General features: G+C 37.3%; 4 protein-coding genes, 1 long non-coding RNA gene, 7 other non-coding genes and 1 pseudogene across 15 annotated transcripts; 3 read left to right on the top strand and 10 right to left on the bottom strand.

Moving 5' to 3' along the window:
• The first annotated feature begins 3,065 nt into the window (after nt 1–3,065).
• On the top strand, nt 3,066–25,275 carry LOC127456003 (dual specificity mitogen-activated protein kinase kinase 1-like). 2 transcript variants are annotated; one of them, XR_007899773.1, is made up of 13 exons: nt 3,066–3,245; nt 3,357–3,455; nt 19,227–19,437; nt 20,792–20,938; nt 21,903–21,980; nt 22,096–22,147; nt 22,244–22,368; nt 22,795–23,002; nt 23,172–23,236; nt 23,364–23,422; nt 23,644–23,689; nt 23,914–24,020; nt 24,285–25,275. XR_007899773.1 is itself a non-coding variant. In XM_051724274.1 (12 exons), exons 2-12 carry the CDS (start codon nt 3,373–3,375, stop codon nt 24,396–24,398), a joined length of 1,188 nt encoding a protein of 395 aa, XP_051580234.1. In that variant the 5' UTR covers nt 3,066–3,245; nt 3,357–3,372; the 3' UTR covers nt 24,399–25,275. The 2 variants fall into 2 exon arrangements, 1 of the variants encoding a protein (XP_051580234.1); XM_051724274.1 differs by lacking the exon at nt 23,914–24,020.
• Nucleotides 25,276–25,327: 52 nt separating this feature from the next.
• LOC127456004 (60S ribosomal protein L4-B-like) lies at nt 25,328–29,027 on the bottom strand. The gene is made up of 10 exons (XM_051724275.1): nt 28,921–29,027; nt 28,138–28,309; nt 27,857–27,963; nt 27,207–27,345; nt 26,782–26,906; nt 26,573–26,702; nt 26,232–26,388; nt 25,923–26,006; nt 25,606–25,726; nt 25,328–25,481 (listed from the first exon to the last, which is right to left on the bottom strand). The coding sequence occupies exons 1-10, from the start codon at nt 28,921–28,923 to the stop codon at nt 25,392–25,394; spliced, it is 1,128 nt and encodes a 375-aa protein (XP_051580235.1). The 5' UTR covers nt 28,924–29,027; the 3' UTR covers nt 25,328–25,391.
• LOC127456545 (small nucleolar RNA SNORD18) lies at nt 25,806–25,874 on the bottom strand. Its single transcript, XR_007899865.1, has one exon. It is a non-coding gene; the product is annotated as a small nucleolar RNA SNORD18 (small nucleolar RNA).
• Nucleotides 26,115–26,184, bottom strand: LOC127456544 (small nucleolar RNA SNORD18). The gene has a single exon (XR_007899864.1). It is a non-coding gene; the product is annotated as a small nucleolar RNA SNORD18 (small nucleolar RNA).
• Nucleotides 26,472–26,540, bottom strand: LOC127456542 (small nucleolar RNA SNORD18). Its single transcript, XR_007899862.1, has one exon. It is a non-coding gene; the product is annotated as a small nucleolar RNA SNORD18 (small nucleolar RNA).
• Nucleotides 26,977–27,108, bottom strand: LOC127456548 (small nucleolar RNA SNORA35). Its single transcript, XR_007899868.1, has one exon. It is a non-coding gene; the product is annotated as a small nucleolar RNA SNORA35 (small nucleolar RNA).
• LOC127456546 (small nucleolar RNA SNORD16) lies at nt 27,408–27,505 on the bottom strand. Its single transcript, XR_007899866.1, has one exon. It is a non-coding gene; the product is annotated as a small nucleolar RNA SNORD16 (small nucleolar RNA).
• Nucleotides 28,032–28,100, bottom strand: LOC127456543 (small nucleolar RNA SNORD18). The gene has a single exon (XR_007899863.1). It is a non-coding gene; the product is annotated as a small nucleolar RNA SNORD18 (small nucleolar RNA).
• Nucleotides 28,382–28,479, bottom strand: LOC127456547 (small nucleolar RNA SNORD16). The gene has a single exon (XR_007899867.1). It is a non-coding gene; the product is annotated as a small nucleolar RNA SNORD16 (small nucleolar RNA).
• Nucleotides 29,028–30,213: 1,186 nt separating the features above from the next.
• Nucleotides 30,214–30,724, top strand: LOC127456016 (uncharacterized). Its single transcript, XR_007899775.1, has 3 exons — nt 30,214–30,307; nt 30,405–30,457; nt 30,531–30,724. It is a non-coding gene; the product is annotated as an uncharacterized LOC127456016 (long non-coding RNA).
• An 8-nt stretch (nt 30,725–30,732) lies between these two features.
• On the top strand, nt 30,733–33,425 carry LOC127456012 (protein zwilch homolog). The gene is made up of 3 exons (XM_051724286.1): nt 30,733–30,740; nt 31,731–31,883; nt 32,134–33,425. The coding sequence occupies exons 2-3, from the start codon at nt 31,830–31,832 to the stop codon at nt 32,308–32,310; spliced, it is 231 nt and encodes a 76-aa protein (XP_051580246.1). The 5' UTR covers nt 30,733–30,740; nt 31,731–31,829; the 3' UTR covers nt 32,311–33,425.
• Nucleotides 33,426–36,063: 2,638 nt separating this feature from the next.
• LOC127456015 (lactase-like protein) lies at nt 36,064–51,233 on the bottom strand (annotated as a pseudogene).
• Nucleotides 51,234–52,598: 1,365 nt separating this feature from the next.
• LOC127456011 (snRNA-activating protein complex subunit 5-like) lies at nt 52,599–54,864 on the bottom strand. 3 transcript variants are annotated; one of them, XM_051724285.1, is made up of 5 exons: nt 54,743–54,863; nt 53,637–53,673; nt 53,397–53,515; nt 53,161–53,235; nt 52,599–52,941 (listed from the first exon to the last, which is right to left on the bottom strand). In XM_051724285.1, exons 3-5 carry the CDS (start codon nt 53,484–53,486, stop codon nt 52,774–52,776), a joined length of 333 nt encoding a protein of 110 aa, XP_051580245.1. In that variant the 5' UTR covers nt 53,487–53,515; nt 53,637–53,673; nt 54,743–54,863; the 3' UTR covers nt 52,599–52,773. The 3 variants fall into 3 exon arrangements, with proteins under 3 accessions (XP_051580245.1, XP_051580244.1, XP_051580243.1); XM_051724284.1 differs by having other exon boundaries at nt 53,397–53,516; nt 53,627–53,673; nt 54,743–54,848; XM_051724283.1 differs by lacking the exon at nt 53,637–53,673 and having other exon boundaries at nt 54,743–54,864.
• Between the last annotated feature and the right edge of the window lie 6,084 nt (nt 54,865–60,948).

The following is a 60,948-nucleotide window of genomic DNA, read 5'->3' as shown; positions in this document are numbered from 1 at the left end:
GTGGAAACTGTCCATTTTAAATGATTTATTTAATGACACTGGCAGTTGAGGTAACCATGTTTAGAACATTGTGGACTGTACATTTTTTCATTTCATAGCCATCTAAAGGAAGAATGTGTATCTAAAACATTATCTTTGCATTTTGAAATCTTTGTTCAATAGACTCACTCCGACATTGCAAACAACGTTAATTCTCCATGTGACTTAACGCTTGAGGGTATTCACATACAGCACCATCTTCAGGGATGGCTGGACACTTCATATCCTAGGACGGTTAACTCTCACTCTTTAAGAGTACATAGGTGTTTGTGCGCCTGACTGCATGTTTAGTATTGAGTGTATGCATGTATGTGTGGATCCAACAATAATAAAGGGTATGGCATAAGCAGAGATAAGTAATTAGGCAGAATCTGCAAAGCATGGCATGATCAGTGATAAATGCTGGAGATGGAGACTACTTGGAAGAAGCAAAGAAGAGGCATCTATTTACTATCTAGGCTCCAGACAAATTCAAGGCCTTGATGAGAGTAGAGAAGATTTGTATAAATGTATATTTAATCTCCAAATGGGACTGCTTGTTCTTCTGGTGAAATGTTTGGCTGTTTAGTTTTAGATATTTGATCATTATATTTCCACTTCTTGAGAATCGTGTTTTGGTAATAGCTGCTGTAAGAGTAATAGCTTGGGGAAAAAAACCTGAAGGTTAGTTGGTGAATCTATTTTATAAGCAATCACCCAAGAGGCAAAGAACTGGGAATGGTGGGACATTGCACTTAAAGGGATAGTTCACCCAAAAATGAAAATTCTCTCATCATTTACTCACGTCACTCATGTCATCCCAGATGTGTATGATTTTCTTTCTTCTGCAGTACACAAAAAGTTGATTTTTGAAAAATATTTCAGCTTTGTAGGTCCACACAATGCAAGTGATTGGAGACCAAAACTTTGAATATCCAAAAAGCACATAAAGTCAGCATAAAAGCAATCCATATTACTCCAGTGGTTTAATCCATGTCTTCTGAAGCAATCCAATTGGTTTTGGGTAAGAACAGACCAAAATATAACTCATTTTTCATTATAAATATTTCATCCGCAGTCTTCTTGGTGGCCATGATTTCATGCTTGATTACACTTCCTAGTGCCAGCTAGTGCTTTGCGCATGTGTCAAGCACTAGGAAGTGTAATCGAGCTTGAGATCATGATCATGTCTAGACATTGCAATGGTAAAAATTAATTACATTTTGGTCTGTTTTCTTACCCAAAATCAATTGGATCGTTTCAGAAGACATGGATTAAACTACTGGAGTAATATGGGTTGCTTTTATGCTGACTTTACGTGCTTTTTGGAGATTCAAAGTTTTGGTCTCCAATCACTTGCATTGTGTGGACCTACAAAGCTGAAATATTTTTCAAAAAATCTTTGTGTTCTGCAGAAGAAAGAAAATCATACACATCTGGGATGACATGAGTGACGTGAGTAAATGATGAGAGAATTTTCATTTTTGGGTGAACTATCCCTTTAAAGAGATCATATATTTGGTGAAACTTTACAATAAGGTTCCATTTTTAAACATTAGTTAACAGCACAAGTTAACATGAACTAACAATGAACAATAGTTTTATATCATTTATTAATCTTGGTTAATATAAATTTCAACATATAGAAAATCAATGTTAACATTAGTTAATGCATTATGAACTAACATGAACAAACAATGAACAACTGTATTTTTATTAACTAACATAAAAATTAATAAATGCTGTAAAAAAATATATTGTTAATGGTTAGTTCATGATACCTAAGGCATTCACTAATGTTAACGAATGGAACCTTATCGTAAACTGTTACCGATATTTTATTGGAGACATAATTCCAGAATTGGTTTATTGTCTAAGCTACATGAAAATAATGATCAAAGATCGTGATTGATTGATTTTTTTAAACAGAAGTGATTTGTTTTCCCTGTATGATTTGAAATTGAATAAATTGTATGTTAGCATATATTGCATATGATATAACATACTTTAAGTTGTTAAGCAAATAAACCATTATTTTAAGGAGTTAATGAAGTAAGACCAACGACCAAACTATAAGGCTATGAATGTGATGTGTTGGTTATGTAATTGGATGGGCACTTTTGGCCCTGTGGACTTTAAGAAAACTAACTCCCTTAAATAAATTTTTCACACTTTCACTAGTTTGTTTAACTTGTCCAATAGTGTATATACATGTTTTACAAGAGAATTCAGTCTATGTCAATATTTTTCTGAAAGTTATGAACATTTCCACCACAGTGTCATTTCCAACGACAAATTATGTAATGTGTTTAACACTGTAGCATTCTGTGATGACAATAACATTTTGGAATAAAATGGCAGGCTCTTCCAGGGATGCAAACTCATGAGAGGTGAAAATGGTGAGAAAGTCATAGCAGGTGTTCCAGATGTATAATTTCTGTTAACTTGTTTGTTGTGTTTAAAGCTTTTTTTTTTTTTTTAAGTGTTTAAGCTTAAAGTAACCCTTTCACGTGATTTTAATAAGGAAAATGTAGAAAATTAGCTTCAGAAAGGGTACTTTAGCTGAAAGGTGAGTAGTTTGCATCTTTGTTTGTCATGCGAATGCTAATTTCCCAGCTAGTATTTTAAGAACTATCCTACATCCAATTAAACAACATTTTCCATTTTTGCACAATTCAACAATATCGGCTTGCCCAAAAAAATACAAAATACAAAATACAAAAAAATCATGTTCACAAGTGATATGTACCTTGATTTCCCTTTGTTTTCTTCTCTCATCACCTGTGTGTGTCATAGTTCATCTCAAGCATGCTCTTCTCGAACACAGTGAATTCAGTCCAATGTAAATGTGTTTCATGGTGGTACATTAATGTTTTTTAGATATTCTGATACATAAACACATAACACTGGATGAATGATGAATGTTGAAATTTCTTAAAACGTTTTTATGATTCTAAGTAACAAGTAGGCAAATGCAGAGTTAACGAGTAATCGCGCATTTCAACCAGCAGATGGGGACATTGTCTACATGCAGTCCGGAAGACAGATGTAAACGTTTGCATGACGTAAAGAGACAATCTCTGTACTCTAGATATACCCTGTTTTTCCTCTGAATAATCTATCCTTCTGAACAACATCTTTATCAAAGTAGCCAGGGGGTCATGCGAGATTACCGTTGACTTCTGCTTCTGTCTTTATTTTTTGTAAAGCAAACAGCGATTGGAAGGGTGAGGCTAGTCATAGTTTATGCATCATTGCTCTCACGGTGAGCGAGTTGGTGTACTCTGCCGATCAGATCGCTCCTGTTTGAATTTTTCATTTCACTTCTGTGTTCCCAGCTATTAGAATTTCATCATGCAAAAACGAAGGAAGCCAGAGCCGATCCAGCTGAACCCGATTCCAGATGGGAACGCTATAAACGGAACCGGGGCCACAGAGTGAGTGGGCTTGAGTCTTAAATTTGATGTCATATAACGTGTTAGAATACTCTACGAAACTGAGTTGAATAATTCAGGGATTATTTGGTTTATTAGAAATATAATTTGACTCGAAAATGGTTTTAATAAATTTAGCATTGCTCAGTGTTAACACATTTCAAAGGGACTTTATTACAGTTTGGAATTAAATTAGTAGTGTATCTATATATTGTACATGGAGTGTTTGTGAGTGTTATAAAGCCTATAAATTGTAATTTAATGGTGATTAATTAGTCGATATATATAATTAAAGGAATATTGCGTGTTCAATACAAGTTGAGCTCAATCGACAGCATTTGTGGCATAACATTGATTACTACAAAAATTAGTTCTGACTTGTCCCTCCTTTTCTTAAAAAAAAAAAGCAAAAAACTGGGTTCCAGTGAGGCACTTAAAATAGAAGTGAATGGGGGCCAATCTGTAAATGTTAAAATACTCACTGTTTCTAAAGTATAGCCACCAAACATGAACAATATGTGTGTTAACATGGTTTTAGTGTGATAAAATCGCTTACTAACCTTTTCTGTGTAAAGTTATATCCAATTTTACAACTTTGTTGCCTTGACAACAAAAACTTAAACCCTAAATGACTGTAAAAATGACAATTTAAACAACTTTGCAGCTCAAGTAATACATGAGTTTTAAAAGAGAAATTAATGAAAGTGCTTTAATAAAATTATAAGCTTCCCATTTCTGACTTTAAACCCTCTAAAAATTGGCCCTATTCACTTCCATTGTAAGTGTCTCACTGTAACTTCCACTTTTGCTTTTTTAAAGAAAAGGACGGACGAGTCAAAATAAGTTTTTGTGGTAATCAACATTATGCCACCAATGCTGTCGACTGAGCTTAAATTTTATTGAACCCTGAATATTCCTTTGGGAATATATAGATGTGTGTGTGTGTGATATATTATCATATAGACCAATCCTTTGTCAACGTCACCGCTTGCGTCACACGTAAATACATTTTTATAAACAAAAGGATTGGTCTATTTATCAAATATTACCATATATTTCAGCAACAGTAGTTCTAAAAGAAGTCAAAGCATCAAGCACAACTCCAGTCTCTGCACTACGCTGAGTTTTGAACTAGTGGTGTGTTTTTTTTATTTTTTATTTTTTATGAACTGATCAGTTGTGAATGAAACATTCTCGTTCACTTCTATTGTTGCAGTGGTAAACGAATCAATGTTTTTTAATTAATCAGTTTGGTCATTGATTGAATGAATTACTCATAACATAAAAGACGCTTATTAGTCGCCACCTACTGGCATAAATATGCAGTTTCCAGAAGTGGTCACTGATCTAATCAAAAATTTAAACAAATGATGAATCAAAATCACCATCACTAATTGGAAAGCCGTGGACACTGGGAAACAGAGTAATACAAATAGTGAAGCGTTCCAGTGCTGTTGGAAGTAACCATTGTATAATAGAAATATATATATTATATTAGTGTTTAATATCTATTAGGTAAAAAAAAAAAAAAAAAAAATGCAAATCCTACCACTAAGATCAATGGGAATACTTTCACATTTGGACAGAGCAACAAGCACAGCTTGGCTCTTATTTCTAATGTGTTGTTCAATCAAAAAAGCCGTCATTTAGGCTTTTCATTCTTATAGGAGCTGGACCAGAAAGATTAAAGACCCATCAGTGTCTGTGTTTATAATGTGTAGTGGCCAAAATCCAGGCAAACTTTCATGTTGATCCTAGTGTATAAATAGAGATGTGAACTAATGTAACAACATGTCCCACTTCTCTGAGCCCCAGTATAGTACTAGTTTTACCTCATTAAGTAATTATGGTGGATTTTTTACTTACTACCAGGTATAGAAACAAGTGACAGCAACCTTTGGATTTGTTTGCTGGCTTCACATCCCCACAGACAAATATAGATGACAGTGAAGACCACCTGTGTCTGTGCTACCTTCAAATGACAGGCCTTCTGTAATGCTGAGCCAATGAGTATCCTTCCTCATAGCTTGAGTCAGTGGTGCATATCATTGCATCTTGTTTCCTAGAGCTCACTTGAGAGCTCTGACACTTTATCCCTTTTTTATTCTTGCCGTTTGGCATTGAGAGACTATTAATTATTTAAAGATAAATGTGCAGTCATGAATGTGGAAACTGACTGTTAGTTCCTGTTAGACTATTGTTTACACAGATATAAGAATTATTTGTTGTATTACCATTATACTGTTATAAGAGTGATGCTTGGGAGGGGGGAGGTGTTCAGGATGACAAAAAAGACTAAAGACTACATTCCTTTATGGAGAGCAGGACAGGCTGTGGCGAGCACGCTTTGGAATGTGTGTGTGTGTGGCTGTGATTCAATCCTGGAAGTCAGTGTTATGGAGAGAGGCTCAGTGGAATGTTAAATACTGTGACAGTACTTTTTTTTTTTTACAGAAGTCTCTGCTTTAAATCTGTCGTGGCAAGCCTATCTCAAAGAGAACAGCTAATAGTATTTTTATTAAGTTCTTTCTTATTGGCCCTGAAGTACCTCATGTACAATGTATTCCATGTTTTTTAGGCTGAGAACATTTAGCAACAATTGAATTGAGAAAAATAAAAGGTGTGTGTGTGTGTGTGTATTTTTTTATATATATATATATATATACACACACACACACACACACACACACACACACACACACACACATATACATACACTGATGAGCCAAAACATTATGACCACTCACAGCGAATAATGTTGATCATCTCCTAACAAGGCCACATGTCAAGGTCTGGGTAGATTAGATGGTAAGTGAACAATCAGTTATCGTAGTCAGCGTGTTGAATGCAGGAGAAATGGGCAGGAGTAAAGACCTGAGCAACTTTGACAAGGGCCAGATTGTTATGGCCAGACGACTGGGCCGGAGCATCTCTAAAAACAGCAAGGCTTGTGGAGTGCTCCCGGTCAGCAGTGGTGAGTACCAACTACCTACCGAGTCAGGTGTACCTAGGAGAATTGGTGCTGTTTTGAAGGCAAAGGTGGTCACACCAAATATTGATGTAGCTTTTTATTATGTGTACTGGATTTTGTATGATGCTAATTGATCATTGAAAACTATTTATGGCATTATCTTTGAAGAAATCCTTACTATGCAGCATTTTTCACAAGTGCCTAAAATGTTTGCACAGGACTGTATAGCCTATATATATGTATGTATGTTTATTATGTGGTGGCTTATTTTGAGGAATAATCCAACAAGTCACCACATGTACAGTATTTCTGGAAAAAAAGATCTCCTAGAAAAACTTCTCATTAAATATGAGGTAAATGTAGAAGATGTGTGAGTTGAGACAATTACTTATCTTTTAGTTGAATGTCTTTTGCAGTGTATTTGTATGTCTTTGATTTGACTCTCTTATGTCTTTTGTGTCAGATTAAAAAAGGGTCTGATTTTAGTTCTTATGATTTAATCCATGTAATATGTTGCAGTTCTTCACAAAATAACTTACCAACTGGCTAGTAATACCATTTTAATTACTCACCAAAGCCTATTTTTGCTTTTGGCGTGAATATTAATTTTGGACTCTGTTAATACTGTTTCATCTCTCTTGTCTTGGCAGCAATACCTTTGAAGCTATTGTCTGCCACAAGCTCTAGAATGCATTGTGTCTTTTCAAAATGTCCAGTATAGGAAACAACACAGTGTCACACAATCACACCACACACACCATAGCACCATCTGCTGCTCTCCATTTTACTTAACAAGAGCACTGCTTGGTGTATTACTGCTGCTATACTGCATCAAGAAGAATTTGATGATTCATATGTTGTATAGGCTATTATTACCAGTTCCCCAATTAATTTCCCTTATTGTACTTTTGTCAGAGACCTGTTTGAATTGCTACTCTTGAAGATGGTAACATAGATGTAACCACAGGAATGATTTATAGAGTATAGCTAAATATTTACCACAGGACACAATCTCAGTATTTGTTCTTTTCACCAGAGAAAAATGGTTTGCTTCTGCCTAGCCTCAGCAGATCCCGGCATTCCCTAGTGTCTACATTCACATTCCTCTCTTAATCAGGCATGATATGTGAACTTGACCACTTCCTGTGTTTGAACATGTATCTAGCACACCTCTTCATAATTTCCTATGACTTAAAAATAGGAAAGTGTAGACAACGGCAACAAGTATAGTTTTTTTTTTTTTTGTTATTAAAATTTTTTATTGATTCATAAATTAACACAAGAAATACAACAACATCTATATAATGAATCAAAAACTTTTAACATTAAACCCCCACTATATCCCCTCCCCCTACCAAACTCTCAAACCACCCTGACCCCCCCACGAACACCCCTGTGGTCAATAGAATATAGACACACACACACAGAAAACTAAAACAACAACATAAAATAACATTCAATAATCAATTATAATAATAATAATAAAAAAATAATTAAAAAAAACTTTAAATTACTCCCTCCACCGCCCCACCTCGAGATTCCCTCAAAAATGCTACGTAATTGCCCCATTTCTTATTGTAAGTTTCCCTAACCCCCATCCTAATACTCGACCCCTCCTCGAAGGCAGCCACCCTCCCCATCTCCGTGCACCACTCCGGGAACGAGGGTGCTCCATCCAACTTCCAACTCCTCAAAATAACCTGTCTACCAGTCATCACACCGGTCAAAACCCAGTCCTTCATGTGCTTATCTACCAAATCCATGACCTCCCTATCACCCAAAATACAGAGTCTGGAGCAGAACAAGACCTGAGTGCCCAACACATCACACACAAAACTTTGCACCTTCAGCCAAAATTCTTGGATCTTAAGGCACCCCCAAAAAACATGGATGGGGTCTCCATCTTCAGTATGGCATCGCCAGCAGATGGGTGTGTCCTTAAGACCAAGCCTATACAATCTAGAGGGGGTCCAATAAAATCTATGTAAAATCTTAAATTGCATAAAGCGCACCCTTGCATCTCTAGATGCAGACTTTATGTTTTTTAGAATCCTTGCCCACACTCCCTCCTCCAATACCAAGTTTAAATCTTTCTCCCATAATCTTTTAAGAGAATTTAAAGCTCGGTCCCCCAGACTCTGAATTAACAAGGAGTAATACACTGATGCCTCATGACCCTTCCCAAAAACAGCAATCACCACTTCCAGAGTATCTGCCGCTCTAGGGGGGTGTATGCTACTCCCAAAAACAGAGCAGAGCAGGTGGCACAGCTGTAAATACTTATAAAACTGAGATCTGGGAATCCCAAAATGTTGAACCAAATTTTCAAAAGATCTCAATACTCCACCCTCATATAGGTCACCAAGTGCATTAACCCCCCTTACAATCCAATCTGACCAACAGAAAGGGGACTTATTAATGCATAGTTTAGGGTTCTGCCATATGCTCGAGGCAACATTTAAATAAATATCAGAATTAAACACTCTGGACACTTTTGTCCATATCGAGTGTAAATGCAAAATAACGGGGTGCGACTTAACCTCTCCAGCTAGTTTAATCGAAAGGCTTTGCAGTGGCGAGATGGGGCAAGAACTTCCTTTTCAATACAAAACCAGGGAGGAGCTCTCTCAGGTAGAAGCGACCAATGAACCAAATGTCTAAGACTGAATGCATAATAATAAAATAAAATCTTGGGTAGGCCTAACACACCTTTGTCAGTTGGCCTATGTAAATTACTGAAATTTAACCTGGGACTCTTACCATTCCAAATGAAGGACTTCACTATGCTATCAAATTGCTTAAAATAAGAGAGAGGGACATCTACAGGGAGAGATTGTAGCAGATAGTTAAATTTTGGAATGCAATTCATTTTAATAACATTAACCTTCCCAATCATCGATAAGTTTAATGAAGCCCACCTGTCCACATTATTCGAAAACCTTTTTATTAAGGGATCAAAATTAACTCTGACTAAATCAGACAAATTTGCTGGGAATAAAATTCCCAAATACTTAATTCCCTGTTTGGGCCACATGAAGGCACCCGGCTGGAAAGCCGTTACTGGACAGTACGCTGTCAAAGCCAAAGCTTCGGATTTAGACCAATTGACTCTGTATCCTGAGAATTTGGAAAAGGAGTTAATAATTTTGTGGAGGCAAGGCATGGATCTAGTGGGGTCGGAGACGAATAATAAAATATCATCTGCGTAAAGCAGAAGCTTATGCACTACACCTCCCGCCGTCACCCCTGGGAAATCATCCTCCTTTCTTATCGTGGCTGCTAATGGTTCCAGGGCAAGACAGAACAATAATGGGGAAAGAGGGCAACCCTGCCGGGTGCCCCTATCCAGAGTAAAATAATCTGAAATTAACCCATTTGTTTGTACCGCTGCTACAGGGTGTCTATAAAATAACTTAATCCAACCAATAAATGTATTCCCGAACCCATACCTTTCCAAAATCTTGAAAAGATAATCCCATTCTACCATATCAAATGCCTTTTTGGCATCAAGAGAGATGGCAGCAACCGGAGATTGTTCATTTGCTACTGACCACATGATATTGATGAAACGCCTAATATTATCAGAAGAACTACGGCCTCGAATAAACCCCACCTGATCTATATGTATAAGAGATGTCATAACTTAATCGATTAGCCAGAATTTTGGACAAAATTTTTACATCTAACTGGATCAGCGAAATTGGGCGGTAACTTTTACACTCGCTTGGATCTTTATCCTTTTTTAGAATCAGACTGATCCGGGCTTGTGTCATGGTTGGCGGAAGCTTTCCATTCTTTAATGAATCAGTATAAACTTCTAACAAAAGTGGAGCCAGTTCTGTAGCATATATTTGAAAAACTCAGCGGCAAAGCCGTCAGGCCCTGGAGCCTTGCCTGTAGGCAGGGACTTAATTACCTCATCAAGCTCCTCCAAGGTTATCTCAGAATCAAGAGAGTTTTTTTGCTCATTCGTCAGTTTAGGGAGATCTAATGGTTCCACAAAGTTCCTAATATCTTCATCAGTAGACAAAGACGTGGACCTATAGAGATCAAGATAGAACTCTTCAAAAGCATTATTAATATCAATAGCCGAGGTAAATATTTCACCACAAGCAGATTTCACTGAGGGAATGATAGAAAAAGACTCTCTCTGCTTTATATATCTAGCCAAAAGTTTTCCTGCTTTATCACCTGACTCAAAGTATGACTGTCTTGCCCTGAATAACCAAAACTCCACTTTCTGTGACAGAATAGTATTATATCTGTATTTCAAACGAGTCAATTCTCTGAGGCCATCAGATGACATACGGCGCTTCAGCTCTGCCTCTGCACTTTTAATATTTCCTTCCAACTCCACGAGTTCATGTGCTTTGGATTTTTTAATGAATGAGGCATACTGTATGATCCGACCCCTAAGAACCGCCTTAATTGCCTCATAAGCCATGCCCACAGAGGATACTGAGGACCAGTTGGTCTCCATATAAACACTGATTTCAGTCTTTAACATTTGTTGGAAATCAGGATTTTGCAAAAGGGACACATTAAGGCACCAACTATAAGATTTATTTTTCTCTATATGTGGCATCACCTCTAAACTCACCAGGGCGTGATCTGAGACTAAGATATTTCCAATTGAGCAATCAACAACAGATGAAATAAGGGATTTGGATATTTAAAAAAAATCTATTCTAGAATAAATCTTGTGGACTGATGAAAAAAATGTATAGTCCCTACCAGATGGGTTCAAAAGTCTCCAAATATCTGTAAGACCAAGATTTTTACACATCCTGTGAAGCATTAATGATGCTCTAGGGGATTTGCACACTTTTGCTTCACTATGATCAAGGACTGAGTCCATCAAAAGATTAAAGTCTCCTCCCAATATTATATCATGAGGGGTGCCAGCGGTTTGCAACATCCCTTCAAGATCTATAAAAAAGCCCTGATCATCAGCGTTAGGTGTGTAAATATTAGCCAAAATCAACCTTTGCCCTTGAATTTCAGTTAAAACAATAATTACTCTTCCTAATTTATCTTTGCTCTGTTTGAGACATTTGAATTGTAGATGTTTACTTACCAATATAATGACTCCCTTGCTCTTACTTGAGCCAACACTAAAGAAAACATGTCCACCCCATATCTTCCCAAATTTTTCAGCTTCCTGCGGGGAGAGATGTGTTTCTTGAAGAAACACTATATCATATTTCTTACGTTTAAGAAAAGTAATAACCTTCCTTCTTTTTATGGGGTGCCCCAACCCATTCACATTCCATGTGGAGAGAGATAGTACACTCATATTAACATTTGACATTTTGATATAGAAGAAAAAATAAATTGTGTGTCAAAAACAAAATTATATAGACCACATTCCCCAATAGTGAAACAATCAACCCCCGAACAAAACAAACAGAAAAAAGAAAAATGTGCGCATTAACCCTGCGCACGACAGCGCCAACCGGCGACAATCCCTCTAAACTCAAAAGGTCCATGAACGCCCACAAGTCCCCACGACAACTTTGCCATCGGATTGCTCAATTTTGCCTCACAAATTTGTGAGGCAAAATTACATAACAGAAAATACTTTGTAAAATAAACCCAGTCAATAGGAAGAATGAACACTAAGAACGTGTAGATTCATTCACAGAACTGTTTTAAAGGTGTGATCTTCCACAAGACAAATTCCAGCTGATATAAAACCATTCATATTCCTCGGACAGACAAATGAATGTTCAGTGAGCCAGCTGTTATGAGTTCAGCGGATGACGTAATCATTCCAATGTCCCATAAAAATAAAAAAAACTCAAAACAAACTACAGCCAGCAGGAGGAATAAACACGAAGAACGAACAGATTAATCCACAGCTGTTCCAAGGAGTGTTATTCAATAGAACAAGCTCCAGTCGCTAGGCGGAACCAATACAAAAAGAAACAACACCGGCATCCCGGTTCCCCGGATGGTCGAGTCAATTCACTCGGAGGCTGCATAAAAGTATATACCATGACTTACATAATCCCTCGGCTTCATAAAAAACATCCTTTGTGCGAGCAGCATGTAGATATTTTGCGGTCATCCGTAGTGTCCACTCTCAATCTGTCCGGGAACTTCAATGCAAAAGTAATCTTTTATCAATGCAAAAGTTTCTTTAAGGAAAAGTGTTATTCACAAAACAAGCTCCAGCCGCTCGGCGGAGCCAACGCAAAAAATCCAAAATGTCGCCCAGCATCCTCAAGAGTTAGTACAGCGAGTCAGGCCCACTCACATGAGAAACATCCAATGGTTTACTCAGTCATTGATTCTATAAAAGACATTGCCAGATTTGGACATGTGAATACTTTGCGACCGACCTTCGTTTCTATTCTCAGTTTGTCAGGAAACATCAGAGCAAACGAGATGTTTTTCTGATGTAAGAGTTTCTTACATTCCTTGAACCGATCGCGTTTCTCTCTTGTCGAACTCGCAAAGTCCGGGAACAAGAAAATATTATGGTTCTTCCAAGAAAGCTTCCCTTTGCTCCTCGCCTGGCGCAACACAAGATCTTTATCGGATGATCTCAGAAATCTGGCCAGAATCGATCGGGGCCTGTCTCCCTCAGCAGATCTGTGAGACGGGACTCTGTGAGCTCACTCAGTTTCTAGCTTGTGGCCTGTTATGCCGAGCAGACTCGGGAAAAACTCGTCTAGGAATTTCACCATATCTCTGCCCTCCTCAAGCTCAGGAATTCCAACAATTCGAACGTTATTCCTGCGGCTTCTATTTTCAAGATCTTCAAGCTTTTCAAGGAGATGTTCCAGATCAACTTTGGTCGCGGGTGGATTAGCGGTTAATTCCCTCTCCGAAGATTCCAGAAAATCGATTCGTTTTTCAACATCAGTCACTCTTGTACCTAACTCGGAGAATTTTATTTCCATCGCCGTGATCGATCGACGTATTACAGCGAGATCCTCCAAGTCAGCAAGAATCTTCGTCAACATCACCGACATGTTGGACAACTGACACTGGATCTCCTCTCTCGCCGCGCCGTCCAAATCGTGTCCCCGGTCTGTAGGCCTGTCGGGGCTTTCATCCTGAACACGTAAGTGTCTTTTAATGTCTCCCGAGCCCGAGGATTTTGACTTCTTTGCCATGTTTTGCAACAAAGGGCAAATGTGTAACTGGGTGTAACAAATTTCACCAGATTATAATATGAAAATAATCGAAAATTCAGCAAAGTGCGCAGAGCTCGTCGCTCACACGTCTGCTCCTTGCATGGCGTCCAGGGTGTCTCCCAACAAGTATAGTTTTAAAGATGAACTGTGCATTTTCTTTTTCCAGTGTTGAAATACTTTCTCTCACTTAAACTTTAACTACCTTTTAAACGTATCAATTGTATTTAAACTTTTTAGGTTATGATTACAGAGTTAGGTTTTTTTAAGTTAGTCTCCTTGAGCATTCAAATCCTTCTCTGTGTTTGACTCTCACACTACAGACCGTATTTACACTTCACTTTTAACCTTGTGCGACCCCACGTACATGTGTGGATGTTGTATTTTGTTTACGCTATACGCGATGCATAATTAAATTTAATTTAAACCAACTAATCTCAGTTCAGAAGTCTCTGGGCTGTCAGTAAAGGGTTAAAATTTTGACGCACGGAGCCATGTGACAAAACAACACGGCGCCGATCACAGCGGAGTATGTCTTTGCGAAAAATGCCAACAAAACTACATCTGGTAAGAAACCTGAATAAGTTTTTACATTGAAACCTGCTTGAGTTAAAAGATTAGAGTCTCTAGTTTCATCTGATATGCCATTTTTAAAATCTGAGCAATTTGTCACGAAACGCCATGCTGATAAATACAGTGTACACTAATGTGTACAGTAGCTCAAGGTTTTCATTAGAAATCCTATATTTACTGTGCATTTCACATGCAAAAAGGTGCTTTCAAATTCTTAATGTGGAGTTAAGATGAAAATAAGGTGCATTTCAAACTGTTCTGAGACCAGTACAGACAGACAGCGCACTGGATCTTAAGTCATTCACTAAATAGGGAGCAAGGGAGGATTCAGATTGCATTCATTCCAAACTTCTTATCAAAAGTTCAGTTTGAGGCTGCAGATGATGTTTGGACTACTCAACATGTTTGGCAGACATGGGACATTGGTAATCAGTACTTAGATTTAGAATTTATAATGTATAATTTTATTTTAACATGGTTGGTAGTGATTGGACGATGCTGGCCAATTTCTGATTGGTAAAATTATTCAGTACTGGCTATCACTTGTTTGTTTGTTAGTTCAATGAGAGAACATTGAGATTTTGTTGCCAAAGTAAGAAAAAAACAAAAAAAAAACATTGTAACATAAGTTAAAGAATTTTTATTTGTATAGTTGTTATTTGTGTATTACCCAATTCACATTGTTCCAAAGCAGCTTTACAGAAAATCAGCTGTAATCTCTGTAACGTCTCAGAAACATGAATAACCAACACTCCTGGAAAGATAACAAACAAATCTGACTTTCTATAGTTTGGTATTATTTAAAATTTCACAACTTAGTCCTGTTGTTCACATATGTGGACATCCATTTTTAGGGAAACTATATTCTCTAGAATTTATTTTATTTCATTGCATGTTTATTAGATGCTACTAGTTACAAATCAGAAATGGAAAATTCACACAGCAGTCACGCTTGGGTCTCAGAAGGTTAAACACTTTTATTTTTTTATTGCTTTTATCAGACCGTATCTGCCCTTTCAATGAAAATATAATAGCGTATCAGAGGGTAGACTAAATAAATTACTTCGTAGTAGTAATAAATTATTTATTACTTGTAAGTGGTTGTATCATTGCACGGCTGTTTCAATCCAGCAAGACTACAGATTCAGCTGTAACATAGCGAGATTATGAGCTTTGTATCTTCACTATCGATCTCTTTGGCTTTTCACAGTGACTGAGTTCACTCTGGATATGAAGTCATTGTTCACCCTCCTACATGCAACACAAGGTGTTAGTAGTTATGAAGTATTTCTCTCCATTCTGGCATCTTCTATGGCCTTCACCATTATCACGTTCTCCAACACTGTGCACCCACGCCACCCACTTACACCCACACATCAGCCTTGTATCCATGGTTATATCTGACCTTGCTGTTAAAATTGAAAACACTTTGCCTGATTCTGCATATAGATGAGACAAAGAGCCTACATCCTGGAGTACTTTTGTACTATTCCCTCCTGAAAGCCCTCGCCTACCTGAGTCGTGCACGTTTATTCTGGAGTTATAATATTTTACGGTCACATTGATGTAAATTTATTTGTGAGTGTCACTTGGGCTGTTGTTGTGTTGGTCTGGAATAATGTTCAACAGCTGGTCAACATGTTTTACATCTGAATTGGCTGAATGCTTAAAAGCCCTTGAGGCGGTGTGGCTGGTTTCTGATGATCCTGAAACATTGTTTTTGGAGATGCAGCATGAGATAAGCCCACATCACTGATGTTTGCAACAGGTGTGGCACCACAGTATTGGGTATTTTTTATTTTACACTGAAACACAAGCAGCAAGAAGCCTGAAATCAGTTTAGATAATGTGTATTCCTAATTAGGATCAACATCTGAATTATAAGGCTTTTAATTTGGTTCATTTCAATGCACAAGAAGATTCACTCTTTTTCCCCAGTTTTATGTTTTCAGGAGTTTACCTCGTTTGTTAAAAGAGAAGAATGACATTTTTTGATGTTAAATTACCAAATTTAAGGAATAGTTCACCAACTTTTGTCATAATTTACTAACCCTCATGTCGTTCCAAACCCTTGAAAAAAAGTATTTTCTTATGTGGAACACAAAAGGAGATGTTTTAATGATTATGGTGGATCATCTTTTCAGTACAATGGCAGTGGATAGTGCCTCACTTTAAAGCTTAAAAAGGGACCAAAAGTATCATAAAAGTAGCAATGTGGCTCGTGCCTCATATTCTAAGTCTTCTGAAGGCATACGATAGGTTTTGGTGAGAAACAACCCAAAATGTAAGTATTTTTTCAATGTAAATCTTGCCATCTGATGTGCGATCATGAGTGCTGTGAGATAAACTCATTCAGAGTTGCTTGCATTGTTTTGTAGCATGCATGCCACTGTGAACTGTGACCAAGGGTTTGAGTTTGGGATGGAAGTATCTGTTTGATTAATGACAGATGTGGGGGAAATTACAAACTTCACCTTAAAAGGCACACGTTAAAGCCACCTAGCTTTAAAGGCTGCAGTTATGCCACAGTGGAGAAGAACAGGGTGCTGTTGAAGGAGAGAAAGAAAGGTTGGAGAGTGGAGGGTCAGGGAAGTTTTCTCTTCTAACAGAAAGCTAAGGAAATGCATCACCATGACAACAGTGCCGAGGAAAAGGTTCAAGTGCCTAGAGGAACTCCCTGTTTCCTCAGACAGTGCTTTAGGAAGAAGCTGTTATAAAGCCCTCCCACTACTTACACGTACACACACACTCGTTGTATAATACCCCATTCAATAGTCCTACATTTTTTCTGTATAAATGGGAATAATAGATGGGAATATGTTTCAGCATGCCAGCTCTCCTGGAGGTTTGGCTTTCTGCTGATCACAACAGAGGAAATTTTGGTTGCAGACAGACACATTCATGCCGTAGTACAAAGCAAGGATATGACTGTATTTTGAAGAATAACAAAACCGAATGCAACAATACACAGACTCATTCTGTATTTCTTCAGTCTTCATAGACCGTGTGGATTGATAATAATATCAAATTTGGTTTGTTAGCTGTCACTTCTGGTCATATGACAGGTACTACACAAAAGTAAACTACACTGAATAAAATTTGGAGTGAGGTTTACTTAAAAAAAAAAAAAAAAAACCTAGGAAACAATTTCCTTGCAGAAATTGCTAGAAAATTTAACAGACCAAATTTTCAGTTTAAAGCTACACACAAATCTTGGTAGCTTTAATTAGAGCTTCTCAAGTAGAGTTTACTTTGCAATACTTTCAGTTTCAGTTCAATTTTACACACTTTGTGTTTGGACATTTTACTAAAGCAATTTCGCAATGAATAAAACCATACTTTTAAAAGTGTACTGGCATTTCAATGTTGTTGTTTTGTTTTTTTTTTGTTTTTTTTTGTTTGTTTTTTTTACGCACTTCATCATGTTCCACATGACAGAAGCCTTGCAGGGAAGCTTAATGCATATTATGTAGTCTATCAGACAACCTCACCTTGCTTTAATGGCGACAGAAACAAGATCCAGAGCTGCACACACCATACCTCAACACTTAGTGCATAAAACACAATGACGGTAACAATCAGCAGATAATTGTTTTTATCATGAATGTGATTTTGAGTAGAAAATTAACTTCAAACTTCACAAAGTAAGAAGTTACCAAACGTAACAACAAATTCAACAATAAAATTGGTGTAAATAAACTTGCAAACAGTGAAACTTTGTAAGCTCATTAATAATTCAAGCCTGGGAACACCAATGGTGAGCGTTTTGGACGGAACTATATGTTTCTTTGACCAATTGCAGAAACCTGTTTTCAACCTGTTTGAAAAGAGGCATTGTTTTTCCAATTCCATTTGGTGACACTAGTAGTCTGAAAATTACACACTTCACCTTTTAAGATGCTGACTTCAAAAACCCGGAAGAGAATTAGCATTTTCGAGCCATGGGCTCTCTTAGGATTTTCCTGTGGGTTTTTATAATGACAGTTTTGGATTAACATTACTTTAAGATACTTAGACGTTTTGTTGTACAGAACAAACTAGCACACATTCATACCTCAAACATGAATTTTGAAGCAGCTGTTAAAAAAAAAAAAGTATGTTGCTATTAAGCTAGATAAGCATAGTCTCATAGAATAAACGTTAGCCTACTATAACAACATTTTTGTAAACTGAGTTTTACAGTACGTGCTGTGTTCTACGTTTCGACGCAGTTTCCAGGTGAAATTAACACTAGAGGCGCTACAACAGCTGTGCGTTTTATTCACGTTTACACAAATCTCTAGTACAAGGTGTGATTATGACTTTATAAATACTTATTTTAAGCTCTTTTACTCACACACTGCTATGTTATGATATTGAGACACTCTTAAGGCATCATTTGAAAAACAATACATTTTAACGCTTGTATTACAAACCCACCTACATTTACATACTTATTTGAACATGATTAGCTAGCACAGTAGATGATAGAGTGTTGGAATGTGGACTTGGAAGACTGAGGCTCGAGCCCAGCCAAGCACATAAGCTGACACATGTGCCGAAAGTGTCATGGGATAATGTAGTTGCTTAAGAAAGTGTGCTTTTCATGTCGCATTTGCTTTTAGGACACTATCGGTTAGGTTTAGGTGTTGGTTTAGTGTAAGAATGTCTGTTTTGTTTACCTCTCATTTGCTTTTGGGACACTATTGGTTAGGTTTAGGTTAAAGTTTTAGGTAAGGGAGGTACATTTTACTCAATAAAACCTTGAACTAACATTCACCTTAAAAACCTTGTCTGATTACGACACCATTTCACTTGCTTTTGGCTGCCCTTGCTGGACATTTTATTGGGATACTGCAGTGAAAAGTGTAATGAAGCATGTGATTTCTTTATGCAGAATTTTTTACCACGTTCACGTAATTTTCAGAGATCAGGCTGGAACTTATTTTACTCATAAATGGAAAAATCCCAATATAAAAACCAATAGGAAATTCCCAAGGGAACCTATGGCTAATTAGCCTTCCGGTTTGCCTACCAATATACATCACGGCTGAACAGCTCTTTTCACAATGATTAACTTGCATTTTTCTGGCTGTGTTTGTGTGTTAGAACAAATCTAGAAGCTCTGCAAAAGAAGCTAGAGGAACTGGAGCTTGATGAGCAGCAAAAGAAGCGCCTGGAGGCTTTTCTCACCCAGAAGCAGAAGGTTGGAGAGTTAAAAGATGATGACTTTGAGAAGATTTGTGAGTTGGGTGCAGGCAATGGAGGGGTTGTCTTCAAGGTCTTACACAGACCCTCAGGCCTCATCATGGCCAGAAAGGTAAGCTAATATATGGTGCAAGTAGCTTTTACTTGGCATCAGCAAGCAACCTGGAAGTGTTTGAGGCTTTACTCACCTATAGCTGATCAGCGTGAAGCTTGCAAGAGAAGGCCATTGATTGTCATTACCAGCCTTGAATTGGATGCCATTTTAGAGCTTAGACAAGGCTGTGCTGTTTCTTCTTCTACAGTATATATTGAAGGCATCAGCTATTGATGTCATCATATCTTTTTTAGATTGCAAGTTAGACATTGCCGAAGTAAAGCATTACATATGTTGCACATGTAATGCATGCAGTGAGATTTATTACACCATGTACTGTAGGTTTTTTGCTGTAGACTTTTCTCCCTTTAGAGTGAAATCATACTTTTTCTAATGAACTTGAGGGCTACAACTTGCCTGAGAAAAAAGGTTTTTCATCTACCCAAAATAACCATCAAGTGATGAAACATTACTTCCTTAATATGAGAGCTCCCAGGGAAGAAACAGCAACCTGAAGGGCTGTCAGAGATGTTACAAAGCACACAGACTCAAAATACCTCCTTTAAGGCACACACGAAACAATGAACTCTCAGTGTCCATTAGAAAAAGCAGCTCTTCATCAGCTAACTATATAACACAGACACCCTGGCAATTACAGAGAGAAGCTCTCACTGGTACCAGATATGAGGCTTTAGCTTAATGCTTTGCACTGCATTATACTCATACTACAGTATAAAATTATAAGTGTGTATATAGTATGAATTACTTCATTACTAATTAATTACCTTAATTACTTTAAACTAGAAATAACATGAAATAACAATAACATTTTACCTTTCAAAAGAGGATTAAAGACAACATGAAACATTCACAACACCGTTTACCTCCAGAATGTCACATACTGTATTTCAGAGTAAAACAGAATATTCAGGAGAAAATAATGTAGGGTGGGGCCATCAGGATTTTAATGGATCGAACATGGTATGCTAATACATCAGTAGAGAAGAATAGTTATTTCAGAGGCGGAAAATCATATTCAATTTTATTAATTATAATGAAAACAGACTTTTACTGTACTGATGAGTCATGCACACATTGCACTGTAAGAGCAGAGACATTCATTCAGAAAGTTAATTGGGTCAATTTTGAGTTTATGTTGTCTTTAAAATGTATTATATATAAGAGTGTGTATGCATGACTGAATAAGCAGTGATATAAAACCTGTAAGTCAGGCCAGGTCTCACTCTGAGCTTGAACCTCAGTGAGCCAGTATTCAGTGCTCAGGTAGTCACACATCTATGGTCTTCCCAGAGCAAACATCATGCCACTGCACTGTTTCTTCAGCCCTCTCGCTTTCTCTTCTTTTAAACAGTTGATTCACCTAGAGATCAAGCCAGCAATAAGAAATCAGATCATCAGAGAGCTGCAGGTGCTGCATGAATGTAACTCACCATACATAGTGGGCTTCTATGGGGCTTTCTACAGTGACGGAGAGATCAGCATCTGTATGGAGCACATGGTATTTTCTACCCTCAATGTCAAACATAATATAGAGGAATATGAAAGGAACCTTTTACTTTAGCTGTGTTTTTAGTTTTCACACTTAGTTCGATTGCTGTGTCCGAACCCAAGTTTAATACCAACCTCCTTCCCTTGCCCTCGCGGGTCTCTTTTCAAATTGTACTTTTGGGTCCAAACCATGGAACGTTTGCAGTATCACAGTTAGCACTGTAAGTTTCACAGTGTTATTCTGTGTACTACTTTTGTCCCTTTGAATTTATAACAAAAACTTTACATGCACAGATCGGCACTTGCATTTGTCTACTGCGAATGCATTGCAAAAGATGCAAATAATTGAAGCCACTCTACGAAGGCAATTTTAGCTGAGATAAGCAACTATGAGAAATGCATTATCCTATTATAAGCGTGACCAGAAGCTTGTAAAGATGCAAGTTATGTCATCAGTAGTGGTTCACTTCAGGACGGATTGCTTTTATACAACCTTTGTATCATACTCGAGTTCACATGAAACCCAGACCAACTTTTCAAGTGGACTCGGAAAACTGCTTTCGCACCAACGAAACTTTGACGTCACACGGACTCTGGTCATCATCAAAAGCTCTAGTGTGAATGCACCCTAAATGCCTCCTCGAAGTAAAAAATTATTTGTCGTTTTCATCTCTTGGTTTCAGTCACTACATTATCTACTTTATCAACATGCATAATTTAAACAAGAAGTTTTGGGGCCCTAACTGCATATCTTTACTATATTTCATTGAAATGTGTACTATCTACTTGTCAGCTTTAGAAATATGTATCTAATAGTTTCTCATCTATAGATCCATAAATGTTATTAAATTGCTTATAATATCTTTTCAATATTCTTCTATGAAAATACCTCCATAGTTCAGTTTTATGTTAAGTGCGAAAGTTCTATAAGTGTACCTGCTGAATATTTCTCTATCACAAATCTTCTATTGTAGGACGGTGGCTCCCTGGACCAGTCCTTGAAGAAAGCAGGCAAGATCCCAGAGCAAATACTGGGCAAAGTTAGCATTGCGGTTGGTATCTCAGTAAACTTTCTCACAATTATCTCAATGGTCTCTTGTGGACTGATTCCACACAATAAGGCTGAAGTAGAATGCTTCATGTTACTGGACTTTTTCTCTCATGCAGGTGATAAAAGGCCTGTCCTATCTGCGGGAGAAACACAAAATCATGCACAGAGGTGATTTGTGTCATACTATCTCAAGCAGACATTTTTTTTAAATTAGTTTTTATTGACATGGTACTTACTAAAGAGAACCTTGTCCTTGTCTTTAAGATGTAAAGCCATCCAACATCCTGGTGAACTCGCGCGGTGAAATCAAGTTGTGTGACTTCGGTGTGAGCGGACAGCTTATTGACTCCATGGCCAATTCGTTTGTGGGCACCAGATCTTATATGTCTGTAAGTGAATTTTGCCATTACAAATGCCAATTTTACCAGATCTATGAATGTCACCCCCACAAATTGACACAACTAATAAATACACATAGGCCTATTATATAGTTTTCTTAGAACTGAATGGATTAATGCATTAACTTGGAAAATATGAAAACATTATAAGATAAATTACTTTTAAATTATTTGATAAATTAATCAAGATTAGTAGAAACTACATACTTTGACACTGCAATTCTTGTAAGGCAAGGACTGGTAGACATGATTCCCAGCTGAATGTTTGATCAGAGTATCTCAAGGGGGCTGTCTGTTTTTTTCAGGCTCCTGTTCTCATCATATCTCTTCCTGTTTGATAACAGTTATTTCCCCCCTTTCTTTCTCTCTCTCTCTCTCTGTTAATCCTCCTCCCTTTTTCTGTATGTCCATCTGCAGCCAGAACGTCTTCAAGGGACTCACTATTCTGTCCAGTCTGACATATGGAGTATGGGTCTCTCTCTGGTGGAGATGGCCATCGGACGCTTCCCTATCCCACCACCAGATGCAAAGGAGCTGGAGCAAATCTTTGGTCAGCCCCTCGAGGGTGACCCATCGGTCAGCGAGGCCTCCCCTAAACCCAGGCCCCCTGGTCGACCCGGCAGCTGTGAGTGTCTGTTTGCCATCCTGTAGAGAGCTGTCTCTGCTGTTGGAGGCTTTACTGCATGTGGAAACCGATCAGTTATTTGTTTCTGCTATACACTTTTCATTACAGTAGTACTATAAAACAATCCTGAGATAATATATTAGTGATGTTTGTCTGTTTGTCTTTTCAGCATACGGTCCAGACAGCAGACCTCCTATGGCTATATTTGAGCTTCTTGACTATATTGTCAATGAAGTAAGCTCTCAATGGTGCTTTAAAGATCACTAAACTGTTTTATGGGAGTGAAGTAATTAAAGTGAGGATTTATTGGCTGTTCTACTTGGGCTTAATGGAGCTGTTTTTTTTTTTTTTTCATTTTCAGCCACCTCCCAAGCTGCCAAGCATATTTGGTGCAGAATTTCAAGACTTTGTTAACAAGTGGTAAGCAAAAACTTGATTTTGTCAGCATTTAATTTTATAGGGCATGACAGAAATTTTGTGCTGCAACAGTCTGTTTCTTCAGTTGATGCTTGATGTGCCATCTAGTGGTTAAGCCAAAAAAAAAACTATGTGAAATCTGCTGCCAGATTAAACAAATATTCTGTCTGTGTACATTTTATATACTTTATTACTAATTGATTATTTTTTTTTATTTTTTTTAGTTTAATCAAAAATCCAGCGGAAAGGGCAGACCTTAAGCAGCTGATGGTAGGAACTAAAATTTTCTATTATCTATTCCTTGAACAGACCACATTTCCTGAGATACGGTGTATGGCCGAAAGTATGCGGACTCCCAAACACCACACCCATATGTGCTTGATAAGCATTTGATTTCAAAACCATTGGAATTAAAAAGTCATTGGTCCTCCCTAACAGCATCCACTTTTCTAAGAATGCTTTCCACTAGATTTTTTTTATTTGCTCCCATTTAGACACAAGAACATCAGTGAGGTCAGGCATGGATGTTGGACAGGGGGGCCTGAATCACAGTCGGCATTCCAGTTTATTCCAAAGGTGTTCAAGCCTGGGTTTTGTGAGGGTCAGTTAAGTTCTTCCACACCAGACTTCGTAAACCATTTATTTATGAACCTCACTTTGTCAATGAAAGGGCCCTCCCAAAACTGTTGCCACAAATTTGGAAGCTCACAATTCTCTAGGATGTCATTGTATGCTGTTGCATTAAAATTGGCCTTTACTGGAATTACAGAAACCTATTAATTAGGAGTCCACATACTTGTGTAGTGCATTCTTTCCTATTCTTTGAACAGATGCGCAATTGATTTAACATCATCTACTTTTTCAGGTCCATACCTTCATAAAGAACTCTGAGGCAGAGGAGGTTGACTTTGCTGGATGGCTATGCAGCACCATTGGGCTAAACCAACCAGCAACTCCAACTCACAGTGTGGGAATGTGAGAACAATCATCTTTTTCAAAGCCAACTATTGAAGCATTCCTACCATCTACAGCGTTTCTCCGCCGGCACTGATTCCTACCTGCCAATCAATCCAGAGGCTGACAGCAAACTACCGCTTCCTAAAACCTCCCCATCTTATTTTAGATGTTGTCTTGAGTATTATCATGAGATGTATACAGCTGTAACAGTGTGCCACACCTTTGTTAGTATACTTGAATTCTGTTCTGCCAACTATTGTCTAACATCTTTGTCACATCCAGAGGGTTTTGGCTATACACGAGATTGTTACAATATTTTCAAAGCACTTACATTATTATTACAAATCAAAGTTTTTAACTACATGCTGATATTGGGAAGTGAAGGGATAGTTCACCCCAAAAAGCCATTTACCTACCCTCCCTCATGTGTACACAAATCCTTGAGTTGTTTTCTTCCTCGGAAAATATTTACTAATGCTGACTGTGCAGCTCTTTTTCATACAAGTAAATGGGGACTGAGGCTATCAGAACCCAACATTTTGCCAAAGAAATCAAGTCATACAGGTTTGGAACAGCATCAGGGAGGCTAAACAAAATTTTCATGGTTGAACTATTTCACCTCAAGTTACTTCAAGAAGTTTAAAGCAAAGGATTCCCCTCTAATTGTCAATCGGTTATGATAGTGATGTTATGACTTTTTTCAATGTCTGTGGCTACATTAACAATTAGCTACCCCTTTGAGTGGTTACTTTGTTTCACTGTAATGTTTTGTGTTCTGCTTTATCCCATTCCAAATATGATGAATCTGCAGCCTATAACTCACAACGGGAGCATAAATCAGTCATTTAACTTATACAAACTTGTATATTAAAATAAAAGGTTTATTTAACAGATGAAAACTGACTGAGTTTAGCAATGCATAAGTGATTTTCAGTGGATTAAGAATGACAGTTTTAGCAGGATTTTGAATGGTTTTATTTGAAAGCATTTCTGAACTCCAAAGTCTTTAAGAGCACTACTCTTTAGCTGGAGCTGGAGCTGCAGCAGGCTTCTTAGCCTTCTTCACAACCTTCTTCTTCTTGGGTTTCAGCATCTTAGCCTTGATCTGTAGAGAGTTAAGATTTAGAAATTGATGAAACATGGTTGCATTGTATGTACAAAGTGTGTGGCTACACAGTAGGAAAACTAATATGCTACTGGGTCCTGAAACCTGGGCTGTGTGTACGTACTTCAGGGTTGTGTGCCAGGATAGCACGGCGACGGGCTGTCTTGGCGTAGGGGTTGAGTTTCATCATCACGCTCAGGTTCTTCAGAGGGTTCTTCTTGAAAACTCTGCGATTAATCTTGTGACTGCAATAGATTAAAAACAAACATGTTACTTTACATTGTACTGTACACTTAAAGACAATCCTTGAGTTTCAGAGAAAAATGGCTCAGGACTTCCAAAGTAATCATAAGTCAGAAACACGGACCTGAAGTAGGAATATCATCATTGCAATTTTATTACAGCATTGTTGATACAGAAAATAAAGAAACCAAAACATACTTAGCAGGACGAAGTGCCTTCTGGACTTCCTCACTCTTGAGGATTCTGTTCAGATCTGTGTTGGTCATCTTGTGCATTGGCAAACTGGAACATGACAAGTCGGTAAGTCTACAAGCTTATTCTCAATATCTATTAACTTACATTATAAATAGGTGTGCATTTGGGCAAGTGTTGTTTCAGCCCATCATATTTTCACTCAGAACTTCTGAAAAGATCATGGTGTTCATAAACACGGACCAGAAGTAGAAGCTCATCATTGCTGTCCAATGCACACAAGAAACTCATCTTTAAGGATAAGTGGGAACTCACTTGTAGTTCACTTTCAGGGAGGAAGGTTTGCGCCAGGTGCCGTAAAGGTCATCCAGCTTGCGGAAGGCGCTCTCTGTCCAAATGCAGAAGCGACCGATGTGTCCACCTGGAGCAAGCTTCAACAGATCCAGTCTGGACACGCGCTGCAGCGTAATGCCTGAAGAGAGATCATGCATTCAGCTCTTTTGCAACCAGCTATGACACCACAACAGCAGAACAACATTCTGTATTCATTATATTACGGTCAGAACTTCCACTAAGATCATGGGCCTCATAAACACGGACCAGAAGTAGATATCATCATGTGCAGAAACACTCCAATGCAATATCCGTTTACATACCAGGGATGTTTCTGAAAGCTCGCGTCACACCGTTGTCTTCGTTGTAGATGATACATGGTCCCTTTCGTTGGATACGCCTTCGGTTCCTCATCTTACCCTTACCGGCACGCATGCGCTGAGAGGCGTAAACCTGGAGACCAGAAGTTCATGTAAAAATAATACTGGTAAAACGCAACATATTCAGTAATATTAAAGCATGAGAATCTAACCTTCTTGATGTCGTTCCAAGCCTTAAGCTTCTTCAGCAGAAGCACGGCCTCCTTAGTCTTCTTGTATCCCTCAACTTTATCATCAACGACAACTGGAACCTCAGGGATCTCCTCAATGCGGTGACCTGAAACGTCCCACATTGGTTACAGAAAATACATTAAAGTCTGGCAATTTATCAATTACGAATCACTGTTTAATGTGCTCAGCCTTCGAAAGGGAAAAACCAGCAGTTTGATTTGGCCCTTCTGCTAACTGAGCTTTTCTTTTGCACTGAATGGAGAGCAGAATGCCAATCCAAATGGCAACCCACACAGTAAACAGTGCAGACATGCACTGTTATAAGATTTTCAAAGTTAAACTAGCATTAAAAAAAATTGGGTGTACCATCAGAATAGAATGCTGGACTTTATTAGGATTTGCTAACCTTTGGCCATGACCAGGGCAGGCAGAGCAGAGGCAGCCAAGGCAGAGCAGATGGCATAACGCTTCTGGTTAACATTGATCCTACGGTGCCAACGGCGCCAAGTCTTTGTGGGGGCAAACATGCGGCCACCACGACACATCTACACAAGTGTTAAGGGTCAATTTTATAACACAGCAAACGCATTATAAAAACATGTGAACTTGCTCAGACTCAATATTCGTCAACCTTCCACGACAGCATGAGACAGCAGGCAACTGTCACTATGCGTAGAGTAGGACGCAAATTACACCATCACAGCAAGTGTTCGATTATAAATTAAAGACTGTGCCACAAATTATAAATTTGAAGGAAGTTCATTCAAATGAAAACTCATTTACCCGCCCTTATGTTGTTTCAAACTCACATGACTTTTTTTCCATGCAACAAAAAAACAAGGCAGAAAGACCTCACTTACCATTCACTCACATTGTGTAGAAAATATGCAATAAAAGTGAATGGTGACCGAGACCAACATACTGCCAAACTTTCTTTTGTGGAACACAGGTTTAAGTCATACGGGCTTGGGACAACATGAATCTGATAACATTACCATTTCATTTTTAAGTGAATGCTTTCAATTCTCATGTTAGTTCAGTAACACAGAAGGATACGTTTCCAAAAGCACCCTGGCCTGAGCGGTGGGTGCCACCACCACGCACACGGGGGATACGGGCAACAGCTCTTCCTGTGCCCCAGGACTCAGCACTGGTCTGGTGACCTGAAACACGTGTTACATTTGATCATCTCTCATCATAATGCACAAAATATAATTGAAGTACAAAAAGGCTAATCAGAACTTCCATCAAAATCAGTTATTCAGAAACACGGACCTGAAGTGGAATATCATCAGTCAAGCAACATACCAAAGAACTGTTATTAAAACAACACTCACCTGCCAGCGCACTGACGGCGTAGGGCTGACGCTTGTTCTTGCGCATGTTGGTGTGCACGAAGTTGACAACATCAGGGCGGATGGGAGCCCTGAACACTGCAGGCATAACCACATTTTTGCCGGTTGTCTCCCCTTTCTCGGAGTAGACCGAGACTAACGGTCGGGCACAAGCCTAAAAAGTGAGGTATGAATAACTTAAGGACATTTACATTTCTGAAGTTTCATTAATGAGAACTCCGAATCTTGCTCAGTCTCGGTTTTCGTCACCCTTCTGTGCCAGCATGAGACAGTAGGCATCTGTCACTGATCACAGAGTAGGACGCAAATTACACCATCATAGCAAGAGTATCAAAAAATGTTTAAGTAATATAAATATAGTGGGGAAACCACTGTGCATGTATGCTTTTCCATTGAACAACTGTAGCGCTAGGCCACAGCACACATGTCGACATCCCTATGTACATACAATGACATTAGTTTGTTCGTTGAATTGCATTTAGATCGGACACAAAAGGACTTCTATAATGTACTAAACACTACATATTTATTAGAGCGTCTTAATTCAAATGTTTTAACCCAGTTGCCTCAGTCATGACTACACGTGTGTACACGCCGCACTAGTTCAAAATGGCTCCCGAGAACTCATGAAACGTGAGCCTCGTAACTAACGAATAACATTTTGTCTTTACAGCAAACAAATGACCTAAATGCACGTGTAACAACGAAACAAAAGCTTTTGTTAAAACTAGCTCAATCATGTGAAAACGGGTTCACTCTGCTCACCATTTTTATAAGTTTTCACGGCTCGCCAGGAACAACGCTCCTAACTTGATGGCGGCCACGGAAGAAAGGAAGGAATGAAGCACGACACCGGCACTTCTGTATCCATCCGACTCAGGTCACTTCCGGCCAATCTGTTGGTTTCGTATGAGTTAGTATTTTGTTTTATACAAATGGTCTTAGATTATTTATAAAACTATATTTAACCATCTTTAATCTTTATTTCAATAAACCATTTATAGAAAACTAAGAAACTTGACCGTTTGTTAAGGGACTATTTAAGCACTGGGAGCTGGTGGACTCGTGACGTAGCGATGGAACTACTTTCAATATTTTTTCAGAATGATTTGTAAATGTTTTGGCATTTCATTCATACATTTTAAATGTTTTTTTTTTTTTTTTAAGACGAATAGAAACATTATTTTTGTCAAATTGTCATTGTTTAAAGGGACAATGGGCGTGGTCTAAGGACGTCTACCACTTGTGATGTTGTAACTTGAGACCTTATTCACAGCAGCGCCATCTTTGATTTTTGACGGGAATGACAACGAGGTTGTGAGAGTTAGACGCATAGCCTCTTCAATGGGTTGTACTGCAGCTTAAAGTGATTTTGGATCGTTCCGCGGACATATGCAAATATGAAAAAAACATATTTTCAAGAACATTTAGTAGACATAAAACTTAAGACAACATGAGTTGTGGAAAATTAGTTGTGATCTAGGAGCTTTTTACAGCTTTATACTGTTCGTGCCACTTAATAGATGTAAGTCTATCCCTCACAGCCTCGTTGTAGTTCCCATTAAAAATCAAAGATGGCGCTAGCGTGAATAAGGTATATAATATCTATAATAAATCATTTCTTTCAAACGAGGGGAATGGGATCCAAAATCATTTTGGAAGCCAACGCTTTCGTTACATTTCTCAAGTGAGTGATTTTGTTATATTTTAAATATAATGAACTTGAATTACTGGAATTGCTTCTGGAGATATGGATTTAACCACTGGAGTCACATGGATTCGTTTTATGCTGCCTTTATGTGTTTTTTTTTTTTTTTTTTGGAGCTTCAAAGTTCTGGTCACCATTCACTTGCATTGTGAGGACCTACAGAGCTGAAATATTTTTTCTAAAAGTCTTCGTTTGTGTTCTGCAGAAGAAAGAAAGTCATACACATCTGGGATGGCATGAGGGTGAATAAATGATGAGAGAATTTTCATTTTTGGGCAAACTATCCCTTTAAGCTATTTTTGTATTGTAATTGGCATTAGAATACATTTTGTTTAACAATACTTGACTAGGCTTTGGCAGAGGGCATAAGGACAAGAGAAATTGAATGGTTGGATCCAATGGAGACTCAGTCTGCTGTGGACCTAACCCAAGCTCTTATAGAGGGTAAAGTACCTGAATTAATTTTCATAAGTTGTTCTGTGTTTATGTTTCGCTGTAAAAAGTGTGTATGTTTATGAAGGAGTTTCCCCCCTTATTTTAGAGCATGAGAACATTGCACATGGAGTGCCAGGACACATGACTAAAGTTTCTGAGGTAAATTAACACAAGAACAATGAATCATTAAATCATTTGAATTTGTATCACATAATGCTAAATTTAATGGTAGGGCAGATACAGCAGCAGCTTTCAGCTCGATGGTCATTGAGAGAGGAGACCTGGACTTCACAGAACAACTGTGGGAGAAGATGAGGAGTAAATATTAATTCTTTTAGTTATTTATTAGTTTGTGTTACAGATTTTTACACTAAACAGATTTTTAGCAGACTGCCTGAAAATTGACGTCAAAGCAGTAAGACATGGTCGAATCAAACTATGGGTATGTGCATCTGTTTCATAAGATATTTTGGAAATGCATGAATCATCGATGATCTTATTTGAATAGAATAATTGATATATAGCACAATAATGTCAGTCTTGCATGGAACTCAAATATTTGGATTACGTGTTGAAATCCTTTAAAATATATTTTTATCAGGCCCAATCAGGTATTTCATGTATAGGTAACACTTTAAAATAAGGTTCCATTTGTTAACATTAGTTTACAACTAACAATGAAAATTACTTGTACAACATTTGTTAATCTTGGTTAATGTTAATTTCAACATATACTAATATATATATATATATTTTTAATTAAATGTTGTGTAAGTTAACACAGGTAGTTTTTTACCTCTGGCCATCAACCTCATGAACATATAAAAGTGCCCCCAAATACTTTCCTTTTGTCAATACAACCATGTGCAATATTCAGTCCATCCATTCCTACTTATATCCATATTTCATTTATATTCTTTAACATATCCAACCTCTTCTTCGATACATTACATACCTGCACATAACTGTATATCTGTATATAAAATACTCGAACAACATTATTGCTCTATTGTATATTTCTCTTTTTTTATCTGTTATATCTTATATTTTTATGTCACTATATGTATATATATATTTAAATGTATGTGGTTGTATGTATGTATATATGGTTGTATTCTCTTTGCACTGGAAGCTTCTGTCAACGTGACAAATTCCTTGTGTGTGTAAGCATACTTGGCAATAAAGCTCATTCGGATTCTGATTAGTTAATGCACTATGAACTACCATGAACTAACAATGAACAATTGTATTTATATTAACTAAACTAACATTAAAAAAGATTAATAAATGCTGTAAAAAATATACTGTTCTTTGATAGTTCATGATACCTAATGCATTAACTAACTGTTAATGAATGGAACCTTATTGTAAAGTGTTACCCATGTATATGAATATTTCAAAATGATGTGTATTAAGGGTGTTCTTTCCTTAGATACACAAAGACAGCAGTAGCTCTCTCAGTAAGCTGATCCTGCAGTCGTACCATCAGCAGATAGACGCAGTGCTTCTCACTGGCCTCATTCCTGCTAATATGCTGCTAGATTTGGGCCTGAACATGATAAGGAAAGACTTCATCAACTACCTTGTTGGTACATTAGCTAAAACTACCGACAGAAATAAGAATTATGGGATTTTTATTTTAATGTTTATAAATGTAATACTTTTTTGGTTCATTGTTCACTTCATCTGCTGAATTACCCTGTAAGGTGGTCGTTTAGCTATTAGATGCTCACAATTACTTGGACTTGATACTTTGACTTTTTTATTTTAGGAAAGGAACTTACAAGGGGGGTTGGTGCTTGTCTCTGATTATGTGTTTTATCTGTCATTTTCAGAGTTACTACTTGGACACTGAGGTGGAGCTGCAGGAGCAGGTGATAAGAGTGAGGAAACTGTACCACCTGCTGGAGATCATGGGCACCTGCAGCACTTTCCTCAATCTGCCTCACGATTGCCTCTTCTCTGCCCTTTCTCGAAATAATGTTAATCTAATCAAAGAAAAGTTACGATAATTAACTTGTAGAAAAAGAATATCATACCATGCATATTCGAAGGGGGTGTGATTATGATTTCCTGGCCTGGAAAGTTATGGAAAATAATCAAATCTGTAAAAAGTAATTATTCAAAATTATTCGTAGGCTTGTAATTGCTCTTTGTGAGTGCAGTCTATAAAATATATATTTTTAATCCCTTTCCTTATATTAATGTCTAGAAAAGTCATGGAAATTAATTGGTTTAAAATATAGTTAATCCAAAAATGAAAATTCTCTCATCATTTACTCTCCCTCATGCCATCCCAGATGTGGATGACTTTCTTTCTTCTGCTGAACACAAACAAAGATTTTTAGAAGAATATTTCAGCTCTGTAGGTTCATACAATGCAAGTGAATGGTGACCTGAACTTTGAAAATGTGTATAAAAGTAATCCATAAGACTCCAGTGGTTTGATCAATGTCTTCTGAAGCGTTTCAGATGGTTTTGGGTCAAAACAGACCAAAATGTAACACCTTTTTCACTGTACAACTTGCCATTGCAGTCTGTAGGCATGATTCATGATTTCAAGCTCGATTACACTTCCTAGCGCTTGACACATGCACACTGAAAATGTTATTTTCTGTTCTCAGCCGAAAGAGAAAAAAAAAGCAGAAAATCTTAACAGAAACTGTTACTTTAAAATCAAGTAACAGAGACACTGACATGAAGAAAATGCAGCGTTTTATGCGAAAACATGTAAACTGCAGCTAATGTTTAAATATATACACTGGTGGCCAAAAGTTTGGAATAATGTACAGATTTTGCTGTTTCGGAAGGAAATTGGTACTTTAATTCACCAAAGTGGCATTCAACTGATGACAAAGTATAGTCAGGACATTACTGATGTAAAAAACAGCACCATCACTATTTGAAAAAAATAATTTTTAATCAAATCTAGACAGGCCCCATTTCCAGCAGCCATCACTCCAACACATCCTTGAGTAATCATGCTAAATTGCTAATTTGGTACTAGCAAATCACTTGCCATTATATCAAACACAGCTGTAAGCTATTTGGTTCATTAAATGAAGCTTAACATTGTCTTTGTGTTTGTTTTTGAGTTGCCACAGTATCCAATAGACTGGCATGTCTTAAGGTCAATATTAGGTCAAAAATGGCAAAAAAGAAACAGCTTTCTCTAGAAACTCATCAGTCAATCATTGTTTTGAGGAATGAAGGCTATACAATGCTTGAAATTGCCAAAAAACTGAAGATTTTATACAAAGGTGTACACTACAGTCTTCAAAGACAAAGGACAACAGGCTCTAACAAGGACAGAAAGAGATGTGGAAGGCCAGATGTAAAACTAAACAAGAGGATAAGTACATCAGAGTCTCTAGTTTGAGAAATAGATGCCTCACATGTCCTCAGCTGACAGCTTCATTGAATTCTACCTGCTCAACACCAGTTTCATGTACAACAGTAAAGAGAAGACTCAGGGGTGCAGGCCTTATGGGAAGAATTGCAAATAAAAAGCCACTTTTGAAACAGAAAATCAAAAAGAAAAGGTTAGAGTGGGCAAAGAAACACAGACATTGAACAACAGATTATTGGAAAAAAGTGTTATGGATCTTAACCCCATTGAGCTTTTGTGGGAACAGCTAGACAGTAAGGTGTGTGAGAAGTGCCCGACAAGACAGCCACATCTATGGCAAGTGCTACAGGAAGTGTGGGGTGAAATGTCACCTGAGTATCTGGACAAACTGACAGCTAGAATGCCAAGGATCTGCAAAACTGTCATTGCTGCACGTGGAGGATTTTTTTGATGAGAACTCTTTGAAGTAGTTTAAGATGTTCTGAATTTTTAAAAAAAAACTGTAATAGTAATTTCTCACGTTATTATTGTCCTGACTATACATTGTGATCAGTTGAATGCCACTTTGGTGAATAAAAGTACCAATTTCTTTCCATTAGAGCAAAATCTGTACATTATTCCAAACTTTTGGCCACCAGTGTATATCGATGGAAACAAGACTGCACTTATAATTGAGATGCTCATCCGTAAAGTGTGTGTATGTAGGTGTTCACATGAACGAGTGCAACAGCACAACAACACTCAAAGGAGTTTATGAAAGCACACTGTGGAAATTTAAAATACAAACGCACATTCTGTTGCTATTTGCGTTACCTAGTTGTCTATTAAAGTATACATTCCCAAAAGTAATGAGGCAATCACTCTCTTGAATATCAGCGCATTAATAGAGTGTTTTTCTGTGCGTATTCAGAGGCTGTGAGGCTGTTAGCTTGAGCCACCATCACTTATCATGTTAAAATATCCCCACCTAATGTTCGAGCCGAGCCGCACTCTAAATCATCGGTGTCAAGCACGAGTCCAATTCAACCTGCTTTGCATCCACCGCTCGCGGACTCACCCTCATGCCATCCCAGATGTGTATGACTTTCTTTCTTCTGCTGAACACAAACAAAGATTTTTAGAAGAATATCTCAGATCTGTAGGTTCATACAATGCAAGTGAATGGTGACGTGAACTTTGAAGCTCCAAAAAAGTGAAAATGTGAGCTTAAAAGTACTCCATAATACTCCAGTGGATTAATCAATGTCTTCTGAAGCGATCCAGTTGTTTTTGGGTCAGAACAGGCCAAAATGTAACTGCTTTTTCACTGTTCACCATTCACTTGCATTGTAAAAACCTACAGATTTGAGATACTCTTTTAATAAAGCTTTGTTTGTGTTCAGAAAAAGAAAGTCATACACATCTGTGATGGTATGAGGGTGAATAAATGATGAGAGAATTTTCATTTTTGGGTGAACTATCCCTTTAAAGGTGTGGGAACCCTTGCTGTAACTCAGTGTTACATTGTGAATGTAAACACAAAAATGCACTCTTATGTCTGTTGTTTGATCGTGCTTAGTGTGTCCTAAACATGTTTTTCGATGTTAGGTCTTGTTTGCAGTACTATAAAACAATTATTATAAGGACCATGTGTTCCAACTGCAAATTAAGCCTGCACTCATTAGCTACTTTTATGAGAAGTGAGTAGAAGCACATTTCTTAAATGTTATGTACTGTCTGCATGACAGTGTCAGGTACATATTGCATGCAATGGCAGTATAATGCGATTTAAAAGTGTGTGACTTTGTGCTGGTGTGCCGTTTCTCTCCCAGGGAACAGCCATTCTCTTGGGGCGTGGAGGTGTCTAGTGGGCAGTGGTCACGGGAGGTCAAGACATCATTGCATCTTAGTGACAAGCCCTTGGTAGACCACATCATTTTTGACTTAGGAGAAGCCATCAAATATTTTGCCACACAGACTTGATTTCTTTTGTTGTAGAGTTTCAGTGTTATTTTTATTTGGTGCTCACATGCCTGTGGCTTCTTTTGCACTGCAAATGCTTTTCAACAGTTTGCTGGATAGTGTCTTTGTATTCTCTTTCAAATTCTTGTACAAACAAACTAAAATGACATATTTAAAATTATCTGGTTATACAAACACAGATTTACCCCTGGATGAGTCTGTGAGTGGAGAAAATGAGAAAATGGCTTACTACAGGACTATAGTGAGTAGTAGTCTCATCAGCTTCTCTTAACACTGGTAGGAGTCAACATTATGAACAAAACTGCATGAGACATGAATTGAGATTCACAAGAACTCTCCAGACTTTTAAGAAATAAAAGTTCTTATTCTTTTGTCTTTTGCAGTTTATACGGTTTTATTAATGAAAGTCTGTATGTTAATGCATTGGAGTAATAGGGATTAATATGTGGATTTATTGCAGATATTTAGGGTTATAACAGCTACAGTTTAGTTCTTGGAAACATTAACATGGCCATAGTTTAGAAATTGATTGTTTCTCAAATGAAGGGATCATGGAATATCAGGAAATATCAGGGAATTTGAAAATTGTCATGAAAATGTCTATAGTGAATATATATATATTTTCTAATTATGCTCTGCTCTAAAATATTAGATTACAAGTCATGAAAATTAATTAGTCAAAAAGTGTGATAACCCTCAAATTTGATATTTCATAGTGACCTTAACCTCATTGTCCCTGGCTGCACACAGCACTAAATGTTTGAAAACATTGTGTGCTAGTTGCATTTCGCAGCAGGAACATTAGAAAGACAGCACTGATGAGAATACAGAGGGTGCACATCGTGGGAACCACAATCTCGATCACCATCTCCATGTGGCTGGTTAAAGGATCTGAAACACAAACACAAAGAGACATTAAGTGTTTATCAGCTCAAATATGTTAGCCTTGCCCAATGCATTTAATTCAATTTCCACACTGCTTTGGCAAACAGAGCACTCAGAGAGCTGATATATTTCTTTTCAAAACACTCTGTAACTGTCGTGTTTGAGTGTGTATGTATGATTCCTTACCATGAATAAGTCTTAGAATATTGGCAGCTGTATTCCGTTGTTCCTCTAATGAAGAGAACTAAATAATCTTAGTATGGCATCAGTACACGGTAACCCTTTGAAGGCAGCTGTGTGAGTTCACAATAAAACAGCACAAAGCTTTACTGTCAGTTAAGTGGGTTATAAGTGACAGGACAGCATCTAACAAGCATTCTTTTAGTTTATGACACTTACGGACCCTTTTTACAGACCTGTTATGACGCGTTTCCGCCTTCTTTTACAACGTAAATGTAGCAAACCTTTTTATATTTCCAATATTTAAAAAATCAGTTTCCACAGCTGCAATGAGGCTTCTAACACAGCTGCTGAGGGAGTGATAGAAAAGTTTGCCTATTTTTCTCTTCTTACTGCTGTTATCTAGCGCTCTATATTTTTATCTTATTTTGCAAAGCTGTGAAAGCGTAATCGCTGATTTTTCTTTTGCTGTTGGAGCAAACAGGTTAGCAAAAATTACATTTGCTGTGGTCTCTCATTCACTGCCATTCAAGTTTACCTTGCTATGCGTCGCCTTCCGCTCTCCAACCCGGATATGTGAAAAGGGTCCATTAGTTCATTCTGCAGCCATATAATTGCTATTTAAAATGACCTAATAGTAGACCATAATGAGAATAAAAAGCACCAAAAATGTATGTAGATAATAAAATTATTGTTTGCTTACAACAAAACTTCAGCTAAGCAAGATTTCATTAAAGGCTCTGTCACATTTAACAGTAACACTTTACAATAAGGTTCCATTCGTTAACATTAGTTTATGCATTAGGTATCATCAACAAACAAATAACAATATAGTGTTTACAGCATTTATTAATCTTTGTTAGTTCATAAAAAAACAATTGTTCATTGTTCAAGTTAGTTCATAGTGCATTACCTAATGTTAACAAACAACTTTTGATTTAAAAAATGTATTAGTATATGTTGAAAATAACATTAACAAAGATGAATAAATGCTGTAAAAGTATTGTTAATTGTTATTTCACTTAATGTTGTTAACTGATGTTAACAAATTGAACCTTATTGTAAAGTGTTACCAATTCAACTTTGGATGGCAGAATTCAGCAGGCGAAATATAGTCATTTCAATTGGAATCCACACAATCAGGAATTTCAATGGTGAAGAAATTTTGCAGCGTACAATTTTCACGTGGGGTTCACGTATGGTGAACTTTGACATGAATTCCCAGCATTGACCAAGTTGAAGCATTGAAAGTTGCTTGATTTGGCAGTACAGGTTTCACACTCTCTTAACATCAGCCCACGCATTTTTTGCCTGCGAAGTTTTGCTGTGCAAAGGTAACTGTGAACAAACCTTGAAGCAGCAGATCACCAAAAGTATATGTTGAAACATTTCTGATCTCCTGAGTTCCCAAAAAGTCCAGGCTTCCCATAGTCATGGAAAACCTGGAACTATCAGGGAATTTAAAAAATGTGATTTCCAGGCCTGGAAAAGTCATAAAAATGAACTAAATCTTAAAAGTCATGGCAATTTCTATAGTAGATTTAATTATTTCTAGTTACACTGTTAAAAAAATGTAATCAGCTAAATATTAAAATAAAATAAATAAATATTCCCTTTTAGTTGGAGCTTGTGTAGATAAGAACTTGCTAGCAAGCCATAGTGAAGTCGATTTCTGAGCAAATCCCTCTTTTGAGTAGATTTTTTTCAGTGAACTGGTCGAAATGGTTCACAAATCAGTCTAAATGACTCAGCAGTGAATCACTCTGAATCGAAATGATTTAAAAAAATCTGTTGTCAGAAATCACAAACGAAATTCATAGAAATTCATTAGTCAAAATGGGAGGGAAAAATCACATCAGCATAACCTCCATACCCAATATGTCAGTAATGCCCTTTGTGGCTTCCAGTGGAAATTTAACAGTTTAGTATAACATTGTTATACAACAACTGTAACATTTTTAAATGTACTGCCCCTTTAAAGTTCATAAGTGCTACATAGTCACCATGTGTCAGCAGCATGACTTTTTGTTTACAATCTTGACCATATATCTGATCTGGCTATTTGTCTAATGTTGTGGCACTTAATTAAGAATGCATGTATAATAGAACCCTTTTAAAATCGAAAAGTGAAGCTGGCATTATATGGCCTCTAAAGCTGGTCATGACAAAAGATTTCAGACATTCCAGTTTCTCAAGACCAGGACAGACAAGAACTGACCAAACCATTCAATTATTTGGAGGCTTTTAAGGACATTGCCTGGAATTTGCCAAGCCAAAAACAAAAGAATGCAGTACTTCTATATGTGCCCAAGTGTCTAAACTTCATCATGCACTGGCCAAACCTTTGGCATCTCTGCATGATCCTTATTTTCCTTGGATTTTCTTCTAGCTGGAGGGGCAAACAAAGAAAAATCCTGTTAGAGGTTTCAGTTTGGTCTCTATTTCAGACCTCCACCAAAGTCTTTGTCAATTCGTTCTCATGCTAAGCATACCAATTCCCTATGGACACAAGTGGTTAAGGAGAAACCTAGTCAAACCACAAATGGGGTTAGCATAATAAAACAGCGGAGTCCCAGATGAAGACTAGGAATGTTCTCATGCACTGTTAAAGGGGAATTTGTACCCATGTTTTCTTGATTAAAGGCTACTTGATTTGTTTTCATGTTGTGATCCACACATTGTTTTTTTCCTTGTTTGCCCCTGTTTGACATGTTTTTCAACAAGTTACAATCAATGCTTCACTGACCTGCAGCCAGTAGCTGATTGCTGGAGGAGCAAGTCTCTGTAGCTGTCCTCTTCCAGTTCTCAACCTGCCAATGTTGATCCAGAACATACAGTCATTGTCTCATAATTTCTTCTTTTTCTGTCTGTTACATATGGATCCTCTCACATGGACCCTCCTTTCAAGATGCAATTTATAATTTGTCCAATTATGTAGTATTTAACTTGCCTGTTCAATTTTGTGATTACACCACCTTTAATACTTAGTTTATAAAAAAACATTATATATTACATTCTCTTGCTTTGTATCAACTGAATATAAACGTTTGGAACGTGTCCAAGACAATGATTCGAATTGTGTTCATAATAACACAATAGAAAAATAATTAGAAAATGCCATTTATATGATAATTACATACTAATCTTGGGAATTTTGGATTTGTCATTTTCTTGTTAGTTGATAACATGGGGCTGCTGGCATAGTCCCCACAACTGCTTAACTGCAAAATTCTCTCTGTAAATATTCCACTGAATCAAAGTAACATTTAAATACTAAAACAGACACTCTCATTCAAGCTTACCTCAACATGGCAGTTAATCAAATGTTTAAAACATATAAGGGAGATACTGGACACACTACTCTATATTTATTTTAATGATTTTTAGGTAATTATAACCTCCTCCTTTAATAAGTATCTTAAATCAAATCTATTAGAAGTACCTCTCTCTGATTGGGGAATCCATTGGACCTAATGATGCGCTTGTAGAACTGAACAGAGGCCTTAGGGTAGCGAGGTTTGTTTTTGTTCCTGAATTCCACATAGTACAAGCCGAACCTCTCTGAATAGCCCTCATCCCATTCAAACTTGTCCAGGAGGGACCAGGCAGTGTAGCTCTTCGCATTCACTCCATCCCTGATAGCTGCAGGAGAAAAACAAATAAAATGCAAATAATTATTTATCATTAAACAGGTACTTTTATCCAACTCGATTTGCAGCACATCTCATAGTCTTCCACCACATTCCTACCACCTACCTTATAGGTGAAAAGTTTGAGATATAAAAATGTATATCAGGTGTCCAAAATAGCATTTAAGAAGTTCATTTATTTGGTGGATCACTTGCCTTTTAGCATCTCATTGACGTAATCCTTGAAATACTGTATCCTCCAGTCTTCACACAGCTCTGTGCACATCATCTTCTCTGAGACAACATTCTCAGTAATGTAGATCATTGGGTTACCATACTGAGTCTACAGCAAGGGCATAAGTCATGTTAAACACTAAATTCTGCTTTTGTTGATCTCATCACACCATTCTTGACATCAAACTGTCAAAGATATTAATACTACAGATATGGGGGAGATCTGCATTTAAAGGGATAATTCACCCAAAAATAAAAATTCTCTCATCATTTATTCACCCTCATGCCATCCCAGATGTGTATGACTTTATTTCTTCTGCAGAACACAAACAAATATTTTTAGAAGAATATAGCGATATGATAGGTGTGGGTGAGAAACAGATAAATATTTAAGTCCTTTTTTTATCGTAAATCTCCACTTCACTTTCAGAAAGTGAAAGTGGAGATTTATTGTAAAAAAAGGACTTAAATATTTATATTTTTCTCACCCACACCTATCGTTTTGCTTCTGAAGACATGGATTAAACCACTGAAGTCTTATGGATTACTTTTATGCTGCCTTTATGTGATTTGTGGAGCTTCAAAGGTCTGGTCATCATTCACTTGCATTGTATGGACTTCCCGAACTGAAAAATTCTTCTAAAAATCTTTGTTTGTGTTCTGCAGAAGAAAGAAATTCATACACATCTGGGATGGCATGAGGGTGAGTAAATGATGAGAGAATTTTCATTTTTGGGTGAACTATCTCTTTAAAAATACTAAGATTAAAACAGGGTAAACGCTTTAGCATGGGGAAATGGTATGAAACAAGAGGCTTTTACATACAGGTCATAGCCTACTCGGCTTTTGTGCACCTTTATAAAGTTGAGCAGTCGGCGGAAGCCCAAGGAACAGAGTAAAGTCACTCTGAACCCGGATCAGGCCAGCGTGGGTCGACCAGCTGCGCTATGTCCCGGTCTGTGAAATAGGTGCTGCCACGGTTGGAAGGGAAGTTCTTTTTGGTGATATAGCGTGTTGTGAAGTGCCCCACACTTAGGAAGTCGCAGGTGCCTTTGATATAGCTCTTCTCCTGAGAGGAAAAGTTGGGGAGGCGAGATGTTCCCAAGCCCTGCTGTGCACTTTTCCTTCCTTAGATGTCATCGAAATGCTGATCTGTGCCATTTTTAATCTCATATTTTAAACCACCATTTATTACCTAAAGAGAGAGTTCACCCAACTCACCCATGTTGTTCTAAACCACATGGAACACAAAAGATGTGACTGACAACCTCAGCCAACTTACACTTTCATTGCATTTTCTTTCAATACAATGAAAGTGAATGGGGACTGATGTTGCCTAAAATCTCCTTTTGTGTTCCATGGAAGAGAGAGAAATTTGGATTTGGAACAACATAAATTTGAGTAAATGATGGCAGAATTCTCATTTTAGGGTGAATTAACCATTTCACAGTAGCAAGCCTACCTATGAAATCTTTCATCACTTGAGGATAGTCCCCATGGAAGATAGGTGTAGCAAACCAGCTGATGTAAAATTGAACATATCTCTCAGTGGCCTCAATGTCCATCTGGTCGGTGATGTCCACAGGCTCTCCCCAGTCCCCAGACAGTGAAATTCCCAACATACCTGGAGAAGGAAGCAGCAGACCAGCAAAAATAAGTCTCAATGAGTGTGTCTCATTTTAGTATACTTGACCAAAAGGAGATATTTGTAAGCTCATACCTTGTTGTTTGCTTCGCCACTGAGAATCGTAAGTGTGCCACACCTTAGCATGTGCCTGTAAGTAAACCAAACCAATCAAAAAGTATTGGAGATACTCCATTCTGATCATTCTGAAATGCCAGAGTACAATGTGCAGAGGTGGGTAGAGTACCCAACATTTTTACTCAAGTAACAGTACAATTACTTAAAAAATATATATTACTCAAGTAGAAGTAAAATAGTAATGTAAAAAACTACTCGAGTAAGATTAAGAAAGTATCCAATTAAAAGAATACTCAAGTAGCGAGTAACTAGTTACTTTCACATAAAACATAATGGACGATCACGCCCCAATATTCCATTACATAATACATATTTAACATGCAGTCACACAGGTTTGGAAAAACATTAGGGTGAGGAAATTATGATCGAACATTAATTTATGGTTGAACTACCACTTTAAGGACGCTTGTAAGATTTGAACGAATCTGTCAATTAGAAGAGAAGTTTGGAAACCAGTTTCTAGTATTTATTATGCTGAAAAAACATGAACAATGTCCCACAGGCCCAATTACATGTAATGCTGAATTAAACAAAACCAGATCATGCTTTATTAACGCCTACTGTCACTATTTCAAAAGTCCTGTCGCTTTTTAAAGTCCTGTTTGGATTCTTAGATCAGTGTTACAGTATTTTCAGTGTCGAAAGAATTTAGATCATTAGTTGTTATCTAAGGGTATACTGCAACTTAACTCTGTATTTGGAAGTGTGTTGGGCTTATTTAAGTTCAGAGCTTGTTTTTTGTTGTCCACGAGAAAAACGCGCCACATCTGTCAAACCCAGAAATGCTGTGCAGGCGCAGACATATTGTCAGCTCGTGCTCCAGTAGTCAAGAACGTGATCTGCAAAGCATAAGACATTTAAACATAACGCAAATATTTACATGGATTTAGGAACTGAAATATTGCAACACTGATATAAAATGTACATTTATAAACTGAGGTCATAAGAGCCCATGGATACAGAACTTTATATTTCTTCGAAACCTGACGAAATTTCACAATTCTCCAAATTAGCAGAGTGTATCAATGAAATCAAAGATTGGATGGCCAGAAATTTCCTTCTACTCAATTCCAACAAAGCAGAGGTACTAATGATTGGACCAAAAACCTCTAAAAATAAGCCGCTAAAATATAATTTGACTCTCGGCTGCTGTTACATCGTCTTCTACAGCAAAGAACTTAGGTGTTATATTTGATACCAATCTGTCCATTGAAAATCAAATTTCCAATGTTTGTAGAACAGCATTATTCCACCTCAGAAATATTGCTGTTATGACACATGCTCTCTGTTGCTGATGCTGAAAAACGAAGTAATGCGTTCATGATTATTGTAGATTATTGTAATGCATTACTGGGAGGATGTCCTGCAAGTTCAATAAATAAACTTCAATTGGTTCAAAATGTAGCAGCCAGAATGCTGACTAGAAGCAAGAAATATGATCATATTAGCCCCATTTTTTCATCATTACATTGGCTACCTGTTAAATTTCGTATTAATTAAAAGTTTTTTTTAACTACGTACAAAGCTTTACTTAAGTGACCTTCTACCACGCTATATTCCATCACGTTCATTACGATCACAAAATTCTGGCCTGTTAATAGTTCCTAGAATATCAAAATCCCCAAAAGGAGGTAGATCCTTTTCCTATTTGGCTCCTAAAATATGGAATAGTCTCCATAACACTGTCTGGGATGCAGACACACTCACTCAGTTTAAGTCTAGACTAAAGACTCATCTATTTAGCCAGGCATACACATAATTTATCCATCAACTCACAGTTAGGCTGCTTTAGTTAGGTCTGCCGGAACCAGAAACATTTATCATGATCTATCATCATCTACGCTAATATTATTCTATTTGTTTCCCTGTCTCGAGGTTACCAGAGCCGGCCAGATCCAGCTCCGTTCCTGCTTGGTGTCGGACTCCAATGCTACATCTCTGAGTGATGACACCAAAATGCAGCCGGTGTCAGCCAGACATCACTTCAGTCTATTACGATGGACTTCAGGGGATGAACTGATGCTATCTCCAACCATAAGACATAGGATACTTCATATTCCACTGCCTGAACCTTGACATAGGATAGACCTCACCGAAAAGACCTGCTGGTTGAACTGCGATACCTATCACTGATCTCTGCCTGCATCACCTTGGTCTAATGATGGACTACACTCTTAAAATGAAATACATCAATGAATTGCCAACAAATGCCTTTATCAGCCAACTAACAAAGGACAACGCATCTATATGAACTTCTGCAGTTAATCCAGGATGAACTTCAAAGACATTAGTCATTAATCTTACAGTTCATACTAAATCTTTGTTTAAACACTGGCCCTTAACACTTACTTAGTTTACTCATTTTAAACCATGACTTGTACTGCTCACGAATAACTAATATTGGCATTATATCCATGCTTTTTAGCCAGAGGGGAACTGTCCCCCACAGTGAGCCTGGTTTCTCCCAAGGTTATTCTCCAACATCTTATGAAGTTTTGTGTTCCTTGCCATAACAATTGTTATTTAATTATTTATTTTTATACACAATTTACAATCATATTTAATCAAACTACACAATGATCACTCTAAGACTTTATAGATATTACAGTTTCATTTTCTGTTAATGCATGATTTCCTGTAAAGCTGCTTTGAAATTATGTGTTGTGAAAAGCACTATACAAATAAAAATGACTTTAATTGACAGAATCACCCTGAAAATGACAATGACACAGACAAGCCCACGTTATCATAATCGGCAAATTTTATCGCGCTGCAATTTTAATCTTGACATATCCACTTGTCTTGGTGCAAAATGAAGGCACTGCATGACAAAACTACTCTTTTTCATGATGTGAAGCGAAGAAAGTGTTTATTTGGCGTGCTTGCTGCTGCTGCATGGTGGACTCGACTCCAGTGACAGAGCACAGCTGTAAAGTTCCGCTGTCGTAAAAGTCCCTTTCAAAAATCTCTCAATAAATTATGCATTTATTTACACTTATTAAATAAAAACCAGTAATGTAATGACAGGAATGTCGCCCATTGTAACGAAGTAAATTTTTTTCATTAGAAATTTACTTGAGTAAGAGTAAAAAGGGCCCACAATTAAACATACATTTTTTTCCCAAAAGATTACTCAAATAAATGTAACGGGGTATATGTAGCACGTTACTACCCACCTCTGACAATGTGTGCCCCAGGCAGTGATGTGTCTTGTCACCTTAATGATGTGGTGAGCTGCCCTGTAAGCCCCAGTGCCTCTGAGCTTCATTCCTGGAGCATGTTCTCCAGTCTCATATCCTTCCACTGCCACTGACTGATACACAATGAGCACATAAATGAGCATATTTTGGACACATTTCATCAATGGGATGCATTAACCAGTGATGAACAGAGGGAGCATACCCATGGGTTATTAAACGTTATCCAGTATTTCACACGTTCCCCGAATCGCTCGAAGCAAAGTTTGACAAAGTCATTGAAATAATTAACCATGCTGATGTTCTGCCAACCTCCATAATTGTCCCGCAAAACCTGGCAAAAATGTACAGATAGAACCATAAATGATTAATCCTCCAATAAGCGTTGGATTCCATTGCTAATATCAACTCCATCAATACAGCTGATGAATTAAATGTATTCAAGTGACTTTATTTTGATTAAAGTTTGAGACTCATAGTGCTTTTCCACCAACGGTTCTCATTGTGGAACCATGCTGTTCCATATCGATCTGGGTTTGTTGGCATGGTTACGGTTTCTTTTCCAACATGGTGCTGCAAAATGAGGATGAGAATGGACTGACTAGGCAAATGACCAACTGTGAGTCGCCACCAGCACATTTAACCCTCCTATTGCGTTCGGGTCATTTTTGACCCGGGAGAGGTAGATAATAATTTTTAAATACCACATAAATGTTATTATGGGAACCAAACTTTGTCAAGTTATCAAAATACAAAATAAACTTTTTTTTGTTGTTGTTTTTTTCAGTTTTTTTTTTATAAAATTGTTTGAGATATAACCATTTGAGAAAAAAAAAAAATTACATCTTTTGCATTCGTGGGTCAATTTTGACCAGTTATCATGCCAAAAATATCAATCTTTTTATATGTATGAACAGTTACATAGTTCTAGATGAAAACCATTGGGTTATTAATTATTTATAAGCTTGAATTCCTCCTGGTCAAAACTGACCTGCGAATGCAAAAGTTGTATGCAGATTCTGAATGCAATAGGAGGTTAAGTAATCCAGGCCGGGAACCGTTTTGTAATCAAACCGTACCAAACTGTGCTAAAGTGGAAATGCTTCTGGAAGTGCTTCTCACCGTGCTCAGAAGAATTATAACCATATTTTGAACTGTCTTAAATATATAAATATTACTGTATAGTAAAAAAATAAATAGATATAAACAGGCTAACATAAAAGGAACTGACAAGCTTATATAATGGCTTTCTAAAGAGGTTATTGAATGAACTGCACAATATACTAGAATGCTAAATAATAACAGATATATGCAGGCCGTCACTGGAATACACACCTGTGGTAAGTCCCAGTGATAAAGGGTCACAATGGGAGTAATATTGTTTTCAAGCAGCTCGTCAATAAGAACATCATAGTACTTCACTCCTTTCTCGTTCACATGGTCAGCTGCAAACACACAAATTTGCAAATATAATGGGAATGTAATGACAATCATACAAGAGCATAGATTTGGCTTCCCCCCGGAATCTACGCCCCTGCAATCATAAATATAAAAGGTATGTACTATAGTACAGTTTTACCTATTATACACACAAAATAAATAAATAAATAAATAATAAAAAAAAAATAATAATTTTGCTGCTTGTTCAGTTTACTTAATTAAAACAAACTTAAGCAACGCAATTCTAGAACATTTCATCACAACTTATTTTAATGCTATCCATTTATATTTGTAAAAGTTTACTTAATCCATTTAAGCTGGGACTAAAGTACATGAATTCATTTGTGATGTTAATGTAGCGTGATGAAACTGGGCAGGAGATTTCCATTTCCTAGCATATTCTGCATAGGACTGGATATATATTGTTATTTAAAAAGAGAGTTATGCTGGAATTGTGGTGAAGATTGGCGCTTGTGCTTAGGTTTAGGATAGACTATCACTTTCAACACATGATTTGAGTGCTGTTGAACTCTGTAAGCAGTTGCGATTCAATTTACAGTGCAACAGTTTCACTGTACTTACACTTGGTTACCTGGCATATCCTAATGATTATTCAGATAAATTAAGTTGGACCTACATAAGAAAATTAATTGAACAAAACCTTATAAAGTGAGTTAAAACTACTATACTAAATTGATTTGATCTAATCCAACTAAATTATGTTGGCTCAATGAAAATGACTTAATCTGAATGAAAGACATTAAATTGCTTGTAAATACTTTCTCAGATTCAATTAAGGGTAATGATAGGCAGCAGTACAGACACTTACATCTGATGCCAGTGGGCATGATCCTGGGCCAGGAGATGGAGAACCGGTAGTGATTCAGGTGCAGCTCTTTCATCAGTGAGATATCATCCTACATAGCAAAATAAAGGCAAAACTTCCTAGCTGGGTAATTTTGTAGGCAGTGGCACAGGAAGAAGCAATATCCCATTGGAGAATTTGTGGTCACCTTGATTCTGTAGTATCCCTCACATGAAGAGTCTCCAGAGTGAACACATCCCAGATGCTCAGCCCTTTCCCATCTTTGTCCCAGGTTCCTTCGGTTTGATAGTCTGAACCACCGGCGCCCCACAAAAATCCTGACAAAAATGAAACGACAAAGGGTCTTTTCCCACCATAAACTGCAGGAAACCCACAGTAAAAATTAAAAGATTCACTATGGAGAACCCTCAGGAGAACATCTAGGCACCCCTTAAATGAATCCCAGACATCCCGCTCAAGGAACTTCAATATATACTTCATGTGCCTCGTCCATTATAATGGGGTTACTGAAGAAAGTTTTTAATTTTCAGCAGGCATAACAGGGATAGATCACCCAAAAATTAAAATTATGTAATCATTTACTAAACCTCATGTAGTTCTGTGACTTTCTTTCTTCTGTGGAACACAAAAGGAGATGTTAGGCAGAATGCTAGCTTCAGTCACCATATACTTTCACGGTATGGCAATGAAAGTGCATGGTGATTGATGCTAACATTGTTCCTAACATCTCCTTTTGTGTTCCACAGAAGAAAGAAAGTCAACAGTGGTCGGCAACCTTTTTGACAAAAACAACAACAAAAAGCAAAAACAAAAACATGCAAATGTATGCGATTTTCCTAAGTATGAGTCCACTTGTGAAATTATTTCTATTTTGCATTTTTCTAATATAATTGTTTATTTTTCATTACAAATTACATTATCAGCATAACAATTTGAGTGAAAATTTTGTGCAAAACCTGATGATTATGATATAATCATGATCAGAGCATCTTGTGAAAGTGCTTTAATGAAAGAAACCTGTCCTTTTGTACAAAATGAGTTAACACTGTTAATGCCACAAATTTGCTTATTTGATTACTGACCACGAAATTGTGTGGAATCTTAAATATTTATTTTATTATGTCAATGTAATAATGTAATAACTAGTTCGCAAGCAACAGGGAGAGTGGAACAGGCTATTTTGTTTATATGACGTTTTTCGCACCTGCATTCCAATCTACATCTTGATGTTATCCTTCCTCATGATCACGCAGGGTGTTTTCATCAGCTGAGCCATTCGGGCATCAAAAGCGGATCAGCTATTTAGCCCTTTTCAGTAAATAGCACCGTAAAAATCCTAAAACTTTATTTCCAGGTTTAATTTATATTTTGAATAGACTCAGATTTTTTTAACCACACGATGTGGGCTTGTTTTATCTTTTAATAAGTTTAATGTAATTTTGAGTGTGACTAGTTTAAGGAGGGTGTAACTGTATGCTGGGTTGGAAATCTCAAAATTAATAGTGGTGTTTCCTTATTACATCACGTGTTGTCCTGAAAGCAAAAAGAAAATTAAACACGGAATGTAGGCTTTCATCCATGCAGCAAGCAAAGCAGGCGTGTTTACTTAGTGATTAACCAAACGTGAAGCGCTGCCGGCTTGTGATGTGTGAATGGCTTGCACGCGCTGCACGAGTCTGTTGGGTATACTGCAGTCTCATCACATTTTAACTTTTTGATTAGCCTCCCAGATCATGATGCTGTGTGATCATGAGGAAGGATTACATCAAGATGTAGATTGGAATGCAGGTGAGGAATTTATTTAAATAAAATAGCCTACTCTCTGGCTTTTGCTGGTGTGCCAGTGATTATCCCTTCACTTACCAGTGTTGGTACCCCTGGAATAGGTTGCCGACCCCTTGTGTAGAACAACATAATGGTGAGAAAAGGATGACAGAATTGTAAGAATTTAAGGTAAACTTCCTCTTTAATAAATACATAAAAATCATAGGGAGTTTCAGATAAGAATACACTGTAATACACAAGTGCAAGAACTGTATTTCACATCTTGAAGTCCAATGGTTGTATGGTTGCACCAGTTCAAAAGGCCAAACACTAATGTTGAGATAGAGATCTGTATCATACCATTTGGAAAAGTGCCATAATGGAAGGAGTCCTGGTTGTTCGCTGTCCAGTCGAAGTCCTCAGCCGCAAACAGACACAACACCAGCACAAGCACATGACAAACTCGTCCAACACGGTGTGACAGCATCATATTCCCACTTTCAGCTCCAGCTCATGGTCCCTCGTCAGTGCCACGCTCTCCTGATCAGAGAGGTAGTTACCCTAGTCTTGACATAACAATGTTTAGCCACCTAAAACATAAAAACCGTTCAGATCATGATTCAATTCATCAATTCATACTTAAGCTTCTTGTATGAAGTCTTTAAAGGGATAGTTCACCCAAGAATAAAATTTTCCTCATCATTTATTCACCCTAATGCCATGCCAGATGTGGATGACTTTCTTTCTTCTGCTGAACACAAACAAAGATTTTTAGAATTTTAGTCCAGTGGTTAAATCCATACAGATCAGTATTTAAGTACTTTTTTTAAAAACTTTTTTTACTATTATTCTCCTCTTTGGCAAGTAGGTGGCGATATGCACAAAGAATGTGAATCGCCAAAAACAAAAGAAGGACTTAAAAAGGACATAAATATTGATCTGTTTATCACCCACACCTATCATATCTCTTCTAAAGACATGGATATAACCACTGGAGTCTTGTAGATTACTTATAAACTACCTTTATGTGCTTTTTGGACCTTCAAAGTTCTGGCCATCATTTATTTGCATTGTATGGACCTACAGAGCTGAGATATTATTCTAAAAATCTTGGTTTGTGTTCAGCAGATGACAGAAAGTCATACACATCTGGGATGGCATGAAGGTGAGTAAATGATGAGAGAATTAAAATTTTTGAGTGAACTATTCTTTTAATTGATATTTGACACAAAAATGAAAAAATCTTTTGTCACGTTCTTGTTGTTCCAAACCCATATGACTTTCTTTTTTCTGTAGAACGCAAAAAGAGATGTAGGCAAAATGTTTAGTCTTAGTCACCATTCACTTTCATTGTATGGGAAAAAAGATGCAATGACAGAGAATGGTGACTGAAGCTATCAGTCCCTAATATTCTGCATATCTTCTCCTTTTTTTTCTGTTAGGCAGAAGAAAGTCATATGGGGTTTGAGCAACATGAGGGAGTAAAGGATGACAGAAGTTTCATTTTTAGGTGAACTATTCCTTTAAGTCAAACATCTCAAACCTATATCAAACTGAACATACCAGCTGACATCACTGATTTTTGTACACATACCTCTCCCAGGAGTTGCATTGATTCCTAGTGGAAATTTCATTCAAATTGAAGAAAATTATCCAACACCATGATTCACATCCACCTCTCATACAAAGTCTATTACTGTTCAGCCTGGGGGCAAAGAACTATCCTGTACTGACAGTGGTCTCATGACCCCAATGTAGAACCAAAAGCTTTCCTATTGAGGGTCAATGGACTGTGATCACATTTTGCAATGGTGGACAGATCTCTTACAAATGAGGGTTTCACTCTGTAAGAAAAGTTAATGTTGGTGAGGCTAATACTCCTGTGTTTAGTATAACAATGATGGCACATGGTGTGAAGGATAAACTGACCCCAAGTACTGTATTATACAACTGATGTAAGATAAATGTCTATTTCACATACTAACCTTTCTCTAATATTATTGGCGTAACATTTCTGATATAGTGTTATTCTAACTTGTCTTATCTAATGTATAACTTAGCATCAAACTTAAAACTTTGCATACTTTCAGTTTAAAACTAAGCATTTTATGTATGCAGTCATCTATTTTGCACTCCCTATTGGAAAGAAAAATATTCATTTTCACAGGCAGAGGGAAAACACCTCTCTGTGTCCAGCAAACAATATCGAACTATCATTGTTGGCAGTATATCGTGCCTCCACCTTTCTCAATAGCTATCCCTGCTCTTTTTGTAAAGTGTAGTACATTGTTGACAGCTGTTTGGAAAGTGCTGAACTGTACTGCATTGCAGGTTGTCTGTGGTTGGGAGAAGACAGAAATCTATTGTCAGAGAAACTGTAAATTATTATATCAACAATGCTGGCCAACAGGTACAAGAGATCATTGCTGATCGCATTCGTCTTTATTACCATGTACCTAGGAGGTGATGTAAAAATGCCATTCACACATCATACATAAACATCAAGGCAATTGACAATGAATGTGCATCCTAACCAGAAAAAAATAATCAATATGCACCAATCTGTTAAGGAAACAGTGCTATGTTGAAACATTTTTAAATGCAATTCCACTTTATTTAAAATGAGCACCTTCAAAATCCGCAGAACAAATGTTTTTTTTTTAAATCTCTAAGAAAACATAGGGACCTATTGTACATTAACAATGCTTCACATGAAGTACAAAAAAAGTTATAATACTGGCTCAGCAAGAACAATTTTCATGCCCATGAATACATACAATTTATTCCACACAGTCGCTCTTCTAAATAGAAAAATACCTCTGCAAGTTCACAACATGAACACATGGTTTACATACACAATACTTACCATCAGCTTCATAATCATACTGCATTCAATCTCAATACAATATAATATGAATTAAAGCCTAAATAGTACAGCATCACTTGGTAAACACCATGAACTATGATTGGTGCAATCTTTAATTTACCATTTAAATGTATTTAGAAAATACAATAACAGTGCAGGCTTGTTCAACAGCAGAGTAAGAAGAATTTTTTTTGTGCTACACATCATTTGTAATATTTTTTTTTTTTTTTTTTGGGATGATTCAATAGATGGGTGAACCAACGGTTTATCTAAAGCAACACCAATCTAAGACATAGAGAGTGAAAGTTATAGTCCCTTTGCGCAAACATCTTTCAGCATGCCATATGTGCACATTGCAATGTTCTCTTTTTCCAGGTACAGTCAGCAGTCATCGTCTTCCTCTTCATCATCTGGCACCATTTCGAGGTCATCGTCTGCATCATCATCATCTTCCTCATCCTCTTCCTCTTCCATGTCGTAGTCTTTTGGAGCACCCAATGCTAGTTTGGTCTGGTTGATCTCACTCTCGTCATCAAGGTTGATTTCCACCTGTGCACGACAAACATAAATCTTAATAATAAAAATACATCTTAATGGACATAAATGTCCATTGCCTATTAATTGCACATTAACCTAACATAAAACATATTCAGATTAGTGGTCAACCAATGTTTATTTTTTATTGTTTTTTTGTTTGTTTTTTTCCAATAACTGATTCATTTGTTCCCTCTGTCCTGAACATGGGATTATATCATTGTGTTTATTTACCTCAGGGACAGGGACTTCATTCGGGCTCTCTTCAGACTGAGCATTGATCATTGACTTCAGGGTCCCCTCTTCAAACTGATGAACAAATGCAAAGACAATCAGTTTTCAGTTAAACCTGCTCTGAATATATAAAAATGTTTGTATTTATGCATATATCAGTATGTATGTGCATGTTATTGTGAAATGTTTAAAAAACATACTTTTTTAATGGGCTCTAAGAACACACAAGGTCTTACCTTAAGCCTATTCAGCTGATCTTGAAGCATGATTTTTATTTTCAGAAGAGTCTCCTCTTCCTTCTTGAGCTCCTGAAGGCGACTCAGCATGATAGTGGATGACAGTTTCTACAGCATTACTGGACACAAAACCACAAGAGGATTTTTTTTTTTTTTTTTTACTTTGCTGAATAACAATAAAACCTCAAGGTTAAAGGAACAGTTCACCCAAAAATGATACTTCTCTCCCCATTTATTCACCTTCATGCCATCCCAGATGTGTATAACTTTCTTTCTTCTGCAGAACACAAATTAAGATTTTTAGAAGAATATTTCAGCTCTGTAGGTCCATACAATGCAAGTGAATTGTGGCCAGAACATTGAATCTCCAAAAATCACATAAAGGCAGCATAAAAGTAATCCATGCGACTCCAGTGGTTAAATCTATATCTTTAGAAGTGATATGATAGGTGTGAGTATGAAACATCAATATTTAAGTCTTTTACTATAAATTCTCCTCCCTGCCTAGCAGGTGGCGATATGCATGAAGAATGCGAATCGACAAAAAAACAAATTAAGATGAATGTGGAAGTGAAAGTGGAGATTTATAGTTAAAAAGGACTTAAATATTGATCTGTATCTCACCCACACCTATCATATCGCTTCTGAAGACATGGATTAACCACTGGAGTCTTATGGATTACTTTTATGCTGCCTTTATGTGATTTTTGGAGATTCAATGTTCTGGCCACCATTCTTCTAAATATCTTTAGAAGACTCTTAAGAAAGTCATACACATCTGGGATAGCATGAGGGTGAGTAAATGATGAGAGAATTATTCTTATTATTATTTTTTGGTGAACAAACACTATTTTCACTACATTTACTACAAAAGGCAAAAAGGAATGATCTGTTGTCAAAAGTTGCAGGCAGACAAGCTCAAATTAACTGTACAGGCTTTAATATCAAATTGTAGATGATAGCAATAAAGGCATGCTTCTAATAATCGTTAATTAATGGAATATTTGTGTCTGCAGTTGCTCTTTGATTCAGAAGTACATTGTGTTCGTCCTGATCTCTTATGCTTGTCAAGCTGCTGTTTCCTTTTCCTGGCAACTGTGCTGCATTACCCATTGATAACGAGTTTAGACATTGAACAAACAATGTCTTTTTTCATTATTATTATTATTACCTTTTAATCTAATTTAAAATACGCTCAGAACCCACTTTAAAATAATGTAGTGTAACAAACAAACAGCTCGTTTAGCAGGCAAGCTAGTGGAAGTAAATACAATTTCAAGCAATTTGATTCGTTAAGCGACACTCCTCTCTTTTTTAGCCACATAGTCCAAAAGTGCTTGACTTACTTTAGCGATTCTACACGCTCTGTGGAACGTGCATTATTCCGATGAAAGTTTGTATTTGTTTTATCTTCAACTCTACAGACGTAGCATTTTGCTGAAAATGTCACGTGCACCATTGTGCGCATGCGCACTAAGCAAACGTTGGAGAGTCTACACAGTTTCGTTCTACGCAGATACTTGCACAGTCGCTCAGGCATAGCTGCTTTTTCTCTGAACTTTTTAATGTATATTACTAAAACAGTAAGAATACATAATAAAGTCTACGTCAGGGAGGAATACGCTTAACTTTATATATATATATATATATATATATATATATATATTGTATGTTTAAAGGCCAATAATCAATCACACCCAAACTTAATATTGACAGACCACCGTTCCACACACACTCACACTCTGCACTGAGCGCATTAGCGACACTCTGTGGTCAAATTGAGAATATACCTTTTCACAAAAGACGGAATGTTTTTGGAATGAGACGCTCACTCATTGTTTTTTCTCTATGTATTGATGTGTCTCTGACGCTCAGTTTTCTTGCAGAACATTTTTTAGATCTGTACTTAATATAGAGATAAATATCTATTTTCGAAAATTTGCAATAGACCCTATTTCGTTATTAAACAACAGTAGACCACAAGTAGGTCCACAATTTTGTCTAATTTAGGGTAATCATGAACATGATAAACAAGTAAACATACATACATACATTACTTTCTGTGTGAAAGTTACTGAGCCAACTGGCCACTGGGAGTATATAATGTCATCTGTGCGTCTAACATCTAAGATTAGGGGCTCTAATAGAGAACAGAGAAAACAGTGTAAGAGAGAGCACATAAGTTTACATCTGTCCCCCAGTTACCTGCTGTGCTGTCTTCACCTGCATATGGAGATGTTTGAACTGGATGGTGTCAACTTTACAGCACCAGGAAGCCTAATTCGTTGCAAATGTAGTGCATGTTTTGAGTCCACTAATCAAAATACCAACCTGCTTCTCAGATCACGAGAAGGCAACATTAAACTTGTATTCCTGAGCTGATTTTAACCTATTGATGTTTGGATTTTTTAAAGTATTTCAAAGTCTGTGGCACCATTAGAGGGCATTGTTCATTTATTCAACTGCTTGATCTAATAAAAAACTCAGTGTCAGCTTGGAAGCAGTGGCTGCTCAGAAGGGCATCCAAGATTATTTCTAGGGAACATTATTTATTAGGACTGTCTTTATGTATCACATACAAAACATATTATGCGCTGTCCTTATGCATGTTTTGCATTAGAAGACTGGAATTGGTTACATGACATGAAAGGAAAACTCCAAACTCCAAAGTTAAACTCCATATTCTCCATGCACTCTATTCTTGGGATATAAGCTACTCTTATACAGTATGTCTCAAGCACCAACTGAAGAATATAACCTAAGTCTGAAAATGGAGTATTCATTTAAAAGTTTGCACATGCCCAAACAATCCACAAAGACAGGAAATTAAAAAAAAAAAGAAAAAAAGCATACAGTATTTAAAGAAAACACACATAAATCACAGATGGAACTCATTGATGTGAAGCACATCTAAAAGCTCTCTTAATCAGTCTCTCAAAATGTTAGGAGAGCCTATTTCTTTTATAGGATTCCTTGACTAAACTCATCCAGATGTGTACACTGATACACAGCATGAGAGCACCACTGGACACCCTGCAGGGAACAAGCCAATCCGTGGACATACCTGTCTGTTTCATTCCTTAATTACACTACAGCAGTCATATTATGGTATTTTTTTCCTCCATTTTTCCCCTCCATTTATTTTTTCAAAAAAGCTTTGTATTTTAACAAAGACTGCTATCATGGCATGACATAGTTTAATAAAGTAGAGCTTACTGTATTTATGTATTGATGAAAGCAGTCATAAATTCACCAAAATATTAAAGATCCCATGAAAGTGCTTGACGAGCACAGTTTTCTTTCCTGTGTTGACGTATTTTCTATTGAAACAGGAAGTTTGGGTGGGACATATCAAAGTATTTGCTACTTGCTGGTTGGTGGCATGTGGGATAAGTTGACATTCTCATTCTAAAGAGCATTTAATTGGACAAAAGTCTGTGTAGTATAGGCTGATTTATCAATATTTTAGTCAGTTTTCCCAAAGAGAAAGACTGTAAATTTTAAATATCTGCTTAAAGTTCATTAGCACTAGACACTAGTACACTAGCATCTTCCAAGCTAATAGACATGGACTAAAAGCCATAGACTGGACATGGACTTTTTCATCGGAAACATTCTCTCGTTGATTGCAGCATTGTATTGTATACATGATTTACCTCCCCAGATAAGCATTTTTTTTTTTTCCCTGGGGAGGTAAAAACAAAGGCAATGGCTGTGGCAGACAGATGGCCTGGTGCTGCCATCCATAGGTGAGTTCACTGGGTTTAGAGAGGGTCAGGTCTTAGAATTTAGCACAGAGCTTGAATGATGGTCACAGGAGACGTGTGGAGCTCTGAAAACAAACCTGGCCAACCTCCCCCTCCTCTAATGTCACGTCTCTATCCCCCAATGAGAGCTTAGTGCCTGTGCAGTGTATGTGTGCGTTTATGCCAGAGTGGTCACAGGGATGTAACTGGAGCACTCCGTCAGTGCAGGGGGAGCCCACAGTGCTGCTGTCTGTCTCTTTTGGGGTCATAGGGGAAATGGTGCAGGGATTACACAGCTGCCAGTTCCATGCACAGGCACGAGAGAGACAAGAGATTAAGTTTGCTAGTAGCAGGGTTAGAAATTATTAAGGGCTTGAGGGGAAAATGCCACCTCAGGTGACAAAGATGGCTCACATATTTAAAATGTGGAGGCAAATCAATGCCCCCCATAATGAATTGCTTTTTTTATGTTACATTTTTACCATGTAATAATTTAAATATTTCATTAGCTTGTATTCTAGGCCCATCTGGTAAATGGTTAAGTACCTTTGCAGACATTTTAGTGAACTGTAGCTGTCAGATATCTGCATTCACTGTCTCAACAGTGAAGTGGCTTTTGATTAAAAAGAATTCTAAGGAAAAACTAAATTTGAACTTGAAGAAAACACTCACAACAGTGAATCACTTGAAACAGTGATTATATTTGAATGTACTGTGACATTAGCCTGTAGAAAGGTGTGCAATCTTAAACAAGGACGACCAGTTATTTAAAATTCTTTCTTTCTTTCTTTCTTTTTTTCTATCTATAAACTAACATCCATCCATCCATCCATCTATCTATCTATCTATCTATCTATCTATCTATCTATCTATCTATCTATCTATCTATCTATCTATCTATCTATCTATCTATCTATCTATCTATCTATCTACGCACCCTTTTCAGAGTTCATATGAATATAAGAGACAAAAGAATATGATTATATAGTGCTGCCCTTCAGAAGCTACGTAACAGACTTTCACATATATCTCAGAATTGTAATAATTGTTCAAATTGATAATTTAGTTCAATTAATTGATTCAATTTAAGTATTTAAAATAACTGGGCGACACACTGTTTTTATATGTTAAGAAAAACAAATTCCACCATAAAGATCAAAATGTCCTTGAAAATCATTCTGATACTGGCTATGTGTGTGAGTAAGTGAGTGTTTGCGTGTGTGAGGGGACTTCTCATGGAGGTCTTAAGTCTGGACTATGGCTCAGGGGACTAATGTGCTGCATATACCAGTCTGGCCCCCAGAGCCCTCCAGGGCCTTCTTCCTGTCATCAAAGTGGCCAGGATGCTGCTGGCCTGCATTTTCTCACAGTGAGACCTTTCCTCGAGATAGACTGTGGGGGCTGCCGCAAGCCCAGCACTGGGCTGCACCACTGCTCCGTTTGAAGGTGCTATATGACTGAGGAATGCAGAGCTGGGCGTGCTTTTTGAGGGGGCCTCACAAAAGGGAAAGGAGGAGGAAGAAAAGGGGGGAACAGGGAGGAGGACTGAGCCAGCCGGATTGACCTTTGAACAGTGAAGTCAGGAAGTTTTGACTCAGTTTTCACAAAGCAACAGTGATGGAGAGGCAAATGAGGTAGAGAGAGGAACCAAGCAGTTAAAGAATGTCAGGAATAGAGAGAAAAGTATACATGCCAAAATATAGAGGCAAAAAATGCATGAAAGAGAGAGGAGGAATGGCGTGGGAGTGGTAAAGAAAAAATTGCACCATTGAGAGTCAATTAGTGAGTGTCCCGAGCTCCAGTAGTTTGACATGGGAATAATATTCTTTTCATTGCTCTTTATATCAAATTGTTAAAAAAAAAAAAAAAAAAAGCCAGAATATGGGGTCACACTTTTCAAACAATCACATTTCACAATACATTTTCTCTCTCTCTCTGTTGTGAAAGATTTTGGAAAGATTTATTTTGTGGAAATATTTTCATTTTGAAAGTATAAAACTTCTAAATCTATATTCCACAAAACTAATCTATAAAGTTGGGTTGTTTAAAGTTTTAACTTTGAACCTGTATGTAAATTTATCTATCTACAGTATAAAAAATCAAAACCTATCACTTATTTTAAAAAATCACATTACAATCACTTATTTTTATCAGTTCATTTTAAATGAGAGAAAATACAAGAAAGTGTAATGTGTGCAAGTTTTATAAATTTGCGTGGATGACACTCATAGCAGAATATACAGTATGTGCTTCTTGATGGGTCTGTTTTACAGAATTGATTTTTTTTTATTTTTTTTTTAAGTGACAAAGCTTAATTTGAGTTAAAAGGAAAACATTTCTGTTTTTTGTGTCAATGAATGGGGGTACTTGAGCTTTATTGATTGGGCTGTGGAGTACATAAGACAAAAAAGGTTGGGAAACACTGCTATATACAATGCCTATATACAGAATACACAATCAGACACACTATGGTGTTTACCATAGCTGCAGCACGTTTTAGTGAACTTTTCCCTGCAAACTCTATTCTATAAATGAAAATTGCCCAACAAACAAAACCATAACGTTCAGGATGTTACCCCTTGAGCCCATAATGGTGAAAGGAGCCCTGTGCTCCAAGGAAGAGGAAAAGTGTGTTTGGGGAGACTACAGACTCTTTGTTTTCAAAGCTCTGTCTCAACCTTTCCCATCCGTTCAGTCTTCCTTCTACACATATTGACTTGTGTGCATTCAGACACGCACACATCTGAAGTCTCAGCCATATACACTTCTGTTGAAACCTGTACACGCCTAAGCACGTATACAATTATGTGAACATTTGACCTCATGTGACTCTGTATACCCTGTGCTAAATTGGGGCATTTTTAATGCTGGGAATTGGGAATTCTATTTTTTCCCAATTTTCGAGTGCATGTGCCAGGTTTCACTTTCAAGGCGTGGCCTCGCATTCCCTCTGCGGTGGTGTTCAAACACAGTTCACAGACTCGAGGCTGCTGTAGTCCGTGTCTGCCTGTCGGCCATGCCGTAAGCGAGGATGTGTGAATACAGTGAGCTCCTTTATGTGCACTGCAATTTTCACAGCAAATGAATCACCTGCTTTGAGTTTCTGCAGTGGGTTATTATCACATCAAAGGAGATGATTAATAAAAGACTCTCAGACCATCATCAGAACAACCGCAGAAATGCGGCTTGGTCAACAGAGTGGACTGTATCTGTCATCACCGGTTTTTACTGGGTAAGTATGAATCAAGAGCCCCGCCATTACTCTCAGTGAATGGGAATGAGAGAGTGAACTAAAAGCTGATAAGGGGCACTAAAGATTCTTACTTTCTCTCAATGAGCTTGGCTTGTTGAACCCATTTAAAGAGGTTTAAAGTTCATTTAAGGCCATCTAATTGTTGCTAGGGTACTCCTACAAGTCTAAATTAACTTTTAGCTGATATACACATTTAACATTTACAATCTCTTCTGGGAAAACAGAGAAAAATATTGATGACTCATGTTGCCCTAAAAAGATTTTTGTCCAATCAAATGCTCTCTAGAATGAGAATGTGCCTCCAATCTGTAACTGACAAGCAAGTAGCAAATCATGGACAAGCCCTTTGATATGTCCCGCCCAAACTTCCTGTTTTAAAAGGAAATATGTCAACACATGGGATAAAAAAAAAATTCATGGGGTTTTAAATAGGTGAGCAAGTATAGTAAAACACTCTCCATTTACACATTTGGCTGATGCTTTTATCCAAAGCAACTTACAGTGCCCTGATTACAGGGACAATCCCCCTGGAGCAACCTGGAGTTAAGTGCCT

Source organism: Myxocyprinus asiaticus, chromosome 18 (genome assembly GCF_019703515.2).
Source record: "Myxocyprinus asiaticus isolate MX2 ecotype Aquarium Trade chromosome 18, UBuf_Myxa_2, whole genome shotgun sequence".
Lineage (NCBI taxonomy): Eukaryota > Metazoa > Chordata > Actinopteri > Cypriniformes > Catostomidae > Myxocyprinus > Myxocyprinus asiaticus.
This window is presented reverse-complemented; position numbering and strand designations above follow the sequence as displayed.

Bases quoted from the DNA above. Each gene is read 5' to 3' on its own strand.
- LOC127456003 (XM_051724274.1), top strand. From the start codon at position 3,373: ATGCAAAAACGAAGGAAGCCAGAGCCGATCCAGCTGAACCCGATTCCA. The intron at 20,939-21,902 runs GTATTTTCTACC...CTTCTATTGTAG, and splicing joins GCATCTGTATGGAGCACATG to GACGGTGGCTCCCTGGACCA. The intron at 23,003-23,171 runs GTGAGTGTCTGT...TTGTCTTTTCAG, and splicing joins CCCTGGTCGACCCGGCAGCT to CATACGGTCCAGACAGCAGA.
- LOC127456004 (XM_051724275.1), bottom strand. The intron at 27,964-28,137 runs GTGAGTGTTGTT...CACGTGTTTCAG, and splicing joins CGCCGTCAGTGCGCTGGCAG to GTCACCAGACCAGTGCTGAG. The intron at 26,007-26,231 runs GTGAGTTCCCAC...GTCATGTTCCAG, and splicing joins TCCCTGAAAGTGAACTACAA to TTTGCCAATGCACAAGATGA.
- LOC127456012 (XM_051724286.1), top strand. From the start codon at position 31,830: ATGCTGCTAGATTTGGGCCTGAACATGATAAGGAAAGACTTCATCAAC. The intron at 31,884-32,133 runs GTTGGTACATTA...TGTCATTTTCAG, and splicing joins AAGACTTCATCAACTACCTT to AGTTACTACTTGGACACTGA.
- LOC127456011 (XM_051724283.1), bottom strand. From the start codon at position 53,486: ATGCTGAGTCGCCTTCAGGAGCTCAAGAAGGAAGAGGAGACTCTTCTG. The intron at 53,236-53,396 runs GTAAGACCTTGT...TTTGTTCATCAG, and splicing joins ATCAGCTGAATAGGCTTAAG to TTTGAAGAGGGGACCCTGAA. The intron at 52,942-53,160 runs GTAAATAAACAC...TGTCGTGCACAG, and splicing joins ATGAAGTCCCTGTCCCTGAG to GTGGAAATCAACCTTGATGA.